Below are 72,089 nucleotides of genomic sequence, written 5' to 3'. Positions count from 1 at the left end.
GTGAGAGACGTGTGGCCGACACATGTTTAACTGCCACGGCCGCCATTTTGTTAGTCTCGCACAAATTGACTCACTGGACCAATCGCTGTTCGTTAATTAATAAACCCGAAATAGAACATATTTGAGTGGCAATTCTTCTGGAAAATATCTCGCTGTGATATAAATAAATTAAATGGACTAAAATTAGCATAGGGGTAACTGACTATCATTTGAATTTCAAATGATAAAAATATGTTCCAGTAGTAAATATTCACCGACGAATTATTGCTTCAGGTTTCCTGCTACAGCGCGCAGCGACAGAATGCGGACTGTAGGTTCGATACACTCAGGAGTCATCTTCTTTTCGTTCACACAGCTGTGCAAAAATGCTCGCGGCATTTTTTTCAGATATATTTTGGTTTCACTTGTAACAAGGTGTAACTGCGGAAGATATATGTAACAAGACCAGTGGCCTCACAGAAGGGGTCTTTCAACTCCATCTAAACGTCGTGCACTTCTTGTTTATGCAGATTTTCCCATGTCATGCATTCTCCACTGGGGCATGTACAAGGTATGTGTGACAGGGCTCAAGTAATTTACAACATCAACACGTGAAATTGATCACAGACGGGCTTGTAAAGTTTAGGTTATGAAAATGCACAGTTACGTGTCGCGATTGAGAATTCTCATTTGAAATTCAATTTAAATTTTAGTTGATTCGTCCACACTTTATTTTAGTTTATTCATCAATGTATGCGTCAATCTTACAAACCATGTATAATAATCATTAAATTAATGTCGAAACTACATTTATCGTTTTTAACAACACAGCATGTAACACGTGTCAACAAGTAAACAAGGAGATGTATGCAATACATGTATATATAAAACGCCTTTCTCGATAAATTCATGTTTTATTAAAAATTCGTGGGGAAATTTATGTTAACTAAAAAAGACAAGGAACATGCATTTTGTAACAATGGAACTGACTGATGGTGCCTCGCAAAGGATACAGCTATTGTCACTGATTTGTAATAACAACAGAAATGGCGCTTATTGAATTCCATCCCTTCACACCATCCCGACACGTCACTGAGTAAGACATAATCAGATTTTGTTATTTCTTCTAATATACCGATTACCTAACAATATTCAAATGCAAAGGAAACAAAATATATTATAGATTAACAAAGATCACATTTAAAGGATAAACATTAAATCTTGAACGCGTTGTAACACAAGCAAGTGATATATCATGTATATTACACAGAAATAACACGTATGTGGGTAAAACATTTTCGAATGTTGGCGATAGTTTTTTTTATTATGCTTGCAAGAACATGTGTTCCCAAATTGATTAATGAAAATACTCTTATTAAATTTTGATGAAACAGCATCACTTTGTTGAAAGGTCAGTCAACGATAAAACACTTTCCGTTATGATAAAAAATAGCTACTAAAAGCATAGTCCAGTGTACGAATTATAAGCATGTGTTTGTGAAGATACCAGGTTTTCGGGGAAAACTTTTGCGTAGTCATCTTTTTGACCCATGGATGGCATCCATCTGTAAACTCACATTGAAGGGGTTTGAGGAATATTTAAGCAAGTACTGTAGTTTACATAATGGCGAAAGAGGTGTTAAAATTTGAATTGAATTATTATATTTAAAAGACGTAATGCTTTACATTTAAACAATACATATTAAAACATAATGTATAACACAATATTCAAAATATTGTTGAAGGTTACTGAATGGTGAGTATGTAATCTAATTATGACTGCATTCATTGTATACATTCTATCATAACAACGCATATTATAAAAGAATAATATTTTAAAGTAGAATTAGTAATCTGACTAGCACAACGTTTATTTATAATTTTCTATTTATAATTTTCACAACTATTTTGTCCGTACGCCGGACTGAATCTACCCGATGACTGGTTATTCTCTTGGACTGACGTTTTATATTCGTTTGAAATGACTTTATTGCATGTGCCTTGCATTTCGGAAAGAACCTGGTTTGTTGGAATATTCCAAATGTTAAAATATTACTTAGCTGTAGATTTAAAAAGCACGATATGGCGTTTCTTTCTTGCCATTCGTATGTGTGACTTGCGCCATCTGTAGGTCAAGACACGCAAACACCTGCTATCATCACTAGTTGATAGTGTTTCACACATACATGCTTATGAAATAGTCGTAAAAAGGTCGCTGTTTTAGGGATATATTTTGTGCAATTATAAAAAGAGTTTTATCACTTGAATTACATTCATACAGACTCTTACTGAATGTATATTACTTGTCCAGATTTTCTGAATTGTCATGTTGTATTATTCACCTTTTTTAAATATTGGTAATCCCGCAACGAATTAAGTCATTTTCTTTCATTTCTAACACTCATATTTCGTTTTTTAAATTAAGAATTAAAATACATTAAAAAATGAAATGAATTTACGTTACATTATGTTTCAAGTGTTATAATTCCGAAATGAAATGTGTCTTAAAAGAAATGACCGCCTCCGTGGTGTAGTGGTTAGAGCGTCCGCCCGGAGAGCGGAAGGTCGCCAGTTCAATCCCCGACCGCGTCACACCAAAAGACGTTAAAGTATGGTACTTGTTGGTCCCTGCCTGGCGCTCGGCATTAATGGGTACAACAAGGACTGGTCGGCTCGGAATCAGTATAATTTGTCTGAGTGGGGTATTCATGCTTCACTGCGGCATGGTATCTCAGTGGGCTAGCACTATAAAACCAGCTTCAGTCTGGGCTAGTACAAGCAGCCGCACATACACATACACACGCATGCACGTCGTCATATGAGCGAAATATTCTCAAGCACGACGTTAAACCCAATTTCACCTCACCTTAAAAGAAATACTTCACTGCAGCAAACGCAATTGATCATGTTATCTTCGTGACATTTTCTCTCATTTCGTATCAACATCGGCATGTTTAAACGTCCAGTATCTTGCCATTGCACTTAAGATATGACAAAGGCTTGAACATCAGAAAATTAATTAATATTGTATAACATACATGACATGTAATCTATTGTAAATGACAAGCAGGTCGAATTCCCACGCATAAAATTTAATTATTGATGTTGCCATTCAAGCTGACATTTTTAATCGAAGAACGTTTTGTCGTTTATCAATCGTTAATTACGTCACTGTCGTCCAAGCATGCACTTTCATTTCATTTTATACCAACATGCTGGTTTTATCGGTCTTACATGTCAGAAGGACATATTATATATTCTGTATCATTTTATATATCTATTTTTCTGAAAATGTAATATATTGCGTGTTTTAAAAAAATATTTATCGTCCTGTCGCCCGAACATCACCAACGTACCGGGGATGGAGACACTGAAAGTCACTTTCTAAAGAGGTTGATAAAATGTATGTGATATTGTTTTTTAAAACTTACAATATATATATATGACTCCATCCACTATGAACGTTTTGTATAATATGTAAATTATAGTTGATCGTGATTTATATCAACCACATGCTCTTGTTATGGGAAATCGGCATTGGTTTCGACGGAGATTTCGTAGAAATATAGTTAATTTTGTCGCTTGTATTTACAAAATTTCATCCTTTGCATGAATTTTTGTTCGTGTTGTTTAACACTGCGCTCAGCAATATTCCAGCTATATGTCGCAAACATCGCGTAAACGATGAGTTAATATAATAAAATATCGCGCGACTTTCCTTTACTTATGATAACGAAATTATCGATAGGTTAGATAATATTTTTGTATTGTCTAAAACATAAAAAACTAATTACATATGTTTTAAGTATATTTATGTACTCTGACATGTCCGTTCCTTGTCTAGTTACCTATCCATATACCTATACCTATATAAACCTTCTAAGATGATAAGACCCATTTTGATTGGTAATTAAGTGGGAAGTCATGTAGTAAAATAATATAATCAGTCTCTATTATGTGAGAAACAGATCCAATTTGGGAGTAATACACAAACCAAAGATAGCAGCTTCATGAAATCAGTGAAATCAGGTGTTCGCAAAAAGGGTGAACCCCACCAGTACATGAAAAGTTTGAAGAAAACGTGCTCATATTTGACAGTCACATAGCACTAACTATTAAACGTATTAAATATTATTTAAGTGATATAATATACCCTTGCCAATAATGGTTGTCACCCCCTCCCCCCCCCACACCCCCTCTCCAATAAAACAAATTGAAGGGGGTGACAACCATTATTGGCATGAGTATATATATTGTAAATAAATAACTTACATAAACTTCACGTGAGAGATGTGTTCTGTGTGGGGTACAATAGGGTCACCTGTCTCTATTTGGACAATGTTTCACATTTATGCATATGCATAACATAACTTTTCTAAGAGACCGAGTCACATCTTTCACCAAGTACTCCTGTGTACCTTTCCGAGCCAGGCGGAGAGCGCTCCTTGTCATACACCAGTATGATGCATTGCTGTGTGTATGAAGGATGAAGTTATGAGCTATTAAATGCATGACTTGGAGAGGATGCATTGGATTGACACATAAATGTCAAGTGTTTGCCTTTACTTTAACAATATATTTATGTCCAACGAAGGTAATGGAATTACAAGTGAACCGATTTAGAAATATTGCATTACTTTAATAATTTATGTGATGAATCCTATTCAGCTATAATTGATACTACCACATACTTACACACACACATACACGCACACACGCACGCACGCACGCTCGTGATGAAAGGTATGTTTTATCACACACAGGGATTATATATTTGTATATTTGTCTTAATCATATTGCTAGTGACTTCAAGGAATGGACACATTGGTTATGTTTCTCCATCATTCATTTTTGGATTTGGACAATTTGAAAAGTGTAACTTACAGAATAAACGATATATCATGTATGTGTGTAACTGTATATAACGTTTGGAATGGGAATAGTGTAACTTACGGAATAAACGATACATCATGTATGTGTGTAACTGTATATAACGTTTGGAATGGGAATAGTGTAACTGGATCGGAATAAACGATACATCATGTATGTGTGTAACTGTATATAACGTTTGGAATGGGATAAAACATATAGCAGGGTGCATTATATAATTTGCCTTATTCATACACAAATTAGCTTTATTTCTGCACCATGCATTTTAGGATTAGACCGTTTCATGTGTAAGGAATGTAAGGAATGGACACAAAATCTTTATATTTCTTCTTCACTCCCATTAGGATTATGAAATCAAAACGGAAAATAATTCTTTCTATAATCATTACAAAATCTTCCCGATTCTGATTGTATTATAACTGACTGACTGACTGAGTTTGGTTTTACGCCGCTTTTAGCAATATTCCAGCAACATCACGGTGGGGGACACCAGAAATGGGCTTCACACATTGTACCCATGTGGGGATTCGAACCCAGGTCTTCGGCGTGACGAGCCAACGCTTTAACCACTAGACTACCCCACCGCCCCCGATTGTATTAAAAGCATGTCTTTAATATGAATAATGTTTATACAGTTTTATGTTCTTGTTTTAAACATGTATATTGACATTTGCTCCGTATTTTTGCCCACGGAGCAGGTTAGAAAAAATGATGATAATAATTTTGCGCTTACCGCACTACGAATAAAACGATTCAGTTGATTTTTAGATTTACATTGTAGTTCAGATTCAGTTCATGTAAGTTCACTACAGATCTCGCAGTTATGAAAGACACTTGATTTTTAGATTTACATTGTAGTTCAGATTCAGTTCATGTAAGTTCACTACAGATCTCGCAGTTATGAAAGAGAAATTGATTGAACCATTTCCGGGTCAAGTGAGCTTAAAGAATGTGCCATATTATTAGGCTTCTGAAATACCGGAAATATAATTTTGTTTAGCTGTTAGACACATACTCAATAATACTACCGTTGTGATGAAAGATCACTTTACTAACGTCCTCACATTCTGTTAAAGGGTAGTTATTATCACAAAAATACACGCACAGCCTTAACCTGGCGACGGGTAAGACGGCGGATAATTGTGCCATTGGTACGTTGAATTCATGTAATTTACTTAAAAATTTCTTATTTGATGAAATAGATATTTGTTCTGAAAAGAACCATTGAAACTGACAGAAGTTTAAATTCTCCCTACCTTGTTATAATAAGCCACACCCCTCATTTGCATACAGCCATGTCATGTAAATGATACCTTTAGAAAAAATCTCCTCAAGCCATTATGGTTCAGTAGATTCGACCCTGATCTAAGTGAGTAGGTTTGTGCGGGGCCTATCTTACATTGCGAAAGATTTGGTTCATCTCCTGTGTCAAAACAACCCCCATCCCTACCCCCACCCCTACTTCCCACCCCTTCCGACCTCTCCGTGGGTGCCCTTCATAGGCACGACCGAGGTTGAGCACGCAATCTGACGTTCTCAGGTGAAAGACCTAATATGTCAGGTGTTTCAGCTACTTATAGCTACCCCTATAGCTACATATTTGTGTTTAAATAAAAAAAACCAGTCTTTTTGTTTTCCATGAAACTAACATAAACATATTATCCCTTAAAAGCTTTAAAGGTATGTATAAAGATATAAAATGTTCTCTGATATTTTGACCTTTACGTCCAGTAGAATTTGGTTTTTTTGCAGATAATCGAGACTTATTTTTCTAACTATAAAAAGAAAATGATATATAGAGAGATGATAAAAAACACAGAATGGTTCGTTTACATCTTTAACCTTCAAACAGGAACTGTAAGAGTAGAAAGTCAATGTCAGGACGTACATTAATTTTAATCAGCTCAGAAAGAGACGAAATGCTAATTGATTGGCATATTAACGGGTGTTGCCTTGTCAATTATTTGCTGAAACAGTATCTTAGTTCCAACTAAAATAAATGTTTTATGCTTTATTCCGTTATCGTTGTTAGATTACTGATAACTCAGCTTTATTATTAGTGAGGAATAACAGTTAACTATCACACATGCTCCAATAAAGCAAACAACTCATGTTCTGGGCATGTTACAATGGCACGTTCAATCAAGCAGTTTTCAACAAAATAACAAACAAAACAAAATAACAATAAAAAATTATTATGAAAAGCCATGCAATTACAATGGTTACAACTGCAATATTAAACAAGTATGAAAAGATATATGGTAAAACATGAAAAATAAAAGTGACAAAACCCTTTCCACATCCAAACTCCATCCTCTGCCAAAAGCAGAGGATCCGTCGATAGTACGGTTCCGAATTCAACGTGTTTTTTAATCACCATCAAATGCGTAAATTGTATAGCATGCTATTAAATGACAAGACACACGTACTTATAACGTATATGACATTTGTCTGGAGGTATATTTAAGGAAATGTTTTCTTGCCATAAATTACGTCAGTCAGACAGTCCAATGAGAACTCTCAAACCGTGTCGATGTTGTAGGTAAATATATATTCTTTAAATTCTTGCTCTTGAATACAAGTCTGTCTCACAAATGTATCTAAATCATGATATTTTTCACAGTCTTAGGTAATAATTCTGTTTCCATTTCCTTGAACTTTTTCCACTGTGAACACAGTTTGTGACATACTGAATGGCATGCATATATGGTATATTTCTTAGTGAATGACTTAGTTTCCAGACGTTGTGTATTCAAATACGTTATTTTGGCTTTGCTCTCATCACAGGAGCCAATGCTGACAACATATTTAAAAACTCTTTAACAGTTTGACTTGTTTAAAACCAATTATACATACACAGACGACATGTAAACAGATGCGACACTTGTTCAAACAGAGAGACAATGAACACTCTCGTCAAACAGCCAATATAAGTCGGCTTGTTTCGCTTTTTCACGAACACATTCGTTCCACTCATCACTTGACATCCTACAGTTGAAACTGGGTACTAGTTCAACCCATCAGCCCTAAAATGAATATGGATTATAAGGAACATCAGAGCTCCACATCAAAGCAAACTTAGATGTCGAAACTTCTCTCCATGTACTATTTTAATTAGATTTGATAAATTTATTTGACTTTAAGAACAATTTGTGTCCGTATTTCACGAAAACTGCACCTTTGTGAACTTCATTGGTAAATGAGAGTTGTATTTCCTTGAGTAGTGCCAAATATTTTTCTCTGCATTCGAAATAATGAAATTAATGTTGACACATTAAGATTATATATGCTGTACACGCTTTCATTGTTATAATTATATTTCATGCCTGCACCGATGAGGTGCTTTGTACTCATATGTCCGTGACCTCGTAGTATTGGAAATAAAGATTTGATTGCTTTGAGTGTTGTATGAATTTTTCGGCTTAACGAAACCAGCACTCTAACCACCAACCTACCACATATTTATCTTTCAACCAAGATGATTGTGAAAGCCTTTATTTCATTTACTGAAGAATGTGCAGTAAGTGGCTAGGTCAAGCCGTAATCGGGATTCGAACCCGCGATCAGCTGATCCGTATTTAGGAACTTTTCTCTGCAGCGTCTTCAGCGACAGGACCACCCATGCCCTACTTGAGGTATTGTGAAAGTAAGCAATGCAGAATCGGGTGATGACATCTCTGATGTCTGTTGTAAAAGTGTGAAAGCGGGATGGATGTCAATCTTTCTGATGATGTTAATTTCTTTTTGTCTCGAGTGGCAACCAGGACTGACAGAAAACAGCTCACTGTTTTCACGATGAATTTCCGATTTTGAGGGTTTAGAAGAAACAGGCATAGAATGCATGCACTGAATTGCATGGAATAGAATGGAGTACAATTTGACGTTATTTATCACCATATCATACATCGCGTCAAGTTCTTGTACGGACAGTAACTTCCTGGTGAAAGAGATAACAGGCTATATGTTATCAATATATAAAACTATTCTTTATTTTCTACGTTACGTATGGTGGAACCAGTGTGCGAAAAAGCCACTGGCCCGCTAGCCAGTGACTAGTAAAATCCAGTCGGGCCAGTAAATCTCCACAGTCACTGGTTAGTGAATTTCCATGGGGTCATTTTAAAAATATAACACTCTCTCCGACCTATTAAGTTATAATACACTTTTAAATCATGCAAAATTATGGCCTGATAAATAATGGTATTTTACCATTTTGTAATCTTTTGATTAGTTTCTACATTCAAATTTCGGGCCAGTCAATTATCTTGTTGGCTAGTAACATTCAGGCATAGCTAGCCCGACCGGCTCGCAAAATTTGGAAACTATTTCGCACACTGGGTGGAACTACTCATGCTTCATTCAAATTTGTCCAGTCATCAAATCTGAGACATAGAAGCTGTTTTTTTCAAGACAGAATGATCCTCTTCCCAACTTTTTATCATGCTGTTTATCATATTAATCGTATAGAATGGACCTATTTGAAGACCCAAACAGCCAAAGCAATCTTATACACAATTATCAAAGAAAATTTAGAATTAACGGCAACAACACAGAAACATTTTATTGACGACTGCGTAATGATTTGTCCATATTTCGAAGAAGACCCAGGGATAGTAAATCAGATTTGTTACACAAGAAGAGAATAAAAACAACTAATTTCGTCAAAACCTCAATCAATGATCATTCATAGCACACGTCGTTAACCTGCAGGTATTCTGGATTAGAATAAGTCCCGGATGGTCAGGCTAGTCGCATCGAGTGGTCAGACGAAATGGATCAAGTGGTCAGGCAAGGTGACGTGGTTGGCTGCGAGTTATCCTGCCACACATCATGGACGTGTTCATCGTGCCAGTCACTGCATCTGATCTAAACTTGCTTACCAACAGGCTGTCGTGATATAGGTTGGGTTTTGCTGACTCCGGCGTTAAACAGTAATAAACTAACCTCCACCCACCCAAAAAAACACAACATAAAAAACAGAGACACACTCCCCCCCAAAAAAAACAACAAAAAAACCCTCACCAAAACAAACAAACAAACAAAAAAACAAACAAAAAAAACCCCAAAAACCCAAATCAATCCAAAACCAAACCAAAAAATACAAAAACAAAACAACAACATCAAACAAACAAGCAAAAAACACAAAACAAAACAGCACCCCCACAAAAAACAACAACAACAACATCAAACAAACAAACAAGAGCAACAACAGAAAAAAACAAAACAAAAACAACAAACTAAAAAGCAGGCAGGGGAAGACGAAAAAAAGTCCCAAACAAAAAAATCCCAACAAAACAACAACAACAAACAAAGAAAAGACATGTTATAACACAGTAAAAAGACGAAGATGAGGAAGTGATGACTGCCGAGTTCTTTGAAAATAGGGACATTTCTAACGTGGGACAAATTAGTAAGGGTCTATGGAGCCGTGTGCAAGGAGAAACGTTGCCATGACAACAAGGTTTGGAATGCAGCTGTACTAAAGATACACCTAGCGATGTTAGCGACACTGCAATTAGACTATTTTTTGCGTAATGCATCTCAATGAGAAAGGTAAAGAGGTTCTCAAATTCCACTCAGGTCCAGAGTAACTGTATGTATTTCTGTTAACGATGTGCTTTTAAGTGATTATGACTGCATATGAAAAAAACTGCTAATACAAGACCGCTGCACCTCATAAACAAGGTGTAAAGGTTTGGAATGAAAACATAAAGCATCGCAATGACCAGGAATTAAAAAATGTCAATTGTCAACTTGTCAACACCTCAATGATTTCCAGAGTGGTTCTCTGTCCCAAGAAAGATGCCAATAAAGAAACCAGAAGCGACGCAACACAAAGACAGAGTCACGAATCATTTTGAGCGTACGGGGATGACACCCGTTGCAGGTGTTCACAGCTCGGCTGATGATGTCTGACTCTATCTGCAGCGTCTGTCATAAATTAGAAACGGGGTCACCAGAGAGGTGGCCTCAAAAACGTCAGATTGCACTCATTCAATTCAAGACAACTTACTTAAGCCATTTTCATCCGGTTTTCGTGCTTCTTGACAGCCATATTCCAACTTTATGGGGGCAGTAGTGGTTTAAGCGCTCGTTCGTCACGCCGAGGACCAGGGTTCGATTCCCCCATGACTACAATGTGTACCCATTTCCATTTCCGGTGTCCCCGCCTTGATATTGCTGGAATATTGCTAAAAGCAACGTAAAACAATATTCTCTCTCTCACTCACTCCAACTTTATGAAATAAAGTAAATAACCAGACAATCCAGTGATTAGCATACATCCGTGGCCATGAGATACTGCGAGACTTTTGAATTTGAAAATGAATTAACACTGCTTTTAATATCAAACGAAAAGAGAAGTGTATTTCATTAATGCATGAAATGAAATATTTCATAATATGTATACAGACAAATCGTAATTTGTGATTTGGGGAACTATTTAAATTGTCCCAATGACTTCCCATATGTATGGTTTAATGTTTACTGTTTTAAAACGTTTTGAGTTATATCATCTTTTTGTGGCAGGAAAACCCAAGTGATGGAGGCCTAAGACGTGTGGGCGAACTGGCTAAAGCGCCAGGCTAGTGATCCAGCGAGCTTGAGGTGACGGGATCGAGTCCACCTGTAACCGGGTGCAAAAACCTTGGAGTCAACTTTGTGTGCAGACTCTTACAGTGTTGTCACAACCCCTAGTGTACAGTACACAACCCTGTGCACTGAAAAGAACCCACGAATCCGTTGGTATATGATCAGATGGTGGCCACATGAATACGTGCAAACACCTAGTTGCGGGTACAGCAACGTGCAGTAAACTTGGACAAAGTACTGTGACTATGTGTCCCAGTCCACCCAGATGTGAATGGGTACCTCGTAAGGATGGGAAAGCCACATTAACTCGGTGCGCCTATTGGCTGCAAGAGTTGTATGATCCCCAGGGAGTTGAGATTGATAATACGATGTTCCGTTGAGATTGACATCCACTGATCGAGGGAAAAAACAAAGCGCCTTTGAGCAGCTGAGCTGGATATCGGCGCTGTACAAATGTTAGTATGTATGATGTATGTATGTAAGACATTTACAACTTTGGTTGTACCCACAGCACTGGTGGTGGGGACAAAGCCAGAAACAGCCCGCCATCACTTGCTTCTGGCACACCCAGGGAGACAGTTCAGCATAGCTAATTGAGGCGCCTTTGACGATTGGACCACCCGTGCGCACTGATGCTTCTGTAATGAAACAATGCTGTACGCAGACTGTGAATCGGGATTTGCCATGTCACGCTTTGGCAATGATTCAAATATTGGCCAAGCTGTCAAATTGAAACCGAAAATATTGGTGATGTGATGCTGTTTATCTGGAGAGAAACTGATCGACGGATCTGTTGATTCCTGCCATATCAAAATTGAAAAGCAACCACCAATATATTTAGATACATGTTGTTTGTTTGTTTGTGCGTTGTTTAACGCCGCACGTGCATGTAGTGTGTATCGATAAAATTATTTAAAGTGAAAAAGACTGCCTCGTTGCAATGGAATTTGTTTACAAATTTATTTGTGTATTTATATACGACTATGTTCGTTGAAGATGGATACATTATATAATTAATTGACTCACTCTATTATATTGTTCGTGTATTATTTGCTTATATATCACATTAACTCTTTTTTCTATTTATATACATAATCTACATATACGTTGCAATTCTCCTTAATAATATTTCACACTAAATGTGGATCAGATTATAAACACTAGTGGTGGTCCGATTTATTGAAAGAATCGAAGATTGGTCGCAGTGATGAAACGACCAAGCAATCGATCATGTTTTCTCATAATCGAACAATTCTGGAACACTTGTTTTCATTAACAATATTTTTCACTATGTTACATTTCATAAGCACTACAAGCTCGTTCCAAGTCATGATTGAATTTATCTTAAAGACTCCAAGAAATTTATGTTCCTAACATACTAGTCATCATTTAAAGATGTGAACATTTTGCCCAAAAACCCCAAAGAACTACATGTTTTTTCCTTTTTTTTATGTGCATTAACAAATTTCATTAATAACGCTAACCAATTATTTTCGATGATTGATCGGTTGTAATGAACCAATAATCAATTATGAGATTTTAACCAATTCCCAACACTAATAAACACCTTAAATGCATATCAGACAACTGCCTATTTCAAACTTGGTTGACACATGTCATCGGTTCCCAATTGCGCAGATCGATGCTCATGCTGTTGGTCACTGGATTGTCTGGTCCAGACTCGATTATTTACAGACCGCCGCCATATAGCTGGAATATTGCTGAGTGCGGCGTAAAACTATACTCACTCACTCACTCGCCTATTTCAATGTTCGTGAGCCTTAATTTCTATGAAAAATCAAATATTCAGATCTGTTTTGGAACATATTTGAAACCGATTATCCTCTGGCATCGACAAATTATCATTGACAAATGACTTTACAAATGAAATGCCTTGTTTTGTTGTGAAATGTTATAGACAGAGAGCCAGATGGAAGCCAACAGAATGTGAGTTCATGCATCCACAACGTTTATATTACAAGACCATTGTAGACTTCATACATGAACTCTGATGTGTCCCCCAATGAATCCAGAAATAAGAACACCATGGCTGTATGCCTTTCGTGCACTTTATTATTAACTCTGATGTTTTGATTCATTAACCCACTTGAAAAAGGAAACGAATATTATCGTCAATGTGCAGTGTACGAAGCAACTTTGAAAATTTTAAGTAATTAATATATACTCATGCCAATAATGGTTGTCACTCCCCTCCCCACCCCAACCCCCTCTCCAATTAAAAAAATTGAAGGGGGTGACAACCATTATTGGCATGAGTATATATGATATAAATTATGTATGCGCATAATATAATGGAAATTCTGCACTTCCTATATTAACTCTGATATTTTTCCATATGAATCCAATTGAAGTAAGAAACGTATATTATATGTTAATCATGCCTTTGTATATACTAATTAATCCCCAAAATCCGAACATTATTATATGACATGGCTTTTGTGGACAATATTTTAAATTCTAATATTTTACTTTACGAATTTATGTGTTACAACGAACAAATATTTTACATCTAATGTACATCTTATAATAGTAAATCATGGATCGAAAGAAATACGAAACAAACGTTGTATAGCATACTTTATGAATCTACGTGGGCCAAGGAAAAAATATTGTGTATCCAGTGTGTATTTTATGCATTAACACTGATATATTAACTCATGAATCGAAAGAAATATCAAACGTTGTATAGTATACGGCTTCTGTGCACTACAGATGAGGATGAACTTTTCACAAGCATCTCTGAAATGTATCAGACAGTTGTAACGATGGTATGCAAAGGACTACGTTCTCCCAATGTTTTTTGCATACCGCCCGCTACTGTTTGCCAGCACCATCACATCCTTGTGGCCATGATTGACGTCTAGCCCTGTAGATTGCACTCAAGCCACCTTGACTAATTGTACATCTTGTCATTAGTAATTAACTGCCTTTTTTTACCGTGCAATTTGTCACGAAATCAGCACCTTCAAATTAACGAAACATAACCTTTTGTTATAATAAATAGCCGCATTCTGTACTTACGACTGTCTTGATTGTATGTCAGTTCACAATGTATAGAACGTGCTTACCGTTGTTGTACGGGTTGCGAAAAGTTTATTCGGTGAAATGTGATTCATTGTGGCTTTGGGTTTGCTTAACGTCCTATTCAGAAGATATATTGCATTGTTTGAGTTACCACATCTCGAATGGTTTTGGTATAATACCATTCGAGTGAGTGAGTGTGTTCAGATTTTCGCTGCCTTTAGCAATATTCCAGAAATATCACGAAGGGGACTTCACACTTTGTACCCATTTAGAGAATCGAACCCGGATCTTTGGCTGAACGAGCGAAGGCTTTAACCACTAGGCTGCCCCACCGCCCAAATACCATGAGAATGAGACTTGCAAGGAGCTCTACAGGGGTACATTTCGTTACTGATAATCTTCAGCTAATTCAAGTTGCCGTAAAAATAGAATGCAATCACATCGGAAGGTTCACAAATAACAGACAACTAACTGAATATCTGGTGATTCATAAAAACGTTGAATACGGGATCGTTCCATTGACTCTGATTTTGGTAGAACCCGTCAAGATCCGGGTTACAATTGATCTTTATAATTAGCAACCCATTCTTGTCGTAAGAGGGTGGTCAGGGATCGGGTGGTCAGACTCGCTGACTTGGTTGATACATGCCATCGTATCCCAGTTCGTAGATCAATGTTCATGATGTCAATCACTGGATTGTATGGTCCAGACTCGAATCTGGAATATTGCTAATTTTGCAGATACTAATAATGAAGTAAAGATATGTTGGAACCTACGAGCACGTGTATTGACAAATCTGGATGCAAAACCGGTACGAACCAGCATTTGAAGCCAAGATCACAGGTTCCCGGCGTGTCCAAGGGACGCAACTCTGCACTGGGAATTGCGGCGCCCGAGACGACTGGACCACTAGTGTCAACACGTGAGGTCGTAGACGTGTACGCATTTGTGTAAGCCTGGAGAACTGTATGATGTTGAAAGATCATGGCTGACGTAAATCTGTGTGGGCATCAACGATCGCCAGATTAGATTATCCAGATAATGTATCAGCAATCAAGTGCTATTTACCTAACAATGGTCAAATATGTGCGTGTGCATGTGCTTGTGTCCCGTATTTCAGGGTTATGAGTAATCCTTTTATATATTTTCTTAGCTATTAATAGATTATATGGTACAAAAGGAACACCATCGAACAGAGTGAGTGAGTGAGTATGGTTTTACGCCGCTTTTAGCAATAATCCAGCAATATCACGGCGGCGGGGCACCAGAAATGGGCTTCACACATTGTACCCATGTGAGGAAGCGAAGCCGGGTCTTCCGCGTGACGAGCCAACACTTTAACCACTAGGCTACCCCGGCACCTCATTTTCCGAAAGAAGACGCTGATGGTAACTGGCACCCATTCCATAAACCGATCTTAAGCTATAAATCTTTTAAGTCTATGTTACAATCGTTTTAGCGCTACGGTCGCTTCGTGGAACGGCGCGAGTATCCTCTGCGTCTTCATCCGCCCTGAAGATGTGAAAAAAGAACAGATGACCAGCTTCAGGTATTGACTTATAATAAATCAAAGAGTAATCATTATACATTATATTAATGACATCTGTGTCTCGCTCACATGCATGTTAAATAGTTCACAGATCACAGAAGACAGAGATCCACGAAGAAAAACTCCACAGATTACTTTAAAGTCAATTTACAATTGAACATTTATACAATATATTCACACATGCTAAAGCATGCACTCATAGTATATTAACACCTTTAGTACGTCTTGGGACCTTTGATATTGACAACAGTTAATGAAATGTCTGTCAGTACACTTCAACATGTATGATATTGACGCGTGATGACAATGTCCGGTCATGCGCAGTAAAACCGTGGTCTTCAGAACTCATTTGGTCATGATTGTCACAATGACAAAAACAGTTTTTTCTTCGTTTCGGTATTCTTTAAACAGAAGGCACTGCCGTTCATGCGAGCACTATATTGCACAAATATTAACCGAAGTACTCCACGCAGTTCATTGACAGTGTCTGTCTTCAGGTGAAGATGGAGAATCGTGTGGTGATGCAACAGTTTGGTCAATGAATACGAAACTAACAATACTGACTCCATTAATACACATGTAAAGCTAGCAGCAGTAGACGTTTCGAATGTGTGACATAGTCAGAATCCATCATTCTGTAGTTGAAGAGGGCGCTATATTTCCCAGCGATAGTCCTGTCCAAACGTTGTATCCATGGTTACCACGCGCGTTTACACGTTCACGTCGTCTGCTCCGCGGGAGAATCGTCTGCTTGGTCTTCCTCCATAGCGTCATCACTCGATTTTGAAGGACTATTAACAGGAGAATGTTCGGGGCTCGATGATGTCTGGTGTTCTTGTCGATGTCTCCTTGAATGCAGTTCTAACGTTTCGTTTCTTTGAGATTTGATATATTCAAGTTCTGTAATTGTAGGGTTTAGTTTACCTAATATGGTCACTTTCTTCGCCGCCGTTACATCGTTTTTCAGTTCTTCCAAATCACGTTTGAGCTTAGCTCTTCTGTTTTGAAACCACGTGATAACCTGAGCGTTCGTAAGTCCTAAAGATTGAGCGATTTCATCTCTGTCCGCCGGTGTTAGATACTTTTGATACAGAAAACGCTTCTCGAGTTCATATATTTGTTGATTTGTAAAAGCAGTACGAGATTTTCGGCGCTTTTCCGGGGGCTGGTGTTTTCCGAATAACGCTGCTTGCTCTCTCCTTTTGGCATCTGAAAGAGAATATAAAAAGTGTTAGATGATTTTTACAGAAAATACATGTCAGTGAGTACCGTAAACATACCGTAAACTACTGTTACAACGAACACGCTAATACCAAACTGACTTATATAACGAACTGACTTATATAACGAACTGTTTCGTGGATCCGTGGCACTATATATTTAAGTTGAAAAGCGATGAGCGAACTACGGTTTATACGAACTAAAAATAGTTGTCCCTTTGAGTTCGTTTTAACCGTACTTTACTGTAGTTCGTAGTCTCTCGTACAGACCCTGAAGCAAATATATCCAAGAAAGCCCACGCAAGTCTAGAAAATGTGGCAAGTCTAGATTTCCACAGCTTTCTGAAAATGAAGAAAGTCTCGGGGCTCCTTTTCATTATATATTTTTTTTTACTATGAACTTTTTTTTAGTAAAATATGTTCATTTCAGAGACTAGTTGTTAGTCTATGTAGTTCGTTACAACAGTACTTTTCTGTATCATGGAAGGGAACACTAGCAGTGACTGGGCCCCAAAATACCCGTTTTAGGAAATGGACTTGATCTTTGGTTATCTCCCAATTGACAGACACCCATTTGACAGACACCCAATTGACAGACACTGAACTAGAAGGTTAATTAGGGTAACACCTACGAGTATAATGGAATAGTCCACTGTGTAGTGAGTAGAGCAGGGTGAGCCTGAAACAGGTTCGTTACTGAGAAGTTTGATTGTGAGTAAATAGAACTTTGTTGTGATTAAATGATAAATGATTTCTCTTCTCAAAACTGATTTTACTATTAATTACTATCGAATATAAAATTGATTGTGTTTATTGATAGAAAAGCCCCCTCCCAATAATAACATATGTACAACAGAAGTTAACTGAGAAAACGTTTTGTTTGAGAGATATAGATATGTACATATTTGAAAACATTCTGATTTGTAGTAAATGAGACACCTGCATTGCCATGTAAGATACGATTAATACCAATCAGTGTTTTTAATTACTGTCTTTTCGTTCCATCTTTCAAAATAAATAACATAGCTTCAGTTTGTTCCTGTGTTTTTTATTTGGACTATTCCATTATAATGTGTAGGTAACAGGTAGTAGATAATCTGTTCACTGAACCGTAAATGTTGTTGTTTTAAGGTGTCTGCGAACTGGCTGTCTGCGTAATGGGAGGACACCTGATCTTCGGCATAGCCAGCACCGTTTCTACCCGGTGTTCACAACTGGCATTGATGCCGATGCGTTCTGACAGCACTCATTTCCCCGAGGATTCCTGAGACAGCGAGTCATGGCTTCTCCCAAACTAGATTTAAATTGCTTAAAATGGTCTATAACAAATACCTGTTTCATATAGTACAATTACAAATTACATGGAGACAAATGGCAGACTTAAACAAAAAAATAACACTCATTCTCCGACATATTATATTTCTGCTACCTTATCAATACGTTACGGCCAAACAATCTGGGCTTTTTCATTAAACTGACTGCTAGTGGATACCGTAAAATCGTCTACGCGGGGTCATGTAATTAGCCATGGAGGGGGAAGTGACATGGGAATGTAACCAAATATTAAAGGATTCAGTTTTCATCACTGATACGTCCTTATTGTTGAGAAATCCGCTGTTGACGCGAATTACGGGGACACCTTAAACCTATCTTGATTAAGAACGTTTATTTCTCCAGAGATGCGCGCGCATTTAGACAGCTGTCCGTTAGGCGGCGCTTCATGAGCAGCGAAAATTGTCTTACCTCTACTAATTAGAGCTTTTAGTTTCTACACCCTGTAATTGTCTGGCAATAGTGTTAATTAATTCCTCCCGAAATGACATGGGTTCTTCCCCTAGCATCTGTCTGAAGAAAGTGATAGCCGGAACATCCCTCGGGACCTGACTTATTATGCAAATGGAATTCTCTATTTTGGGGTTGACCGGTTTAACTCGCTCGGTGAAAAATTAACACGAAATCGGACGTGTCACAACAAAGAATTGTTTCTGCATGTTGATTGGTACGGGTTAAAAAATAAACATTTAGTTTAGATTTTTTAACTTTCATCTGTAATCGTGTAATACAGTGTCTTTGGGAACTATCATTTTTCATGAAGAAAACGATAGTTGCACATTTCCGGTATAAATCTGACAATTGATTGATGTAATCAAAATAGTGCACCAACTGTCGCTTAACTGGTTAGATAAATAATTAAAAAAGCCCGGATGTGATTTAAAACGCAATTCCATCAATTTAAATCATTTAAGGTGAGGTTGTTTCTTTGAAGATCAGAACTGCTCCCCTCAACAAGAACTCTCATTCTGGAAAATCATTTCGAGACGTCACGTGACAATATAGCTAAGTGTGAACTATCTGTATACGACTATTTCTTATGACTTTTATGCGCAAGACAGGCAGGCATGCGCAGTAAATATGCGAAAGCAATGGTTCGGGCGGTAAGATCAAAGGGAAGTAGATCGCCAGAGGCAGTTGCTGTCAGAGTGACGCGGACGGCGAGAGTTTACGTAGCTGTACGAGATTTCGCAAAGAAAGGATAGGTTTATGGCCTTGTCTGAGAGGAAAGAGTCCCTACTTAAGCCTCGAGGATGTTTAAAGATCTACGCCCGTTGTTGTCATATGGCTCTGGTTGTTTTTAAAGAACACGTCCTGTTTGGGTTGAAAATTGGCATGTTGGCTTTGCTGAGCTCAACAATTACAAATCTGATTGCATTTATTTATTAGTGAATTTGCAATAAATATCCTTAATGGATTATAGGAAGATTAGCAGGTTTGAATAATAGTTTGATCGGCATTCTAGAAATTGATGAGTCAATAACGAAGAGTTAGACTATATGGATAACAACTTCTTGTTTATTGCATATAGCGACGTTTCGGTGTAGATTCTTACACCGTTATCACGCAAAAGGGTTTAAATGATGCTGAAAATTTCACACGGTTCTGAAAAAACATCTGTTACCTGGATATATAAAAATCGACACCACATATGCAAATGATTCACAGATATTCACAATGTGACGTGTGTTATTGTGCTTCACCATGCTTATAATCAATAACATGGATAAAACAGTCCGACAGGGATTGTTCACGTTGAGCGAAACACCGAAGATTATTTAAAAGATAGAACAAGTCTGTTAACTGATGCATCAAGAGCGTTACCGAAGCGGCTAGTCTGGAACTGATTCTGATATATAATGATTTTAAAATAAAAATTCAACAATAAGGTTTACCATTGTAGGTGACAATATTTTCTTAACGTTGTTATAATCTGTTACTGTATAAACCAGCATATGAACCACAGGTATAAGAAGGAAGATATCACTTATAGGCATACACACACAAAATGGCTCTAGCAGGGCCTTCGTGACGACCTTGACCACAACACTGGCTCTGTTACTCTGTGGACCACAAAGCTTCATTTTCTGGACTATAAGTTTAAATAACCTTGTGAATAACGATTATTCTAATAATCTTAGTTTTCATTTAAAAATAGCAAGGACATTGATTTGTGTGAACTATAATAAACATTAGCTAACACAGTTTACCCCCTTGTTTCTTCTTATCTGGGGACAAAAAATATATACTTCAATCTCGTTTAAAACATATCCGTCGTTCCCTCAAATACAGATTAGGCCCCTGCGAAAGTCAGTTTGTCAGAAAACTTAACATACCTGTGTGGACATCCATTTAAAAAAGTCTTTCACTTTTTCTCGAATGACCTCAATATAATGCCATTAGAACACTCTTTGCAAACCATTCTCTATGGTGACATTTCATGTTCATTTCTACATAAGAAATGCATTTTCAAAAGTGTGTAAATATATATTATGCAACATTTGATTGATATTTACTTCTTATTCACAACGAGGTTAGTTTTACGCCGCACTCAGCAATATTCCAGCTATATGGTTGCGGTCTGTAAATAATCGAGTCTGGACCAGACAATCCAGTGATTAACTCTTATTCACAACTGATACTGATACGTATCTCGTATTTCACATTTTAACAATTACCATTCACTATTGTGACTTGTTTACATCACCCGTGACAACAATGTATGCAACTATATCAGTTACTAATGTTACTATGCTAATATCCCTCCTTGTATTCACGTTATATATTTCAATGTTCAATGTTTACAAATCTTTCCGCTGTATGTATAAATGTTTCTGAATAGGGTGTTTTAAGTTGTCCAGTTTTGCCTAATCTATTTGACTCTTTAATGTCAATATAATATATCTGAAAAACAAACAAATCACTCACTATTTATACTATCTTTTCCAACTATCTTTACATGGTTTTATGTTTAGTATTAGGGGATGGGACCTTTAAATACTCGTGATGTTCTATGTTTCATTCATGTATACCTCTGATAATTATAGCATAGATTTGGTCATTATAGCACCAAAGGGAAGATAATTTAAGACGCTAGAGTGAGGAAGATTGCGGAAGGCTCACAGAGGCTCCGAATGGATTAACTCAGTTCAAAGAGAGTAGACCGGTCACGCCCCCTTGACCTTTAATATGTCAAAGGTCACTCAATTAACAGCTTGACAAAGCATTACACGACATAACAAGGGCGGCGTCCAGTGTTTTATTGAAAGAAGGATTTGTCTGTGGAATGCCTTGATTTGAAACTTACAAGATTAGACTTAGATTGGTCCATTTCCAACATCCGGGATTAGACAGAGGTGTATCTGACTGATAGTTGGCGTGCGCGTGTAGTTCTGCTTTCACTACAAATGTCTATATAGAACAAACGTAACTATCCTACATTAATGCCTAATTCGTGTTCATTATTGAGGTCGTCACGATATGGCTGAAATATTGCCGATGCGACGTTAAATCTTAACTCACTCACTCATTATTGAGGCTAAAAGAAGGATGAAGCGATGAACTGAAGAATCAAACAGTTTTTAAGATGCCAAGCAGAATAAGTGAGTGAGTGAAAGAAAGAGAATGACCCGTTAAACGGTATTTAGGTCATATCATGGGACGCCTGCTTGATGTGGGAGTAACACCCGAAGTAATGCATGCTGTATATAAACTTTACCACTTTGGTAAAAACAATCAGCATGTGATGTTGAAAACAATCAGCATGTGATGTTGAAAAACACTCAACCATAATCAGGGCAGTCTGAATGATATCAACAACTAGTATGATTCCGCCAAACTAGCATGATATCAACATGATATCAACAACTAGTATGATATCAACAACTAGCATGATATCAACAACAACTGAGTATAATATCAACAACTAGCATGATATCAACAACTAGCATATCAACAGATATGATATATCAACAACTACCATGATCTCATGAATCAACAACTAGTATGATATCAACAACTAGCATGATATCAACAACTAGCATGATATCAACAACTAAGATCAACAACTATATGTTAATCCATTATCAACAACTAGATCGTTCATCCATTAGGATCGTTCATAGGACCAAACGCGATGTGAAGGACAATTAGAAAACATGGTACGAAGCATTGATCCGAAAATTAACCCATCAGTGTTAACACCTGGTGTTCGTTAAAACAGGTTATGGAGCCGTATATCAGCATGGTGTTCATGTGTTCAATTAAATTCAACTACCAGTTTCCTCTCATTAATAAGTCTGATGAACGAGGCGAAAATAATACATTAAAATGAAACCCCAAAAGAACTTCTTTGTGGTTATGCGCATTTTAAATTTGGTCTTTCTTCCAGAACTCAATTAACCAACGTTTCCTTTCCTGATGAAGAAAATATGAAAGTGAAAGGAACGAACTAATTTCAGACAAAGTGTCCCCCCACAAATACACACCAGACAAAACGCCTCCCGATGATTAATGGGGACAAAGCTGCAGAGCGAAATGCGACAAGAACATGGACACTTTAATAGTGAAATCCTTTGATACAGTTAATTCTTCAAGAAAAAGGAGCGATTTGGAAGGACGTTTTGTTAGGTATTCTATCACTCTAACCATAATTTGGGGCCGTGTAACTGCAGACAATCTGAGTCTGTTGATGATTGATCACAGACTCACAGCCAGGCAGTGGAACAGTCTTCTCGAGGTGGACTTCAAACATTTAGCAATAGAGGGATGAAGCTATCCTCACTTTTAGCTTGAAAATGGTGTAAGAATCTACACCGAAACGTCGCTCTGTGCAATAAACAAGAAACTGTTATCCCTAAAGTTGTATGCATTAATATTGACTAACCAACTTGTAGCTAGAATATTGCTGTATGCAGCGTTTAACAACCAGCCAACCAACTTCTAGAATTCCCATCAAACAATTATACCGATCAAACAAAAAGCTATCCTCTTTAGAAGCTACTCCTTGACAATAGGAGAACATTGCTCTTATGAGTCAGTGAATGGTATATTTGTTATATCACACCTTCGAGTTAACTATGGAACGAAAGTGATTCAGGAATAAAACGTTTACAACTCACTGAAGCACGACCTGGTGCTAACTAACCTAGAAAAATAACCATAGTGAATTGTGGATTCGAACCCAAGGTCACAGGATAACCGTACGCCTGAGGCTCACGACTTTTCACGGCGAAATGTGGCGCACGCATCGCACTGACGAAGACTATGATCACCCTTTCCCGAACACCTGGTGTTCAATCTTTGATAGTGATTCATAGACGGTGGTTCTGGATGTGAGGGTTTTGCATTCATTTGTTGTTGTTCCTGTAGTTGGGTTTCATGGTTGCTGAAGTTTTTGTTGACATACATCGATTTCGTGGGGTTATGAAAAAACTTGGATAACAGTATGTCTGACAGTATATTTGAACCCATCGGACATTTGAATCTAAATAGAAACATAACAAGGAATATTACCATATTAAGTTGATTAAATGTGGCAAATCACCTTGCATATTGATATGAAAGGAATGTTTGTTAAAAGCAGAGTCCATTGTGGAGTATGACTATATCATTAGTATGTATTTATGAATGCCTATCAAATAGTACTGACACTAGATGTTCTGGGACAGTGAGCGCAGTCTGTCCCTTCGATCACACCCGTCACAAACACCTACACATAGTTTTCCCGTATAATGAATTGTAATTAATAAGTGATATGGTTTTTATTGCACTTATAACAGTTTCACGGCAATATGGCAGCGAGGTCTAAAAAGGTTCTCATAAACTGTCATCCTATGCAGGGACAGGGTGTTCATGATCACCAGTAGTACAAAAAAACCAAAACTATCGCTTGTTAAAGAACGGAAGAAGATTGAAAAAAGGAAATCCGTGATAAGGAAACACGTATCATTAATGTCCAGTATCCCTTCAATGAACAAGGCAATATCAAAACGTATCTCCATGATGAGGATATTAAGACCATGATGCCAATTCCAAGATGGCTTCCTCGGTGACAGATACCTTCGGTGACGATAGATTGGATTGATATCAAAGTGGTTGCCCTTTTGGATGATTTCTTGATCAATCAGATAAGAGATCTTGACAAGAGCCGCGGCGAAATCTCACGAAAGACCAAGAATTGTAAATCAGGGGCCTAAGTAGACTCGGCAGCCATTTTGTCATCTCGCCAAGGTGTCCCTTATCCGCATCATTAAGGATTCGCTTGTCGCGACAGAGGTGCGGCGGAGTTTGACGACTTGCACCATGAGGTCACAAAACGGTTGCTGATTAACTATTATGTAAATCAGGATGCTTGTTAGACTGCGTGTTATGACATCAGAACCGTATATCATTAATCATATGGCTATAACTGTAACAGTCAAACGCCGCTTTGAGGTGCTGTCGTTGACGCACACGGTTGCTCTAATGATGGTCGTCAAGGGAGAAGCCGCGAATCGGATCTGAATTATTAGCTGAGTATCGCCAGCTCCTTTTCTTTCCGTACAGATTTGAAATGTAGAAATATTCATGTCACAAAGACACATATCTGATATATTAATCGATTAATGGACACCCATCAATATCGAATAAAGTTAAATATATACTGTATAATGTGTATCCCTTGTATACACTTGGTATTCCAATCATCATACAGTGAAGCTCAGATTTGGCTACAATCTGCATTCTAAAACTACAAGACAAACGATGAAAACATGCGTGCTCATATTTATGCGTTTATAAACATCATGAAAATACAATTTCATATAATGATTTAAGGCTGTCATTTGGTCGAATTTATAGAATTTAACGTTTTTGAGATTTGTGTTTTTCAAATCTAGATGACTTAAAAAAACCTTTAAATTGAAACAAATGTCAGTGTGCATTCTATTGAGCTTGTTGTATTAACTGCTGTGTCTTATTCTCATTGAAGACACATATAATTAAATCCATCACCATCTGTCTAGTTTGAATAAACTGATGCTTAGGTTTAAAAGTTTTTAACCACGTACTGATAAAACATCACACTATGAGAAAACATCACTACTTCCTTATGTGTGCTTATATTGCAGTTAACTGATAAAAGCCGTGAGCATTTACATCTACGTGTTTCCTCAGTTTCCCTGATGCCATAGCGAATGACGTCACGAAAGGTCACAATGACATCATAGTATATAGCACCGTGTGGCGTTACTTAATCTTGCCGTACACGAAACGCAACCTGTCGTAAAATGGGAATGTATTCCCGTTCTATTTGATATGTAACTTCTTCTTTCGGACACGATCTGACTTTCAGTAAACATTTCCCCCTGCTTTGAGCTATCTTGGTGATTAAAATGTGTCGCAAAAAGGATATGAGTTGCACAGTGAACACAACACATACCAATCGCTGTCCTCAAACGTCTTGACATGAAGATAATCTCATAAACTACTGTGTGAAAATATCAAATTCGATCAAGTCCGATATATATATAAAACACCTTAAATGCTGTGTTAAAATATGTGCTATGGTTTTGTTGATATTTTGTATTTAATATCGACATCTTTTCTGTATTTTTTAGTAACGAAGATATTGAATTGATACTGTTTCATTCCATTTGTCACATTTCTGTTTGGCTTTACATTATTTTACAATACAGTGAAGAATACACGAACAGTGAGGAACACATGAACAATGAGGGATGTATATGAACAATGAGAAATACATGAACAATGAGAAATACATGAACAATGAGAAATACATGAACAATGAGAATGTATATGAACAATGAGAATACATGAACAATGAGAAATACATGATGAGAAACAATGATAAATGTACATGAACAATGAGAAATACATGAACATGAACAATGAGAAATACATGAACAATGAGAAATACATGAACAATGAGAAACATGAACAATGAGAAATACATGAACAATGAGGGATGTATATGAACAATGAGAAATACATGAACAATGAGAAATACATGAACAATGAGAAGTACATGAACAATGAGAAATATATGAAGAACGAGGAACACATGAACAATGAGGTGTACATGAACAATGAGAAATAAATGAAGAACGAGGAACACATGAACAATGAGGTGTACATGAACAATGAGAAGAAAATGAACAAAGAAAAGTACATGAACAATGAGAAATACACATAAACAGTGTACATGTATAGGGATAAGATAAATCCGCTTTTTTAAAAGTTCGTACATCAAGTAATTGACAAAACAAATTAAAATTCTCCGCCAACAGGAAACTTTGCTTAAACATTGAAAGAGATGCACAAACACAAACTCTCCTCATGCGTTTTGTGTGTGGGTGGATGTGAATGAATACGAATAGGTAGTCAGGTTAAACCTGTACCGTTCTATATGCGAATCGTAACCTTGCCTGACAAAAGCCCTTAAACCTTCTGTTAAAGAAATATGAAATCAACTCCATCATAATGAAATTAACAAGTGTACATTTCACTACCGATACATTCTCGAACACAAATCTGGAGCCAGACAATTTTGCCTAGGGCTATAGACATCTCAATTTAGGCATAAAAGCTCCTTGTGAGGGAAAAGAGGAGATGAAAATTAAATATATTGTTAGCAGAGCTTTGTATGACATGGTTTAGACATCCGCAAGTACCTGTTTTGTGGTAAGGGTATTAAGTGTCTACTACTTGCTAATTGGGCGCAATCCCTGTTACGAATACAATCACTAGACTGTCACTCAACTAGCAAACTGGACAAGTGGGAAAGATCGTTTCGGTTACCGAGGTGTTTCAGTTCACTCTGAAATACCTTTGGGCTACACAGACTGTAACTAAACACTTTCCACACTGAGGTTTCATTAAAAAAGAAATAGGACAAAAACATTTGGTTTCCGGGACATGATCTTTTTCTGAATTCATACGTATCTCTATTTGTCTTAATTACAACATTAATGTGCGCAAATTATCCGGAAATAGTTCAGGAAATAGTCGATTGTTCTGGTCTTATCGGAGGCAGTGATCTTTATGCTTCTTTACATCAATGAGTTCACGCAAGTATATCTTATCCTCGAAACAAAATGTTACCTTTAACTTGGTTTCACCTTCACTCACAGGGGTACGACAAGGAAATCACCTTTGGCTGTGTTTATTAATGGTTGATACTGGAGATTCATTATGAAGTTAATTGTAGCCTAAAGCTGATTGATGATGGGGTCATGTTATAAATTCCTGCTATAAATGATACTTACTTGGAACTTTGTGGATTTAGCAAAGCAATACTTACTTCACAATTGTTTGACAAATGTGTCTTTAAATGTCAGCAGCGGCATGTCTGGCGCATAAATATGAAAATTAATATTCCAAGTCAAGCATTCCTAAACCCAAACAATTAATCAATTATAATAATACTTACATACTGGCAATATTTCACAAAGTAAAGCAGCCTGTGTTCGTTTGTTCAATGGGGCGGTGGGGTAGCCAAATGGTTCAGCTCGTCACGCTGAAGACACAGGTTTGATTCCTCACATGGGTACAATGTGTGAAGCCCATTTCTGGTGTCCGCCGCGATATTGGTGGAATATTGCTAAAAGCGGCGTAAAACCATATTCACTCACTCGTTTGTTGAAAGAGCCCGAATGAAGTACCAGATAAGGACACACTGTCTAAAAAAGAATGTTTTTATCTTTCTCTTAAAAGATGATAAGATGTGGATTGTTTCATTTCCAGTGAATGCCTTTCTAAAAACGATACATCAAAAAGTGCACACATATACAGTTCACCTGCCCCTGATATAAAACTTGAAATGTACACCATACCTAAACGTTCAGTCTTTCATCGAATGCAAATTAGGTTGATACGAAGACTACGGTCCATTCTGCTGCAAGAGAAACGAATCCTTTGAAACCCGTCGTGAGCACCTTTTATTTTGAACACGTCAACGCATGCGGCGCCAGTCACGTTTAAATAGTGTAGTTAGTCGTCTCTACTAAAATACGTTGTCACTTAGAAACCTGGGGGACCGAAACTTAAGAGACGATCCTGGCTGAGCAGTAATTATATAGATATGTGTCGACAACATGGCATAAAACGCCACCCAGGGCTGAGGACGAATGGTAGATTCGTTGTGCAGGCATTACAGAGAAATGGTGCATATACGATACAGACAGGATAGAGACATGTTACAGACATGTTACAGATAAGGTAGGGAAAGTACAGAGACGGCGCACATGTAGACCTAATACAGGCAAGGGAAAGACATGTTACAGATAGGGTACTGAGAGTACAGACATGGCTTACGTGGTCTAGACACAAGTCAGACATACTACAAACATGGTAAAAACAGTACAGACATTTTACAGATACGGTACAAAAAGTACAGATATGACACACACGTGACATAGACGCAAAACAGACATAGTACAGACATGGTAAAGACACAGTTCCGACATTTCACAGGTAAGTTACAGAGTGTACAGAGGCGGTACAGAAGCGGTACATACAAACAGTGAAGGATATAAGTCTTTATACACCATAAATATATACCATGCGTATAATGTATACATTTTGTGACACTTTTTGTTAAGCACCTTTTAAGTTCGTTTTTTCATGCTTAATTGGCTTTAACTACTTAATAGCAAATTTCACACCTATTTGAATGTCAGTCAACATAAATAAACACGTCCAGGTAATAAAATAGGAGACAACTCATTGATGGTCCTACGACACCGAATACCTGTCAGGTGGGAAAACTTTAATAGCTCCAGAAAAGCATCTTTTATAAGCGTGATGTGATTCTTAAAATTTACGAGCATAAAATTCGGCCTTATTTCTTAGACTGTGTGGGGTAAAAAGATTTCACAACGATAAGCGGGTGCTATTTGTTGAAAAATATACACCTTAAGATATACCTGTGCGATTAAGGGTCACGGTCTGTTTTATGATGTGGGTAGTCCACGCGAGAGGCAGGTATATATGTACGTGTGAATGTAGGTCTGAAGGAGCTATGAAGGCTATAATGGGGAGAGTTGAGAAAAAATCCCAATAGACAACCCTTTGGATTATCGTTTAAACGTTAACAGCGACTGCAATGTTCAAGTATCATAAGATGTCTTTATACAGCGTTAGATTCGCACGGAATGATTTTCATTTGGCTATGTTTACAATTCGATGTGCGATTTAGCACTTCAGATGTGATCGTTTTAAGTTAATAAATCAGTTGATGTACTTTTGCATGACGGGGTTTTGGTCCATCGTTTGATTGACTGGTTCGCTGTCGTATGCTGTGCGACGTCAGACAAATACACATTGTGTGAGGCGGTAGACACCGGTGGACATGCTGACTCTTTTCGAAAACACCTGGTGTCATGACTGATTTTCATTGATTTTCATTTTCAAGTCTCTATATGACTGAAACAATGCCGATTCAAATTTACTTTTTAACATATATTTCATCACTAAATGTTTGCCGAGTGGTATCTATTCCGACTTGTCCTGATGTACCGTTAGAACAAAGTCTATAAATATCTCAAGCGACAGACAACGTTGAGTAACGTCAACATAACATCACAGGTCTTATAAATGATATGTTTTGGTGTCCTCTTTCGCATATGTGTGAGCTATTTTAAAAAATAAGAAATAACAGCTGACACATTTAGAAATGCCATGAAACCGGAATGTTTCTAACGGGATTTGTGATTTGTTTTACATTGTTGCCAATATTAAATCAAAGGATACCATCTCCCATGTCAGAAACATCTGTTAACGGATAATGAGATCCTGACATGAAATAGACACTATTTTCTACCCTTACCACAATAGCTCTGCTTTAAACACCAAACAGGATATGCTTGATGTATTGATGACACCCGGGTCATGGCGTGGAAACGCTACGTACCACAATAGCTCTGCTTTAAACATCAAACAGGATATGTATTGATGCCATCATGGTGTGGAATACGTTCAAAGTAACATATAGAAAATATAGGAAATCTTAGGTTTTAAACTGCCTAAAATATATGGTTTACTTAATATAAAAGAATGAATTATAGAGAATAGATAATATACCAGTATATTGAGTAATACAGTCTCAATAAACCTAAATCTGTGTCAGTGTATATTTGTAGTGAAACGTAATATTCAGGTTATATGAAGCCTGACTGTAAATAATCACGTCTGGGCCACACAAACCAATGATTGGCAGTCAGTGACACACTATCAGTTGAGCCACCGGAGTCTATTTAACTGAATATAAAACCATTGCAATGTTATGTAGTTTCTCTAGTCGGCTGACTATTACACCATCAAGGTCATAATGAACATTATAAGGCATAAAAAATAAATATAATTTTGTGATATTTGTCTAGAGTATAATAAAATAATACAAGCCAGAACATGTACATTTCATACAGGATCTGATGTACCTCATGTTTCTATACAAATAAGAACATGTAAATAAATAAGAGATGCGTCAGTAACAATCATAACACGTAGGACATAATTAACACCGAATGCCAAAAGGTTAAAACTATTAAGTAAACGTAATTTTGAAACAAAGGAAAAGTAGAAAAACAAACAAAAACACGTTGATGACGTACACATGAAACAAATGTAGACTGAGGGAAAGTCGTTCTGTTACAAAACTTTACAGGAATGTGAAGGCTCTTGAAAACTGATGCTGACAGTGCGCGACATATAAGTTACTGAAATTGACATGAAATGAACACGTGTTTGTGGATGTACTTTCACAACTGTTAAACTATAGCTGCCTTGACAACAGTGGGCGGGAAGGAACGTAACAATTTATGCTGTGCACGAAAGATTGACATATAATTTAGGATGAACCATGTGAATTAATTGTACATGTTTAATAAAATAAATGAATAAACCATGTGAATTTATTGTACATGTTTAATCAAATGAATGAATGAATGAATGAATGAATGAATGAATGAGTGAGTGAGTGAGTGAGTGAGTGAGTGAGTGAGTGAGTGAGTGAGTGAGTGATTGATGGATGGATGGGTGGACGGGTGGGTGTATGGATGGACGAATAACGGGTGGGTGTATGGATGGACGAATAATAAATAAATAAATAAATAAATAAATAAATAAATAAATAAATAAATAAATAAATAAATAAATAAATGAATGAATGAATGAATGAATGAATGAATGAATGAATGAATGAATGAATAAATAAATAAATAAATAAATAAACAAAGCAGAGGTGTTTACTGTAACTTGATATAAAAGCGAATCCAAAGGTTGCCCGTGAATGCGCGTTGTTCATTATAAATATGTGTGATGTCTTGCAACTGACAAGTCTCTCAGTCTCTTGGGTGATTATTCAAACATTGAATCAAAGCGGATCGCTGACCTAATTTCCCACATGTTTACAATTATGAAAATGGCAGCTAATAAATTCGATTAATCCTAACACTATTTTTTTAGATTTGGGCGGACAGAATAATAATTTACAACATCAATAATATTGACCGATATGACATAGGCACGTGCTTTGAAATACACAGCACGTGACCGTTTGGGGCATTCTTGACGTATCGTGCGTCGGATCTTTCCGCGTGCCTTGAAAGCATTGATTTCTACTTTATTTCATTTAAAGAGCAATTCATCAAGTTCAAAATGCATCTGAATTCGATGGCTTTAGGTTATCATTCAGTCATATAAAGTTAATTTACGTTTGAGTGTATTCCATGCCGTTTAATTTATGTGTCCATGTATTATGGGATAATGCCATCTCCATGTTAAGATTTATCTATTTGATATACATGTATCTGTTTTATAACAAAACATCTATTTCAGTACAAAAATTAAACTTATAACGAACACGCTTATAACGGGTGAGTGAGTGAGTATGGTTTTACGCCGCTTTTTGCAATATTCCAGCAATATCACAGCGGGGGACACCAGAAATGGGCTTCACACATTGTACCAATTTGGGGAATCGAACCCGGGTCTTCGGCGGGACGAGCGAACGCTTCAACCACTAGGCTACCCCACCGCCCCCGCTTATGACGAACTGATGGGTATCATGAAATTTTGGAAATTTGCCAAAATGATTTCGAAATATGTACATAAATAGTGTTCTCAGTATCATCCGAAATAGGTGTTCCGGATAGCGTAGTCCGTACTAACGAGGTTTCACTCTATGATAACCATGTGCTTTATAGTTTTCCTGATATGGAAACGAAAATTTCGATACATTCGCACAGACCTCGATCAGTGCGTTGGAAACTTCGTTAAAACTAAGTCCCTTATCTCAAAATATTACTTAACAGATGTTACTATTTTAATATATAATCTCGGAGACTCCTTATTAGTAGTGTCTATCAGTATCATTACAACTCTCTCAAAAAGAAACGCAACCCTGTTTTTTTGGTAATGTTTATTTCAATTTTAACTGGTTATTACATTTGTATTTTTAAAGATAATGCCATGAAATTTGACATGGTGAACCTTAGGTCAGCACGGTATAAGGTAACAGTTAATGCAGGTCAGTATCGAACTCTCAATTTACGCTAGGGGCGTTGTCTTCAGTATCTCGTTGTAGAGCCACGAGCTCTAATCACAGCAGTGCACCTCCTCGGAACAGAACGAATCAGACGGCGGATGTTTTCCTGGGGATTGCTCTCCACTCTTCCTGGAGTGCTGCGGCCAGTTCAACCAACGTGTGCGGTTGTGGTGTACGTGCACGAACACGACGATCCAGCTGGTCCCACAGATGTTCGATAGGATTGATGTCTGGCGATCTGGAGGGCCACGGCATCACGTTGACGTTTGAATTCTGTAGGAATGCCACTGTTGCACGAGCTGTATGAGGGCGGGCATTGTCATGTTGAAACAACTCCCTCTGTTGGTCGATTATCGGCAGAAGATGTGGCTGTAAGACGTCATCAATGTACCGTTGTGCCGTCAAATTGCCACGAATGATGACCAAGTCTGACCGTTGGTTGTAAGACATGGCTCCCCATACCATGATGCTTTCTCCTCCAAATCTGTCGACCTGTCGAACGCAGTTCGGTGCAAAACGTTCATTTGCTCGTCTATAGACACGTTGTCTACCGTCACGTCGTTGAAGAAGAAACGAGACTCGTCACTAAACCAGACTCTTCTCCAGTTTCTGAGGGTCCATCTCCTTACGTTAGTACACCACCTGAGACGTTGGCGTCGATGTTGGCGTTTCAAGACGGGCCCAACAACTGGTCTTCTTGCACGTAAATTTGCCTCATGTAAACGGTTCCTGATGGTTTGGGCCGATACTCTCCTCAAACCTGGCACCTGTGTTGCAGTGATGGTGGGTGTGGCATGCCGATTACGTAGGTGGCTGAGTCGAATAAAGCGATCCTGAGCCGGTGTGGTGATCCTAGGTCTACCGCTCCTGGGACGATCTTCAATTGCATGGAACTGTGTGTAACGATTCCAAAGTCGTGAGATTGTTGTTTTGTGTACGTTTAGATGACGGGCAACTGTTCCAAAGCTTTCCCCGGCCTCAATGCGACCAATGGCAATATTTCGATTTGCTGTACTCAAACGGGGCATTTTCGAACTTGATTTGCAGAGCAAATTATGAGAGAAAAATTACAAACTACGCGTGCTTTTAAAACCCTCTACATGAACTGTGTTTTCAACGATTTGCACGTGCAACAGGCTTTTAGCATTTTGTACATGACAATTTCGCACTTTCTCAAATAACACGGATACAAAGGTCATCATGTGTGAAAATGGTTCCGTTTGGGAGCTTATACTGATCAGATGGGAACGTATTAACAGTATTTTGAAGAAAATTCTAATTTACATTCACCATCTTTATTCTAGAAATGATGTCAGATATTTAGATAGGGGTTGCGTTTCTTTTTTGAGAGAGTGTATATATATGTCTTTAGTGAGATCGACATTCCTACAAACCTTGTCGATTTCAGTTACATTTATTCTCTTACAAAACAAATCCGCAAATAGCTGACAATGTCTTCAAATAAATTTTCTATTTCATTACCACCTGAGCTACACTTAAATCGATTTCGTTCACTGGAGATCTTATTGCAGCATGTTATCGTTGCCATTAAGACATATATTTCACTGACAGCATAATCGATATTACCGATAACGCTAACGATAACCACGGCAAGATAACTGTGTGTACCGTTAGGTTCATATCACATTCGTTTTGAAAGATCAAGATGACAGGATTTCACGTTAATTATGAATAAATCATGTCAATATCGCAACACACATTATTCATGAAAATTACATAATCTGTCCCCGTCACCCAAGAGAATAAATTAAAAAGGAGCCCAAATCAAGTCTAGAATGATTAGACAAATCTAGACTTAGATTGACTCGACTCTACTGAGCAATGTTCTGGTCCCCATTTGGGTTTATTTTTTAAGATATTAGTTTCTAAACAAAATAACTTTATTAAGAACTAAGAGTGAGCCCAACCATTGCCCGACTCGTATACCTTTTATACACCGTCTTCGTACATATTAGGACAGATACCTAACGAATTAAGAAATCAAACAAATATTTCGGAAAATAGAGGGAGGGAGAGAGAGAGAGAGAGAGAGAGAGAGAGAGAGAGAGAGAGAGAGAGAGAGAGAGAGAGAGAGAGAGAGAGAGAGAGAGAGAGAGAGAGAGAGAGAGAGAGAGAGAGAGAGAGAGAGAGAGAGAGAGAGAGAGAGAGAGAGAGAGAGGAAGAGTGAGACAGAAAGAGAGAGACACACAGAGGGGAGAGAGAAAGAAACAGAGAGAAAGAGACCCTTAGTTCTTCCAATGAACGCCACAGACTTGTTCAACCCCTGTAATGGACAATATGATCTGTTTGCAATGTCGTAATCACGCCCTCGTTTGATTTGCTACGGGTTGTTAATTCATAGTCGCGCCATTCTAGTCTTATTAGCTAGTTTCACTGGAAGAAAATGGCTATTCCATATTTACTACGCCTTTCAGTGGGATATATAGAGAATATATATATATAGAGAGAGAGTAAATGAATCCCCAGTTTGGTATATTGAAATGGAAAAACGCCACCATTATTTAATCCATACAGTTCTGAATATATATTGTAATGCAATATACCGATGACCATGGAGGGAGAGAAAAACGCCACGCTTCTTCAGCAACTGCTGTTTGATCCCGGGCCGTAAACAAAGCAAATCGTGAGTAAACTTCGTGAAGATTTATTCATTTCCCAAAAACTATCTAAGCTGCACGTGTTTGTTATTCTTCAGGCGGTGTATCAGATGATCAAATACTTTTTCCCACATTCACTCTTGATATATCACTGCAGGTTTGTTCATGTGGATCTAACGCCATCAATCACAATTATTTCATATCCCACATTTCTACAAATGGGTTTGATTGATCTGAACAAAACAGCATTTAATTCATTATGCGTGCATGTTACGTCACATTTCATGGCTACAAAATACCGGCCGTGAAGTTAAAGCGACATTGTATCTTGTACCTCAAGCATAACAACAAAATGAGGACAAAACGAGCCCTCCATTCTTCATATTTGTCGTGGATCCCCTTGGTGAATCCTGGTCAGAAGAAGCTCACTCGCAGTCTGTGTTTGTACGAGGCGACTATGTGGATTGGGTGGTCAGGTCCAGTGTAGTGGTTGATTCGGCGTCTCCGTACTATGACGGTGTTGGGCGTTTCTCACAATATCGATCTCAGGTTGCGACTTTTGACGTGTATATTTCGTCTTGTAATGCACATACATTGTCTTTTAAATAGAGATTGATTGTCTGCAATGTATGTGGGGCATAATAAGTGGGGATTGGTGACCACCAGTGACAAGGTTTGCTTTTATTCAACAATATTCCAGCATGACGAGAGACACTTAACAATCTGGACCAAACAATCCAGTGATTCACATCGTGAGTATCGATGTAGGTAACTAGCGTCTGACGTCCATCCCCAAGTCACCGAGCCTGACCATCCGATCCCGTAAGTCGCCTCTTCCGACAAGCGTGGGCGGCTGAAGATCGACACTAGAAATGGGCTTCGCACATTCGAACCCGGGTCTTCGGCGTGACTAGCAACCGCTTTAACCACTTGGCTATCGCCACACGTAAAGCCGAAAATGTGGCGAAATTATATAGATCGATTACTTAAGATCAGTGATGACATATTGTGACCCCAGCCGTCGTAATCCTGGAAGATTGTTAATAGAAGGTTTGGCTGGACTTAATCACAATACGGGTCCTTTCAAATTGACTTGCACTAGGAGCGCGAATTCATTATACTCAAGTGACAGATCGAGCTCTTCTTCACGTTGTTTACGATTAGATGGATCGTATTTTCTCTTACTGTACAAATAAAAAAGGTTAATGAAACACATAAAACATAACCTCACACTGACAGGAGAACGCTTACTACAAATAAACAACTTTCTGACTTCTTCGAGCTACCAGGGCCGCGTCCTCTTAACCAGACTCAGCAATACCGTTACCCCCAGCGTCTCAGTCCTATATCGTACAGTCTTACGACAGGGCCACGAACGCTTTGAGCAAGGGATTCGGAGATACTACTCACAGAAAGCGTATGTTTCAGTACAAACACGGTGCAGTGTGAAGTACGAATGTGTTGTGAATTTACAAAGTGGACGATTGCAACTTCGAACATAATCCAGAACGGCACAACCACGGCCAACAATGTCATAATTTATGTTACAGTCTGAATTACATTTTCGTAATGGAGTCAGATTGTAGACCTTTACAAGAATTGTTATTTTACTACGAAAGTGTAACACAAATATATCATATGTCACAATTCAACACCTAAATAACATCGTGTATTCATAACAATTTCTATTGAATAAATAAATAAATAAATAAATAAATAAATAAATAAATAAATAAATAAATGAATGAATGAATGAATGAATGAATGAATGAATGAATGTACCCGTATGCAGGCACGTGACCTTGACCTAGCTTGTCACACATATTTCAACTTAACCTTTCAACATTTGACCTCTTTTTAAAAATAAAATTCAAATGTCGCTGTTGGATTCAAAGAGGAGATTAAGTCAAATTATATCATGTATAATATATATGTATATGCATTTGAAAGGCCGAAATAATGTTACTTCAAACCATGTTTTTCATTCATGTAATTTCCGCTGCTATTTTCCTTCTACACCAAACGGAATTTGTTTCTGATTTCTACACCATTCGGAATTTGTTTCTGATTTCTACAACAAACGGAATTTGTTTCTGATTTCTACAACAAACAGAATTTGTTTCTGATTTCTACAACAAACGGAAATTGTTTCTGATGATAGTTGGGACTGGTTTTGTTTTGCGCTAACGTTCAGTATTTGAAATCTCTGATCATTCATTTTCTACTGATTCTGTACATTGCTCGCGTATTTACGCCTTATTCATTTTGAACAAATGTTAAGAAGGTGTTGGAGGTATATGAACTATTGTTTGGATTCGATGTCAGTGACGTCACAGTTATCCGCTTCTATCAGAATGACTCCGGTATTTCCATACAGAAAAACTAGAGCGTAAAAATCGCGTCTAGTCATTCGGACTGTGGGTGCCGTCATAGTACAGGTGACTTTTGTTTAAGGTCACGTGAAATTAAGTGCAATATACATCATCGATCAATCAATCAATCAGTCATCACATGTAAGATCAGGCCAAGTTAACCCCCTACAAGCGTTACATCCGAACGGTCAGGGACATATTCTTTCATAAATTTCACACACACGCCAAAATATTTCCTCTCATAATTTTCCTATCTTTGTGCTGTGAGCGATTAACGGGCCTTGTAGGGCTGACATATGTCAGATGTGAAATCGACCTGATGAATTGCGACAGGGTGATGCGCTCCTTTATCGCACAATCACAGCGTCGGCTTCTTTCATGTCTACCTGTCCCGAGTTTTACCTGCGAGAGAAATGCCCCCCGCGACGTTCGCTCCAAATACGGTATCCATCGATGTTTGATAAGGTAAACTTTGACAGGTGAAAATAAAACATTGTCGCTAACGAGACCCAGGTGTTCTTTGCCTGTTTGTGTATCAGACACCTGGAGACACGAGTATGATAGATTGCTGTCAATCAAATGTATATAGCTGTCACTCATTCTCTTGATAATCAGTTGCAGCGTTTCATCTAATTTATGCTCGCCCTTCTTAATGTAAATGCTTATAATATTACTTATATTACGCTCTGGCCGGCCGTTACCACTTAAGGTATGTTTTATGTGAACATAAACAGACAGGATCTATGGACATCAGAGGACATTGTGTTGTGTATATCACACAGCTGTGCGCCACTTATACAAAATATGACAGCCACATCACGAACTGGATATTCAGCTGAGGCTACTGAAACAGCCCAGACTCAGTCTGACAGGATGTATAAAGAAATACATGGAGAGAATGAGGGTTAAAGAAGAATGGAGAGAGAGACAGTGGGATAGAGAAAAAATAAATTCATGTCAGAATATAACTAACGATATGCGTTGTGCTATTTTGAATGTCATGCACCAATTTTAATTTGATCCAAGCTTTAGCGGAATTTCTTCAGTCTCAGTCAGGAAGCGATGCTGTTTTGTTTCAAAATAGGGCAATAAATTAGACCTATTCCACACCTCGTGATACAAGCTAAGATTTAGGAGTCGATTTAGATAAGAGATTTTCTTTTCAATCAACTCTAAAGACTTGCAGGCGGACTAGAGGTGATTAGTCCCGATAATGGATCAACCTGCAATCTAACAAATACTATTTATATGGTTACAATCAGTGCAATGTCCTGTGACTATCAGACGCTTGCTTTTTTCCTAATCATGAACGACTTAGATAATCGATATGCAAAGTAGGGGCACTGCCTAAAGATTAACTAACCCTGAACGAGCATGTTAATACGTCATTACAAGACTCAAGAATTGAGAACTACCTTACGATACCTTTATCTTACTGAAAATAAATGTATCCTTTCTGCATAATAATCTTAAAATTGCTACATGGAATGCAATTTAAATGAAATTACTGAAGAAAATCGTAGAAATAAAAGTGTTGAAGATTAGGTTAAGCGATCTATTCACTCAGGTTGGTGATATCAACTGTCCCAGTGAACACCAACAAAAACAATTCCGCGTCTTTAAACGAACCTTGTAAACGAGGATTAGTAGTCAGTAGATAGCATCTCTAACTTGTCACAACGTATCTGACAAGTAAGGTGTCCCTAAAGACAACTTAAGGGACAGAAGATATAAATTTTCATTTAAAGGCAAGTAATCATAGCCATTAATTAGACAAGCGCACGCCTTGCCCCCATTTACACAATCAAACTGAATCGTTTGACTTCTCGCGAACATCGTTGCAATGGTTGACTATCTCGGAAATGAAGAGAAAAACGATTTGCTTTCGAGAATGCGACGGACTAATTAGAAAAACGGGGTAATGACTAGTCCTGGCTACCGTTTAGGGGGAGCTGCTACTTTTAGGTTGTTATACCAAATTTATGGCTGACATGTGACTCTCGTTTTCTTAATCGTTTAGCCATGTCGGCTCATTTCGGTCAGTCGAAGGGAGCGGTTAGTTTTCGATCAGATGTGGTCATTGCTTTGTATTACAGAGTCCGTTAATTACTCTGTAATCAATGACACCTCCCGCTATCAGGACAGATGGAAGGGGACGGTACCAGCCTCGATATGCGGGTCAGGATGACACTGGCATTTTTACGACAGAGATAACAAGTATTGTTTTATTAATCAATCACCACTTTATGGGTAATCTCTTAATTTCAGTACGTATACAATTTCATTACTTAAAATGTGAAAATTGATATTTATTTTCCAGTTTTGAAAGGAAGTGTGAAGTTGAAAAATGTACACGTTAAGTCACTATACTCATATAACATTTTTTATGTATAATGATAATAATAATGGTGAAAAATGATAATAAAACTGATGATTTTGTGGTTGTTGTTGATGATTGTTTGATGATGATGATGATGATGATGATACAAATTTGTTCCTTTTCCTACATATTCCCGTATGTTGTATTCTAACCGGTTCTGTCGGTAAAATCTTCAACCCTAAATCCGAAACCGGTATCCAGAAGCTTTTGATCTGCTAACTAAAAAAACATAAATATACCCTATGTGTTTTTTATTATTTTTTAAGCTCCGATATACATCACGACAATGCTTGGAGGCCCTCCTGAGCTTCCAGTTGATAAACGTCCTATTACCTTACACCGAGAGTATCATATACGTTTTTATGTTGTAAATCTCGTTTACGTGAGAAAGTTGTTAAATAGCAGTGAACATTTCGTGAGGAAAGCGAGAAGGCCCCAACAGTGCCAATTAGCAGAAGAAAGCAACGTGTGTTTATGAGGCACGCCAGGTGAAAATGATGTTTGTTTTTTAATGACCGTGTTCATAGTGTTTTAAGTACTTCGTGGGAAGCGCGTACTATGTATTTTACATGAAGTATACGATTATAATATGTGTATATTCCCATATGAGGAAACGTTCACTGTGTACATCAAGTATACGGTTATATAAATATTATGTGTATATTCCCATATGGGGGAACGTGCACTATGTATTTTACATGAAGTATATGTTATATGATGTGTATATTCCCATAGGAGGAAAACGTGCACTGTGTATACATGAAGTATACGGTTATATTATGTGTATATTGCCATATGAGGGAACGTGCACTATGTATTTTACAGGAACTATACGCCTATATTTTGTGCATATTCCCATATGAGGAAACCGTATTGGGTATTTTATATGAACGGTTATATTATGTGTATATTCCTATATGGGGAAACGTGCCCTGTGTACATGAAGTATACGGTTATATTATGTGTATATTCCCATAGGGGGGAAACGTGCCCTGTGTACGTGAAGTATACGGTTATATTATGTGTATATTCCCATAGGGGGGAAACGTGAACTATGTATTTTATATGAAGTATACGGTTATATACTCATGCCAATAATGGTTGTCACCATTTTATGCTAAACAGCCACTGTTCTTTCTATTCTAAAACAATTTAACACAATAGTGATCAAACCAGATAAAGCAAACAAAATTATTGTTTTCATTGTGATATTTGAGGAAAATAATAACAGCAAGAATAAGTTTCTGAGAGTTAAGGATCGAACTCCGGATTGTGCTTAAAAGTGCTAGAATTTGGACTTTACCGAAAATATTCAATAGGAAATATATAACGTTACATTTTACCATTTTCTAAAATGCATTTTGTATTCATAACAGAAATACTACTAATAAAATGGATCTCATATATATCTTGCTGTTAGAATTGTATATAATAAGGATTACAGTAAGAACACTAATATGACAAATTATAATAACAAAAGCCTACTAAAAGCAATAACAATACACATCATATGTGTCCTAACATGTGCTGTGCCCCAGGAACAGTACTAAAAAAACAACATTCTAGAACGAAGCTCATTATGCGACATTTATATTCAAGAAACACATGGGCAGTAAAAACCTAAATCATTACTCCATAAATGTCAAAGCCCACAAAAGGAAGAACTAAATCAAGAAGGACTCTGCCTGGACATTTTAAGCTTGTGTGCCATAATATCTGCGCACATGTAACTTTTATATTGTCGACAGTTGCAGTTATTACACCGAATATGCTCTTTAATGACAAGTGCCATTCAAATTTGCACATCGAAATTGACATCCCCGGGCATGCAATTCTTTTGTTGTCAACAGGTGTCCCGAGACGATCTCCCGCACCTGTAATTTAATTCCCGTCGTTTCTGTTCACAAATTGTGCCTCACGAGTTAATGCATAATCGAGAGAATTAAAGTTTATTTAAGTTTACGTTCTTAAGAAAATGACATGAAATACGTTACAGTGAATTGTAATAAATTTCATGTGGAATGATTTCCAACACCATACATGCTGACGACAGGCTTGGCGTGATATACACAAGTGAGGTGAAAATTCGATATGATAATGAAAATGCGATACGTTATGTTGACGAGTTCGCCCCACAAACAAGCTGGAGGTCATTATATTTCACAGATTAAATCTGCTGAAGCCTGCTTAAACTACTGTTTGAATAAGTAGATCGAAAAACACCTAGCAACGGTTCTGTAAGGCTATGAGTGTGTGTTTGTGTCCGTGATCTACCAATACTCAACGACCAGGATTTGCAAGGGTGATACCGTATACTCCACCCCGTATGATGCTTATGAGAAGAAATAACCTAAATATTGCTCTAGTAATGTAATGTAAATAAAGTCCAAATTTTAAAACTTTACATCTATGAACAGATATGAATATTCGAATACATACAAAATAATGAAGGATTAAATCATTAAACATGCACATAAACACCCGCACACTTCACCCCTTGACAGGGGAGGTGGGATAGCCAAGTGGTTAAAGCGTTCGCTCGTTACACCGAAGGCCCGGGTTCGATTCCCCACATGGTTACAATGTGTGAAGCCCATTTCTGGTGTCCCCCGTCGTGGTATTGCTCGAATATTGCTAAAAGCGGCGTAAAACCATATTCACTCACTCATTTCTTTAACCCAACAGTAACGTTTTTCATATCATATAGTTATACATAATACCTATATTTAGCAGTGTGCAATAAGGAGCATGTGATTCCGGGTTTTTGTGCAAAATTTGCAAAATAAAAAACTAATATCAAAGTAACCGTCATCACGTCATGACGTAACAAGGAGTTCAAGGAACCTTTCACGTAATTCTGTAGCACAAATGACCTTGGGAAAAAACACGTACATATCGGGCAAATTTCAGAGTCTATCTCAAAACTGGGAACCGTGAAGAAACGTACAAAGAATGACATAGTTGAGATAACACGGATACCTTATATAAGCCAGAAGTCACTCAAATATAACTGAAACATATGATTTATGACTCAAATACATATAGTTCATATGAGTGTAAATTTCAACTGTCACTTATCTAAGTAAAAGGCATAACGAGTATGCTTTTATCACAACTGTATATCAATTCTTTCACAATTTTAGACCTCCCAAAATTAACCAAAGCCAGAATCACGCATAATGAGTCAATTGGGTCGTTTTCCGTTTTAAAGACCACCACTGCGTATATTTGTACACACCGGCTTTTACAAAAACACAGAACACTTATAACTCGGAAAGGGATGAGGGAATCTGTCTGGGAGAAGGAAATAAAAGTTTCGAGGGATCCCACGGATGGCAGTTTATCTGTTAACTATGACCCAATAAAACAGCTATGAAAAATCTAGCAGAAGCTCATCGCATAGCACTGTTTTCAGGAGCGTGAAAAGTGAGCGGCGATCATTTTGGGTGTCTGTAATTTCGGGATCGGCATAAAAACGGAGGACTGATGGCATACGGTGATATCAACTTCAAAGCGTTATAGGATGTAATTTTCCGCGGTTGTGGTGATGAGATTTCCATACGGAGCAGGAACTAAAACGGAACGAATATCCTTACTTGAGCTGTTTGCCCAGGCGCCGGGCTTAACTGACATCATTTGGCGGGCTGGGGTAGATAGGAACTTGATATGTGCGCCATGATGTATGATGATGAGATAGAATGATAATAAAATGATAATAGTTGTAGCAGTAGTAGTAACTTTGGATTTTCGGTGTGCTTGTATGTAATCATCTTTGTAAAAATAGATATCGTTGTACGTCTTTGTCCTACTTACATCATCGCCTCCACAAGCCACCATCATCACCGACCATGTTTCCTACGAAGTGCATAAACCAACCTACAACGCCCCATCCCCATCCATTCCATAAACACACACACGTAGGCACGCACGCACGTCCTTGCTACACGTCCCAACCGCCGCTAGAAGATTATATAGATTAAATAAAAAATGACTTAATAAAACTTCAAATACCAAAGTCTACGACCTCTACGCCGACACCCAGCCTCCAAACGCCACCCGGTACCCACATCCCTACCCCCTGCAAGCTTTTCAAAACACGATACCAGCACGTTGAAATGACTGACCGTGACATGCACCCAAGGGCCATAACTCAGAACGAGACACATGAGAGTTTCAGCTCATTATACATGTGTCACTTTAAACGATTATACCCCACAAAAATATCCCCACCAATAATTTCACCTATTACCACAAGAGCGACGCTGAAAAGACTCTCATTTCAAAATACTAGAAGCAGTAACCGTCCCTACAAAGCTCTGTCTCAGTGGCTTGTTAAATCGTTTATGTGCGGAGTCTGGTTTGACGGCGCATGCCCAGAGGACGCTTGTGAGAGCGATGTGTGGGGCTTGCTGCACATCTCTCCTCGGTCCTTCTCACGTTCTTTCATCAACTGAGGAATCGTACGTACGTTTTCACCAGTTTACACCAACACTAAGTGTCACAAAATGCGCGAAATGCTCAGATAAAACTTCGCCGGTACATATTTCAACGCCCTGCGCAACGCGTCTCCGGACGAGCCTCGCTTTGGGAGGCAAACTAACCCGGATCAGGTTACAAAATACTGCTACACTCTGCCTCGTGTTTGCGTCTGTAAACATGATACGAACTCACATCAAAAGGCAAGGTGCTTGATGTTAAGTCCATTTTCAAGTCATATAGATTTATTTTGCTCTTTATTTGATATACAACATCCAAAGCGTGCAAAACACTCCCTCGAGGGAATACATTGCCAATAGATAACATTATCAGTTTGTGTTAATGGTATAAGGTGGGACGCGCATTGCACTAACGAAGTAGCTAGTTCATTGGCGGTTGGTCTTAATTTTATCATTTATATATTTTCTTTATGTAGGGCATTAACATACTTGAAAGAATTCTTCTTAAACACGCGTGAACGTGTGTTTTTTACAAAAGTGGTTACTCGATATACCCACCTCAGATAAATCATAGTTTGATGTACACTGGCACTCTAAGTAATTTATGAGTGTAAGGCTATACATAAAGATTACTGACTGTGCCAGGTTTGAAATTTCAACATCAATGATTTTATATATCTTGGAAAATGTTGAGAGGATGGATCACACGTAACTGGTTCACATTATAGGGTTATAAGCAGTAGACAATTTATTCTGGCCCAATTTTTTTTCAGGGGGTAACTTACTTTCATGACACCGTGTACGATGGGAATATGGAAATATTGCGTAATTCGTAAATACCGACGGTGTCGCATTGTAATGGTTCACCAAGTCAAAAGATCCGGAAAGTTCCCAAACATTACACCATTGAGCAAACAACCGTTAGTCACGTTACATTCGATATATTTATGCTGTTTGTCCACACAACAACAACAAGAATAAACACTTCAGAACAAATAAAATGTCTTAAAAAATATTGGCTCTTGTTATTACAAGAAACAACTCTTTAAACCCATAAACACCTGTTCTGTACGCCTTGTAAATGGGGAGGAGTGGGGGTAGTTTCGAGGGCAATAGGTTGTACATATGTTCATACAATACTTTCCGAAAGTATATATTTGGTTTGGTACGTATGACAACTTCCGGAAATTGACCACTCCTGAAATTCATGTCGCGTGATCCTAGACACATTTCCGGTATTCTCAATAAAGAAAACTCTCCCTAAATACCTTATTTACACTACAGAAAAACAAATGCTATCAAGTCCTATAGCCTTACTACCATGATCATTAGATACATTCATGTACAATTATAGAATATCGATAACATTATTTTTTGCGAAGTTGTTCATACCTGGTTCTACTACTTTTTTCGGTACATAAACCTCTATAAACACACTCCTTGACATTCACTACTTGGTCAGCGTCGTAATTCTATATTCTATTGTTTGTTGGATTCTTGGCTGAAATGGAAGGAACATGGAACCCCGAGCATGTGGGTGTTAGCTGGCGTGAATCGCATGGCCAGGCTCAGCGACTCAGCGGTGATTGCACATCATCTTATGTCGTCGACACCGCCGTTGCCCACAGCATCAATTAATTTTCCAACGACTTTTACATGGTTCTCTTTTTAAAAATATATTTTGCGTATCATGTATTGTATATAAGAACTGATATTACAGAGGGTGGGGATATAGAGGTGAATATCCATGATGTTTACTTCGCGGAAAATCATTGCCACAAAGGTCTTCGATATCATTTAAGTATTCAACTGGTAATTAATGGATCAAAGAAAATACGTTCCCAGTTATACATTGATATATTACTTGTAAAACACAGTATACAACCCATCCCAGAATATGAAACCAAGACAATACAAACTTAGAAACCATCGTTGGTTTCAACACTCCACTGGCTAAAGGAAATAGCTTTACCACATAAGAATCACAATTGAGTTGTTTTGAATTAAGAATGTTGTATTATTACTATTTGATTGTGTATCATCACTGACACAATCACTATTTGATTGTGTATCATCACTGGCATCATCACAATTTGATTGTGTATAATCACTGGCATCATCACTATTTGATAGTGTATCATCACTGACACAAACACTATTTGATTGTGTATCATCACTGACACAAACACTATTTGATTGTGTATAATCACTGACACAATCACTATTTGATTGTGTATAATCACTGGCATCATCACTATTTGATAGTGTATCATCACTGACACAAACACTATTTGATTGTGTATAATCACTGGCATCATCACTATTTGATAGTGTATCATCACTAACACAAACACTATTTGATTGTGTATAATCACTGGCATCATCACTATTTGATTGTGTATCATCACTGCATCATCACTATTTGATTGTATATCATCACTGGCAACATCACTATTTGATTGTGTATAATCACTGGCATCATCACTATTTGATAGTGTATCATCACTGACACAAACACTATTTGATTGTGTATAATCACTGACACAATCACTATTTGATTGTGTATAATCACTGGCATCATCACTATTTGATTGTGTATCATCACTGACACAAACACTATTTGATTGTGTATAATCACTGGCATCATCACTATTTGATTGTGTATCATCACTGACACAAACACTATTTGATTGTGTATAATCACTGGCATCATCACTATTTGATTGTGTATCATCACTGACACAATCACTATTTGATTGTGTATAATCACTGGCATCATCACTATTTGATTGTGTATAATCACTGACATCATCACTATTTGATAGTGTATAATCACTGGCATAATCACTATTTGATTGTGTATCATCACTGACACAATCACTATTTGATTGTGTATATCATCACTGGCATAATCACTATTTGATTGTGATCATCACTGTATAATCACTGGATTGTGTATCATCATCACTCACTATTTGATTTTGTATAATCACTGGCATCATCACTATTTGATTGTGTATAATCACTGACACAATCACTATTTGATTGTGTATCATCACTGACACAATCACTATTTGATTGTGTATCATCACTGGCATCATCACTATTTGATAGTGTATCATCACTGACACAATCACTATTTGATTGTGTATAATCACTGGCATCATCACTACTTGATAGTGATTCATAAGCACATGCTCATGCGGTCGAAATCGTACCACCGACTCAGAAGAGATTCTAATTCTACAAAGGGTTTTGTCGCCTTATATCCATAGTGTTACGTTAGCCCTGAATCTCGTCTTCAGGTATGCTTCAGGTAAGCGTCAGCCGGGGTAAGGGGGGACGGGGAACAGACAACTACCCCGGAACGCTAACCCTGAGAGAGGACAATAGTATCACACGAGCCAAAGGTATGAAGAGTCGAGCAGCACAAGAGGATAATTGGTGCAAACAGTGAGTTCGCCGAAGGTTTTTTTTGAGAATATGTCAACCAAACGAACGAGTTCCAGTATATGTCTTTTCTAGGCGGTATCTGAAATATTTCTGACAGGGACAGAAGAAGTTGTGTATGTGTGTGAATGTACATTTACATGTGTGTGAATGTACATTTAGGCGTTAAGTGTGTTATTTTACGTAGTTTGTACATGTATACTCCCCATGTGGCTATATCTCCTTCCTTAAAACCCCAATCCCCATCCGCGTTCCATCCTCACCCCATCCCCAAGCCTCAGCAATACGGCTTGAACTTTGCACAAATAAGGTGTGAATAAGCTGTAGATTGTGACATGCTAATTATATGATGAATACGAAAAGTTTATAAACCGTTAAATAAATCATATGCTGAATATGAAATTAAAGAAGCTCTTCAATTTGAAATGTAAATTTTCTGCTGAATATAAAATATGTATTATCTAATACACTCAAAATGTCAGATATAGTTGAATATGGATTGTAATTATAAAATGGAAATTTTGAATGTTCACTGTCAGTAAGATTTGAATTTTAACATGTAAAGTAAATATGGAGTTGAACTTAAAATATGAATTTGTAGCTAAATATGAAATGTTAATTAGCTGCAGTATATAACACGCACATTAGCTTTTGAATATGAAATGTGAATAAACTGTTGAACATAACTGATTTCTACTTGCTCAGTATGAGAAAAATACGTATTTCTGTGTTGGTGTGGCTTTATTGATTTCATCTTACATTTCTTGTTGCATTTGAAGTATTAATCAAACATTATTTTATGTACAAAGTGAAATTAAGACTATAATTTTGTGAGTTTCATAGTTTTGAGTCGTTGTTAGCGTATCCTTACGTCAATACTTTTGTTGGGAAAATTTGCAGTTCACCTACAATTGATTTTAATAATTAAGTTAACAATCCCGAACATATGTTAACCTGGTAATAATTTATTTCAGAGGGATAAATGTTTCGCCACAGAAACAAGACAGTCAGTCTTTCACCAAACACATTCGTTATTCGCTATACCGTTGAATAAGTGAAAATAATACACATCGTACATCTTTAACAATACTAGCATAAATATTTTACTAATAAACCATTACTTCTATTTTATAAATTTCTATTCATCGGATCAACCAAAGGATGTATTTAGCCGTAAATGATACTGTTAAAATTTCAACTGTATAGCATTTGCAACGGAATAACGTCACATTCATCAGATCAGTCGCATGTTATACTGTTAAAATTAAAACTGAAAAGCTTAGGCACGGAATAGACTTACCAACTGTAAAACTCATAGCCTAACTAATGTAGTTAGAAGAAATTTAACCTATTTAAAGTTGTACTATCAATCAAATTGTACTAGCCTGAAGAACAATTTTATGAAAACACATCTCATTAAACAAACGGAACGAAATATTTCCTTCTCCTGACTGACTTTACAAACTCAAATTGCCACAGCCAGACAAGCCTTACGGGATTTATATAATTCGTTAAGTTGACTTTACTGTTCCAGCCCAACAGCTTTAACTAGCCATCCAGTGCGAATTTACTTTGCTAAACTAAACACGGTATGGGAACGGCAAAACGCGCCATACTGCTTTAAGACGTTTCACACGCGGTAAATCCGTCATTGTGAGTTGAACGCTCATTAAGCTCCCTCAGTGTCCGGGGCTTTGGTGTACTTAGCAAATTGAATAAGAATAGCAAAACCATCTGTTCTCTCGGCTGTTCTCTCGTCCAAATTCTTACCCAGTTCCGATGGCAACGGATGGTGGAATTCGGGAGTGCAAATCGATTATTGGAAATTATTCATTTTCAAGAAATGTGGAGAATTTTTTTGATATATTTTTTTGTGCTCCCCAAATCATTTTTTACATTACATATATCGCGAATCGTTTAACAGAAGTGTTGAGTTAAGATATTGATTCGAAAAGTTTAAACGTAGTGACCGTAACCGGAGCCAGGCCGAACCGAAAACGAGGTGGCAGAACCGTCGGTTGTAAATTACCAATATGAATCATATTTTTTTCCGGAAAAACGGTAATTAGCATATGTGGACGTAATTGAATATCACATAAAAAAGACAAGTGTCGTGGACCTTTTATCAAAGGATCTTGAAAGAATGACATGAAAGTAATCTGTCTTGTCTTGTTTATGTGACGTTTTGAATTATAGTTTTGCTCCAGTGTCAATGAAAGATTTATATTAACCAAGGCCTTGATCTTTCTGTCACCGAATAATTTTCATTTATGAAAAAATACAAAGTCAGAATACCATCAATTCTATCTTGATCATAGCATAATATCTTTTTACATCGCGGTGATTGATTGTTGCCGCAACCCGTTAACAGGTACATACAGAGTAGTCGACATGATAGCTTGAATTGTTCACTTTTTAATTCATGGATTCAGTAAGTAAAACGATGACGGACTGAATACATTTATTTAAATCAGTAATCAGGAGATTACGCGGATTTCGTTAAAACGAAGTGCTGGTTGAACTTAAGGCTTTAAAATCATTATTGATTCCATTTGGCACCCATTAGATCTCTTTAAAAAGAGTAGCTCTTCTGTTTGACAATAATGTCCGTTGATGGAAATTTGTTCACCAATTTATTTCAAGGATAGACTCTATCTTCATGCATGACATCAGGGTGGTCAGTTCTTTGAAGAACTGACGTGTCCATAACACAACCATAACGCACAACAGATGGTGATCAAAACTGAAGCGGACACTTCAACCTTGGCCATCACAACATGACTGACAGCGAATTGCCCGTCTTAAAGACCTAATGAACAAATGAGATATCAATATACGGGTGAAGCATTTACAAAATTTCTGAAATTGGCACCAAGACAAGCAGATTCAGTCCAAAGTGGCAGCAACAGTTACGAAGAAGGGTTCAAAGAGAGTTAATTGAATCGCCATGAGAAGGAATTTCTGTTGATGGTCATGTTCCAGAAACATCTCACCTCCTCAAAGAAGTCAAAGCCATGTAACCGAAAAGAAACATGAAGGTCGTTACGAACTTGAAAAGGGATTTGTTCCTGGCTTGTTGTCGTTTCATGCTGTTTGCTTGTTTACGTGTTTATGTTTGTCCCATGTTTCTTTAATTCGAGCACCAGTGGGTATTCCCGGTGTATTTAGAGGGTCTGGTTTCACTATGTCTTGGTTCATAACACATGGTAACGTCGTTCACATATAGAACCAAACACTTCGCACAGGAGAAATCATCGCTTGATATCACCCCTTAAAAAAGGATTATCAGTATGTTTGAACCTTGTTACGAGATTGAACAATCCCAGTAACAAGGTTAAAGGTCACGCAGGCGCAGATTCATTATTCCCAGAATTCCTTTGAGGGTTGACAGTTTTGAATTCCATGTGAAACTGGCTTCTGTTTGCACAAGATGTGAATTAGCCGTTTTCAATTTTAAACAAAATAAAACATGTGATGGCTGCAAAACAGATTTCGGTCTTACATTGGTATTTATTTCAGATTTCCTGAATTTAATTTACCCTGTTACGACATTGACAGACCGCATTTTGGCTTCAAACTTTCGACATGACCAAAAGGCCGCCATGTTGATATCGAACGTAAACTTGGCAATGTATATTCCAAATCATTATTATTTACAAACTTGTCTAACACGTTTGCATTTGTTGAAAGAAATACTTTTTCTACCTCCATTTTACAAAGTAAAATGTGTCACTTTGAAATATTCAAAGCCGCTCTGTGTGTTTTAAAGCGAAAACACTCGTTGATGCAAAATGCTGCCATTCGATCAATAATAAACGACACAAAACGTATGTTGAAAGTTAATTATTTATCGGGCTAGACATATTTCTTTAAAAAGTTTCGGTTATCGCCAAATTTAGCTGTCAAATTTAGTAAAATTCTTCTTTTACTGTAAAAAAATGCAAGACCATCACTTCAAATTAGTTTAAACTTTTCTACCTCATGACATCAAGTAATCTTGTTAGAGGAAATAATCAGGTTTCCTCTGTCAAGCTTCAGAAAACTCGAATAAGTTTCGCAATATGTTTACTTTTTCAAATCTCTATGACATTCAAAACAGCTAGAAACGCCAAAGCTTGAAAAATAAATCAAGAAATATTATGAATAAGAAAATCCGAAACATATAACTCATTCGATAATTCGCAAATTCAACTTAAAGAGATAACAGAACTATTTTAATCGAATGGGTTTTGGAGAACGCGTGTCAAATTCAATTTAAATTAACTTTGAATTTGATGTGAAAACCACGAACACAAACAAGTGAAACGTTTGGCGTCTTAAGAAATTCGGTTACGTCACAGTTTAATATTTTTTATTCATTTATCGAAGATGAAAATGCAATGACTTGATACATCGGGCTTGCGATATGATGTTCAACGTGAAAGCGGGAATAAACAAGCACGTGACATGTCGCCACATTGATTGACAGGTACAAGCGGTAATATCATGCTTTACACGAGAATGTGACTTTCATGTGTATATTGCATAACTGCTGATACTAGTATTTGTTGTCATCTCTTCAAGTCGGTGATACCGTTACTCAACACTCACTATATATAATTAAGTAGACATAAGAAAACAATACTGAGTGAATATTGACTATGAAGAATGATAACACGATGACAAAGATGTGGAATTAAATACAAAATTACTATTTAAAACTTAATACCATTTAAAACATGGTCCGTTTAAACATTGACGTCTTTTTCTAAATCGAATAAAATTTTAATAGGGCTCGACATAAATGTCAGTCTAGTTCTGGGACGATAACGAGTCCAGGGTAGAATTACCTCCCTTGGGAGTTTTCGCTCTGGCGCTAACAGTCTGTTGTTGGTGATTACGTCATATAGATAACGTCACTATGACATGCAGGCAGGCTTGATGACGCGTTGAGATGTTAATCAAAACAATCACACATGTGACAAGCGCTAATTGGGAGTTGATTAATTGGCAGTGGATTCTAGGATACAGCTGCAAATTTAACGGCCTCATCGAAAAAAAATGTTGATTAAACGGCGACGTGGATCCAGCTAATTGAGTTCATCTCTTGCAAGTAGTGAAATATATACGGTTTTGATTTTAACAAATATTTGATTTATTAACGTTATTACAGGAGACTGCTTTGCGTAAAATGAAATACATTTTCAAAATATTAATACTTTTATCTAGCTTGATTTATCCGTTACTGAGCCGTCGTGCTAGGTAAAACATTGTTTGCAACTTCTGAACTCTATGATATATCCCCTATTACATATAGTCATTTATTCGCAGAATGGACTTCAATCATGAATTTATTGAGGAGAGGTGAGGTGAAATTGGGTTTAACGTCGCGCTTGAGAATATTTCGCTCATATGACGACGTGCATGCGTGTGTATGTGTATGTGCGGATGCTTGTACTAGCCCAGACTGAAGCTGGTTTTATAGTGCTAGTATAGCCCACTGAGATACCATGCCGCAGTGAAGCATGAATACCCCACTCAGACACATTATACTGACTCCGAGCCAACCAGTCCTTGATGTACCCATTAATGCCGAGCGCCAGACAGGGACCAACAAGTACCATATTTTAACGTCTTTTGGTATGACGCGGTCGGGGATCGAACCCGCGACCTTCCGCTCTCCGGGCGGACGCTCTAACCACTACACCACGGAGGCGATTGAATTTATTAGGGGGCATATTGAAGGACTTGAATCAGTTTAGAACGAACAAAAGTGCGTATATATAAATACGTTAGATACTTTTGAAAACACACATACACAAACCCAAACACACACACACACACACACACACACACACACACACACAGAGGATATTTAAGTATGGCTGTGTATGAATTACATAAAGAAGTGTACAGTGAGTTTATAACTTATAACAACGGTACGATTTTAAAGGCGCAATAACTTATTATACTTGTGGCCAGTTTCGGCAAAGAAGATCACGAAACAGTACCATACACTTGTGAAAGGCACACTATATGTAAATGACACGTAATTATTTGCTCCCGTAATAAACTAATGAACGCTTTTAAACATTTATCCTTTCAATCTAGAACCCCTCGGTGTAGAATGTAGATATTATGAAAGTAAATAGCTGATATCCCAGCAAGAAAAAATTCTTTCCATTGCCAGAACAAGGTAACAGTAGAATACATTGTACCATTTTCAATATATCAGATTCCCGGTCTTTGTACACGAGACAGATCGAAAAGAAATATGTTACACTTGGGAAAGTTACAAACGTTTGAAAACGTTATTATGATGAAAACAGTCAAAGAAACACTGCTAACTTTATTTCCAAAACGAAACTACATACCCCTATCAAATACATTGTCGAAAAAAAACATGCATTTTCTTTGTTTCATTTTTAGCTGCCATCAAACATAGTATACGTCCTTTAGCCTTGATTTTGTCATGTGAAAAGATATACCTATATGTGTGTGTTAGTAAGCATTTGAGGAATGCCTAAAAATTAAATGAAAAAAACCCCAACTTATTCTATGTGACCCGTAGCTCCAAATTAATTGACAACTGAAATGAGTGGAATTAGATAAAATCAAAATTTATTTATACAGAAGTAACGAAAATGCAAACGACACTGGTTAGAGAAGTAACAATGCCAATATAAAATCGGACATATCTATCAAAATGGATGAAAATAAAATAGCGTCGCTTTTCGATTAAATTTATAGCATCACCTCATAACGAAATTGAGTGATATGGACAAATTTCATCTGACAATTTCATAAATCAAAATATCAAAACACGTTTTGATCGTGATTCTCCAATGATTCACACAAACGTTAATTTTGCCCACACAATTGATCAAATATGATAAATATATGATTAGATAAAAGAAAAGATATGAGATTAATATTCTGAGCGACGGAAATTGACTGGTTATTGACAGGTGCAAAGCATATCAATCATACTTCAATAACGTTATGGGTACATGAAATTTACAAGCCTGAATTGTTATGTTTACCCTACATCGATCGGTAATTGGGTGTAATAGACATGATAAATGCTACTGACACGATCAAAGGACTTATTGAACAACAATGTAGTTACACATATCATAAAATAACACAAAGAAGTCTGGTAAAGCTTGCCCCGTTAATTTGTGCATTACCTTTGATAATATTCGAATAATAAATTATCATAACATAAATTATCTTTCAATTATTAATTTGAGATTATAATTTATAATAAATGAAAACTGTTTGACGTCGCTTGAACCATAATAAGTTGAAACACGAAATATTTTACATGAAAATTTAAATATATTTCTGCTAGATGTGTTGGTTAGTAATAGTCTTAATAAACGACTTATGAAAAGAGTTTCGATATGAGAATAACTTTTTAAACCAAATATATAACTATTCCTCCTTACGGCGTATTCTAAGTGAACTTAATCGCCTTTCGACATATAAATTTGATGTGGTAAAAAATATTTATTAAACATTTCAGTTTTGCAATCCATGTTAAAATAGACAACGGTTTTGCACAAGTGAAAATTTTATTTTACCTAGCAAGATAATTATCTTATTCGATGGAAGTCGAAACTGACAAGGACATCTATTATGCATACAATTGTCAATAGCAATTATTGAATTGCATTTACACGGAAACATTTACAGGCATTGGAACTATATGTCAAAGTCAATCGCCTATGAAGCACGGGTTAATAACATTACTAGAACCTAGTTTCCTTGTTAGACAATACGCGGTAAATTATTGACAGAACGTTGTAGACTACAACTGTATGTAACACTCACTTCTGGCATCGACACGATTTGAAATTTACATGTTAGTTCTGTTGTTAATTTCATTTTGACAAGTACTTCATATCATCGCGGCTATATTCTTCCGGTTATTACTGCCAGCTTCACGATATTCACAAAGGCACCAAAGACTATGTAATATTTGTAATGATAATTTTGTAGAAAATGAATTTCATTTCCTATTTGAATGTAAAGTTTATCATGATTTGCGCTATAAGTATTTTAAAGCATTACCAAATTACATAGATCAGCAATACCTTCTAAACACATTATCCTGTACCAAGTTTTCAACACTAACAAATTGTTCTTCTTACATTAAGGAAGCATTGTCATTGCGTTCTTTATACACATAAACCTGATTGTCAAATGCCACTATCTTATAATTACACATGCTTATTTGTATTGTACGTGGGCCTAAGGCCTTGTTACGAAATAAACTTGATTGATTGATTGATTGACAAAGACGTTTTGTTATTTCTACAACAAACAAAACAAGTCGATCCAAGTCGATTGTTTCAAAATAACTGAAAATAACAACATACATGAAATTGGCTGATCATTCCAATTTTGTTAAAATGTCTTTACATAAAACAGAATTAAATCGATAATAGTGCAGTGTACAGCGAACATGAATCTTTAAAATATTTTTCGGCAATGTTTGGGGCTATTTCAACTTAACGCAGAAGAAAACTGGCCAATTTGAAGTATGGTTCGCATATCGATCAAAGACGACTCTGATTATATTCTTGAAACAAGTGTCTATTTCAAATATCAAAGCCATTAAGAAACACTTAGAGTATCGCCAGTATCATTACCTGTTGCAATGCCAATCCTTGAATATTGTAAATAGACTTGTCAATTTCATGGAAGAAACTTATATATCTCCTGTTCCTGAACGAAAACTGAGTGTTAATCGGTTTCCTCTCTGTCGTTTTGTGTTTACTCTGAAATAGACATGTGTACATAACACATGTCGGGTCACAATTAATTACCTAATCAATTTCACAAGGTGATTGATCGCATAGTCACCGTCAATTACGCCTCAGAAAAATTAACGAACACCGCTTGTGGCTAAATGCAATTGACAATGTTAGAGGATCAGTTTTTGATACAGACACAAACGCTTTATCGGGTTTTAAGAAAGGGGGCTTCCAAAATGAACAGGTTTTTGTTAAAAATTAAAGCACACACGAAAAACAACCCTAATGACATATTAGATGGGAAACATGCTTCTTACCGACTTTAGGAAATTGAAAATTAGTTTTGTAAGAAGCAGCTTCAAAGATTGATTGTTTTGAAACTAATTGAACACGTAAGTAAACGTTTCTGGTTTGTTCACATTAGAAAACGTTACTTCAAACTTTGGTTCCATCACATACATGTAGTGTGCTGGAGATATGTATTCTTGTGAGAAAAAATGTTTGAAAATTACATTCTTTGACAAAAGTTAAAATATCTTATTCAAAGTGACATCGTGGTTTCAAAACAATCACAGCAGTAAATAAGTATCAGTCTTAACTTTCGTAGACGCTTGACCTCAAACCTTCACGTGTGCAGGAATTATGTTTTCGAATTTTGTAACTTTACAGTAAAATAATACATTTTTAAGTAATCTTGGTTGTCAATAAAATTACATTTACAGAAATACATAACAAAGGAAATCTGAAACACCAATGGGTGAAATGTAATTTGAAAGCATGCATGTTTAATTTTTCCTATAATATGCCGTTAGATATTTTCTGTAAATATTGTTTAAAAAAAATGACGAGCTGGAATTAATGTCATATTCAAAGGACGCTAAATATTTTTTCAGCTCATGATATTTCAATAGTTAGTTCATTGATGAAAAAGGTGACAATCAGAAATGAATACATTCAAAGTAAATTTGTCTCATGTTTTTGTGCATTTAAAGCTTTCAGAACATATTGTGCTGGTACAGAACTTCAATGAGGGTGAAATAATTTACCTTAATCCAGTGGGTGCCTTTTGTTTACGACAAATGTGTAAAACAACAACTACAAGCCATGCAAGAAACGGTTATTGAGAGACAGGGACAGTAGGAGATTTAGTTTAGGCAACTACTATAGAACATTTCTGTACAATAATCCTATAGTTTTGCCTTAAAATGCTTATGGAACCGACGATAAACTACATTATGTACATAAAACAATAAGTACAACATATAAAAATAAATAACACGACTCTTGTCAATAAACTACACCAACGCCTGAGAATAACAAGCCTCGGTAATCTAACAAAAGAAATTGCATTGGATCTGTTAGGCACAGGTGTGAAAATTACATCACTGAAATTAGTGATGACACCAGGTGTTTGCGAAAACACCCGCGCCTAGTAAATATCCATGTTATAGTGCAAGAAAGTGTATCAACAATGTTATCCTCTAACGATGACATGAATTTAGTGAATATTGTAAGGCTGTCCTTCGATCTAAATTAGATGGAAAAGCAAATCTGTGTCATTGTAAAATGTACACCAAAGAAGAAAAGGTGTTCGGTTTCTGCATATTTACAGTTAGTTCACGACCTTATCCTATACGCCGGATTCGATATGTGACGCGATCTAAATTCCAAAGAGGGATTGTCGTTAGCTCACATGACAAGAGACGCTAAGTAGATATTGATTGGTATTAACAACAGATACGCGTTGCACATTCCACTGAAATGCATCACGACAGAAGGAATGTTGATTTCATGCAACACACGTGACTTATTAATGCAGATTGCACGTCTCTGATTTATCATGCAATCCCACACCCTGGCCACGTGTCATCAATCAAGAGTAATGACCTACAAGCACTGTATGAAAGTATGTAATTAAAAGTAATATATCAATTTCATTAACTGAGAAATATACGTGAAATATACATCGACACATGTCATTCAATGATATCAAGAAGACTGATACGAACAAGTAAGGCATCAGTCTTCCATGCTTAGCAGTTTCCAGATATGACTATTAGATTTACATGTTAAATATATCAGAACAATTTAGAAATATATTACCAAACCAATGCAGATGAAAAATCAAACTCAAACATGTACTGTTATTAATTTTACTACTCAATCTAAATTCGATATTGAGATTGGTTAAGATTGGTTACTTACGAAGACTTAACAACATAAGACATATATTAATCTCTTAACCAGACACATTGTCTGAGAGCGAAGATTACATTAATACATAGGATAATGCATACAGGAAAACATTAACACTTAAAAACCAATTCACATTGTCATTATATCGACTTTCATTAAAAAGGTTATCAAGTATCACAGTGTGAAACAATAATAATTTTGACACAAATTAATTTGATTTGAAATTTAGAAGACGGGGTATATATGAATAAATAAAATGATAATATCCTATGTTATGTACTATGATTTATGTTATGGAAGAAATACCATTCCATCAAGGTCGGTTCCTGGAGGCTTTTTTGTTGACGATTTATTTAGTTCCACCAAGTCTGTGATTCATTAGAAAATACGATCCTAATTTTGAACAGTGAAACAGCTTTGTCTCTGCTTAACATGCTTGTTACTGGAATTCACAATAAAAGGTTCTCACACTTTTTCGTCCCAAAAGTGCCAATTATCAGTCTTTGATGTATGGACATAATGATCATAAACCAACGCTTTAACTCACAAAATGACGTCTAGTTATGACAAAAATATGTTAATTCAGATAATGCTAACAATAATAAGGTTCCCCATCACTGGTTTTGACCGCCTTGTTGTAAACGAGGAACTTCTTTTCACGGTTATGCTTACTTTTTTCACCCCCTTTTGCCAGGCTCGGGAGATAAGAGCTCATCATTCTAACATTGTTATTCGGAAAACCTCCAGGAAAAATGCGCCATTCGCTTTAATTGTTGCATTCCAGGTTCTTAACACATCCAGTAAGCGAAATCTAAAGAAACGAATAACGGCGATGGGACATGATAAGAACTACATCGGAGGAAGGATCAGGGAAACCTTTTAAAAAATGACAAAAATGGTACAATTAACGGCTTAACTTGCAGATAAAGCATTTGTAACAATTTGGATCCCTTGCTTTCATTTGGACATGTACAACTGCCGACTGACGTATTTACGATGCTTCTTTCAACAATAGAATTAACTCACATAGCTTTAGATACATTTCTTTCCTCTTCTATGAAGCACATATGATTAACAGTTTTGATTTAACAGTGTACGTAGACGATCTACGTAGACTGTAAAATCAAAACTTTTAATCATGTGAATAGCTTTCACGGTGTAGCAATGGATATGAAAATAAACCTTCAAGATGTAATCATAAATACGAGATATGTTCTTGTATGTATTTTAGTTGCATTTAGTTTTTGAATTCACTTAATAAATGACCTTGGTATGATGCATTGTTTTCATTTGAATGAATCTGTTGTACATATGAAATAATAGATGTACATTTATAAGGCATTAATTTTATAAAGCTATTCATGTTGCCTTTCATCTGTGATAACGACAGCGTGTACATTTCACATGTTGAAATTGACATATGTACATATCATGAAGATGATAGGCAAACAGTCTAATCCGTTTCCTACAGTCGTTTACACAGTGCCATCAACAAATGTCGATTGTAAAAGCGATTTGGTACTCAGCGGGCAGTCTAGATGCTCGGAAGCCACAAATTACTGCAAATAGCCGTGAAATTGTAAATCAGCTTCAAGTGTCAAAGATGGCCCCGTGGAGTAAACGGCCATCTTGGCTGGACCACAAGAGAGAGGGATATCAGATTATATCACTCCAATTAGCCAACTGCCCACTTGGCAACACAGTGACCACTGTTGTCTGGCTACTAGAGTGGTTATAACTGACCATTATGACTACTGATGTGAAGAAGATGGTGGCAATAAACCCAAGTGGTGTCTAGCGGACGAGACGTGGACGACTCGTTGATAAACGTGGCAAATATTTCTAAAAAATCGACACAGAAAATGAAATATGTTTCAAATGAAGCAGAAAATTCGTTCGAAGTCTCTCAGGTACAGTCCTCCCGATACAAAGAAGAAAAATCACCAAGAATGTCACAGACAGTTTTGTCTAACCTGCACAGCATAAGTTACAAAGTTATTGATCATTTCAATACATGAAGTAGCATTATTGGAGCTATATTTCAGACTAGTTACAGATCAACTTTGAAAAATGTCATATTTTGGAAAACCCAAGCATATTACGAATATGCTTTGAATAATAATTGTTACCATGTGTTAGATTATCTTAAAATGTGAAGTAACACTAATTAAGGACACACACTATGTCCACGCAACGAATAAACGAGAATGCAATGTGGTCATAGTACAAATGGCTTGGTGATGTATATATACTGGACAAAAATAGTTAGGGATATACGTAAATTTTGAAATTATGAATAATGATCTATTTATTCATTGACACACTGATAAAATATCAATCATAAAATATCAATATCCCTAACGTATTTTGTCCAGTATATGTAGATCAGGACTAAATATTTATACGTTCAGACATTATTCGCTCCTGAATTATCATAGTTAGATTAGGCCACAACATTGTTATGCAACATAGAGAAAACAAGTGAGGAAGTGTATCTGTACCGAAAATAAATCCAGGAAAATATCTTATGTCAAAAAAGGGTTATGAAAAATATATCTAAATATCTAATAATAAGATATAAGCAGCTGTGCGATTATGTTTTTGCCACTACGATGTAACGACTCTATCATAAACACCTGTCCAAAACTGTAATTCACTTACAAGAGCGAATAATTCACAGTGAACATGTGTTACAAGAAAACGATTCTTACACCCAAATTATTCTGTAAATCACTACATTATGTCTCTTCACAAAGGAATTTTATCAACATCTGTAGTCAATCTCTGTCATTTTCATACACCAGTTCAAGCTAAAAAAATCAGTTATTGGCCTGAAATGTAATATCTATAAAATATCGTACTTCAAAGCATATTTCATTGCCAATGATATTTACATGAGACCCACTAATCTATTTCAATCCTTCTTAAAGGCATCCTGTCATTGTCTGCTTTATAAACGGGTGTTGTTCTTGAGAGGCACTTTTATAGGTGGAGATGTACAGGTAAGCCCCATAATGCAAGGAAGTCTAAAGTATGTTATCATAAACTCTTGAAATATACCACAGTCGACTTTATTGCCTTAGTAATTGTGGGGTGGATACACTACAGAAAGAAAACAGGGTATAATGTAAGGTACAAGCGACATGATACATGGATCAGCTGGAATGGGAACAAGCAATGTATTCATCAGAACCGTTCTTATTATAGATTAAAGGTGTTGGAACATATGCTCTGTTCATGAAATGGTTGTAATGTAAAAATACTTTATGGACTTTAGTAGACACGAAACTGAGGAATTATCCAAATTTCATGGATGTTATTAACAATTTTAACATCTTTGTTTGTAGAACCTTACTTACAAATTTTAATAAGTTGACTGACTCCAATGATGTAGCATTACTAGGACAAACTGTAGCGTCTAAAGAAACGTGAATATTCAGTCAATTGTTCTGTAGTATTGAGATGGTGTGATTATTTGTAAAAATATGATTTTCTTCTGTTTGTGTTTTAAAAATAAGTTAAACCACCCAACAAAAGACCCAAAGTCAATGTCATTTTCCTGAAAACAAAGACATACAAATTTGATCTAAACATATAATGGCAGAACCATGAGAAAATGTGTTTTGTTACTTTCTGACTTTCTGTTCCTGAAATCATCGTTTCTCTTCATGTCATATTTTCTTCGTGTGTTTGTTTGAAGCGAATCCTCAACTATTTGAACAATACCATCTGCTGTGAAAATATGGAAACCCAAATGTTTTGACTTACGAGTTCGGCCTGATGTCTTCCCCGGCCTTATTCCCATCCCTAACTCAATACATCAATCCTTGTGGTCATAAGTGTCCAGTTCGGCCACGGATGGAGGAGTCCGGCTGGTGATACAAACCTCGGACAATCAAATGTGACATAGTCCTTATCCTCAAGCCAGGGTTGTCACACCGACAGGCGGACATCAAAGACTCGAGTGTGAACCGGTTGGCTTTTAAAACATGGAGAGCTCCGTACAGCGCTTCGTCACTCAGTGTGACAGAGATATAACAGGAACGACATGTCGCGTATGTAACAACCCTGACAGGGAGCTTCTTCAGTTTCGTGCATTGTCTTAACCAGCGATACATTCTCTCCAACACTAGGTCGTTGGAAGTAAAGCCCGTTTATGCATCAAATACGCATAACAAAAGAATTAATGCCATATTTTGGCGAAGTGTGAAATTATTGCTTGTATTTTCTGTAAATTATGATCACAAGAAAATGATCGTGGACATGGTGAATAAACAACATGATGTGGTATAGTTTTTGTTTACATGTATATTTCAGTCATCTTAGTTAAAAACACATGCCAAGAATAATTATGAAACGACTCTATTCAACACACGAGAGGTTGCACCTGTGCCCATAAATACGCAATATTTTTCATTCTACGTCATTCATTCTTTTTAAAAATTGAAAACTAAAAATGTGTTTTAATAGTTTACAGTAAACCCTACATTACATGAAACCTTATCCAAATTACATATCTTAAATAAATTCATTACACTGCACAGAAGGCGGTTATAATTCTTTTTAACAGAAAACCTTTCACCGACTTTAGTAAGTTGAAGTTTTATCATGTTTTACCATGCAAAAATACAAAAAATATTGCTTATTTACCCTTTCTTTACATCGGTGCACATCGACGATCTTTTAGTTATTGATGACATATGATCTGGTATCATAAGTCATGCTTGTTTACAATTTGGGGTTGTTTTCCCATCTAAAAATGAAAACGTATCAACTGAATACAAAAGATATAACTCACAGCACAACAACCTGTGCAAATAAACAGCAAAGCCAAAACGCATTTACATCATCCATCGTTTATGGTTGTCAATTTCATATTGTGCACGATCATTACGTGGTGGTTGTTTTAACACATGTCAGTTAAAGCCTTGTTAAAATGTACATAGTCAAACTGTAGTTTATATCACGGTGTTCTACAGTGACATGATCGTTTGACGCCGTGTTCTGTCAAAACTGCTTAAATTTCATATTCATTCGTTGACTGGAATGTTTCACGTTGCAATAATACCAACAGTGTTTATTCACGGACTGTCACTTGTCAGAATTATTGGCGTGCACGTGTTTAAAATAGCAATAAAACTATAAGTTTAAATTACAAAACCTATCATCATAAAATGTTATGCACTTGTGTGGTACTGTGAGAATATATTGCGAAATTGGACGATGGTTTGACGGTATCTCCCGAGCAGACATTTTCGATTAAAAGAGTCAGCCAAATCGGGCCTTTATTTTATATTACCGGTTTTGTTTTTTTGTTTGTTTTTAGAGCCAAAGTGTTCTATTTCTCTAATTGTTTATCTGTACGTTATGCATATGTTTTCTTTGAGATTCGATATTTATTTATCTCTAATTAGCCTTGTGGGCATCGTTTGAAGTGTGATGTACATGTCACTGTCAGTTTTGTCATTAATATAAATAAGCCATCGATTTCTCCTAATTTCTTAGTTGTTATGTTCACACATCTATTCACGTATAAACCTGGGTCAACATACTGACTCCAGAAAAAATCTATTTCGAAATAATATCTTTTTTCTGTTTCAGTTCAAACATTAATAACAGTGTACAACAATCTCAGTTGACAGCTGCATTTATTTACTCTATTTCTACATTGCAGATTTGTTTTTCCTATGTGGAATGTAAACTTGGTGAAATTAACGCATTTCGTTAATATTCATAGGAAGGCATGTCAATTTCAGAAAAATGCGTTTAGCTGTTTGACAGCATTGTCAAAACATGAAAGGTACATATTAATTGAGGCAAATACATTTCAAGCAATTTCTGAATTTGATTTATTTCAGTTTTGATTGACAAGATAAGTGATGAGAAACTTGATGAAATTTCAGTGAGATTCATCTTGAAAATTGACATCGTGGCAAATGATATTAAAACGACAATATGATTTACGGAGAATTGGACAAATCATGAAGCTCTCCTTGCATATTGTTAAAGCGTGATGCCTATTTCATATTCTGTTCATTAATCTTGTCAGTTTTATACCACGTTGCTCAGGTGTCATTTAACTTTTTTGTCCTATCTCAGTCACAGTTTTAATGGTTTTCTGTTTAGAATATCATTCCTGTACTTTTAATGAGATGTGACGTTTTTTGGATCACAGCAACAATTTTAACAGCAATATAAATGTACTGATAAGATCACCTTGAACCTGTACTCTCAGAATAATGTATCAGTTTTTATAGCAGACAAATTTGATTTCATCCTAAAAAGGATATTGTTAATTCATGCAGAATGATACACATTTACGACAGATGGTACGGAGTTTCGAATATGATGCCTATGTTTACACATAATTGTATGTATCATTATGCATTTATAGTCCTAATTTAGTCAGTATTTAGTTTGTTATACCAAACAGAAAATGATTATTAACATATTTGTGTGTTCACTAATTTTACATACAATCCAAAAGGTTACTCAATTAAAACTAGATTGAAGAACCATCAATTAGCTTATTATGCATATTAATTTTGATAATTTCCTGCAATATTCTAACAGTTCCGTAAGTGCAAATAGAATGGATGTAAGAAAACAAATTCACAGTGAAGTCTCACCTGCAGATTCGGGAGTTTCCAAACCCTGAAAGGTCTTATTGGCCATTTCCATGAGGGCATCTAAAGGGGAGATGATGGATTTGACGGAAGCTGGGGGGTCGTCATCATCAACGTTAATTTCTTCCTCACCGTCGCTGGAGTTGTCACTGTCGTGACTGACACCGCTGTCCCAGGGCCGCACGATCTTTGCCCCGTTTACTGTACAAGTGTGGACAGCTCGTGGTCCGGAGGACCCGAGAATGTCTTTGATGCTAAATGACGTAAACGGTTTGTTTGGGTTCCTTGGGGGCTGAACTCGAATCATAGCAAGTCTATGAATAGGTTCGTATTGTTCCCGGCCACTGTCCTCGGAATCAGATACGCCACTTGACGTCGACATCGTCTACAGACACACAGACAGATGGACGGTTGTTTTGGGGAGGTGGAACAAAACTCCGATGTTTCACAACATGCACTCAAGCAGAGAGGTCATGGTTATACGCTGGAGTACTATTTTCAAAAACTTCACATAAAATCCGTACTTTCCGCAACATGCGCTGGATCCTAATTTTTGTAATCTCGCTTCGTCAAAGTCTGAAAAGCAGTCAACCCGGCCCGTATCGCACAACGTCTTTCCGTTGTAAACAGAAAACACAATATCTGTCTTTAAGCCTTGCTTCGAATGAGGACACGAATCCCTTATCGCATGTGAATGGGATTCGCCCGATCTAGAGGCGGAGTGAGGGCCACATTATCCCTCGTTGCCCCCGCGGGGGAGGAGCCTGCTGTCGTTAGCTGTCAATCAACGCGTCCCGGCATGCTTTGCGCGACGAATAATTGCCTCACGAGACTCCACGCTTGGGGTACGCGCATGGAAGCTGTTTTTGGATATCTATACCAATCACTGACATCAGTTTTGGGGGGATGATTAATTAACGGAACCACGAGAATAAATTTATTGCTGAGCTAGCCACTGACCCGCCACGCGAAACACCCGAGTTTAATTAGCCAACGTCATTGGTTCGTGTACCTTCAACAATTGACCAGGGCGGATTTGATCGCGACTGGGGGCCAGTAATTTTCTAAGACATGCGGTCAGGTGTATAAACAGTTAATTGACTAAATTGACCTCTCATTAGAAAAGGAAGGCTATTTGTATGACGAAAATGATATTGATAGCATATGGTCAGAGTAAATGCATTACTCGTATGAGACGAGGAGCACACGTGTCTTGTTGTAAACATCAAATAAATAACTTTTTATTGACACGATAAACCTTTGAGATTGAAATTATACATGACAGTATCACATTAACCCTAATCAAATAACAAGACATAAAAATATATTTGTACATATTTAGGGTAACTAGTTATAAACTTTGTCACATTAGTTTCCAACACATATGAACACGTGAACGTTTTCTCTAATATTCACTTTGATATGTTACAATTTTCAAATACAAGACAGCGATTTATCTCTTACTCTTGTACGTTATAGTATTTTGACGTTTTTGTAAATAAAAAGATCGGCATGTCATATTTAAAAAGCTCAAGAACGGTTAATTTCCCTAACGGGATCAAATCAAATTCATTTCTATCTTAGGGCGTACTCGTAAAACGCTTTGAAAACATTTGACAGATGGCCTCATCAGCTATAGCCTTACAACCATCCTACACAATGAATAATAGGGTCTAAAAATACGACAAAGAAATAAAACGAAAGGTATATGGTAATTTCAAATTATCATTTAGTAGACAATAACTAAATAAACGTAAAATGAAATTAATATGAAATTCATTGTGATTTGCAATTTTATTTCTTCGGTAAAATACCACATAATTAACAATCCGTGTAATTATTATAATAAATGTGTAAACATCCAATACCGTTTCTAAGTAGCTATTAACGCTCTTGTTGAATATTGGTACTGATAAGATTCTCATTCTGGTAAATAATATAGCCCTTCTAATCAACGACTTTCTTTTAAGTTTACATAACACATCAATCAAATAGCGTTGTAATAACAAAAGATGAAAAATAACTCCGTTAATGTCTTGCCGTTTTGACAGATATATGCATACATTATCTGCACGCGGTGTTGATACTTAAAGCCAAATGGATGATTCTTCTGAGCGAAAATTGGCTGCTTTTCAACATAAACAAAAAAATGTAGTTTAGCACGCTGGACCTCGTCCATGTGTATACTAATGCATGTGTTTTCACTCACGACACAGATTATTATCAAGATTCCGCTTTGGGGCAAAGTTCGTCGACTAGGATTATGATGAATTACCGCCCTTGGGTAGCTCGTCTCTTCCTATCTCTGCGGCTAGAGAAGCTAGCTACTTTAATCAGCGACTTTCTAGAAAGACATCATATATTTTTTGGCAAAGCACTCTAAACATCCCCGACACTTGAACATCAAAGAGGAAAACGGGATCCCCCCGCTCAGTGTTTCCGAGCTAACAGAATTATCATGTCATAAATATTCTGGATGATATGAAAATATTTCTTCGCCCGCTGTATCGGGTGTAACATTTCGGTACGCATCCCAGCGACTTCTTAACATCCCTCTAATAGCTGCTGGATCCCTGCGCTAGTGCGAATGATTTATTTGCCGGAGATACGAGGAAGACAGAATTATTTTCCAAATTTATTCTATAGTAATTCATTCAACATGGAGCAATTACCTCTATGCATACAAGGAAGCGCAGCAGTCTCGCTCTCGTATGATCGACATTCTACACGTGTTGTTGCGTAATCCATCTCATTGCATAATGCTAGGAGCGTGGTTAGAATAAACGTGCTGTGACCATTAATATATTCATCAATTTTGTAATTTTTAATTAATAGGAACGAACATTATAATTGCGTAACAATATGGCCTTTCAGTGAGTGAGTGAGTGAATGAAGGAGTTGTTCGGTTTGTCCCGATTTTAGCAATACTCCAGCAATACAGTGCTCTCTCTGTCTCTCTCTGTCTCTCTCTCTCTCCCTCTCTCTCTCTCTCTCTCTCTCTCCCTCACACACACACACACACACACACACACGCACGCACGGAAATACAGATTATACATATATCTTTGATGTTGTTGACTGCGGCGTAATATAACATTCATAATATGGACCGATTTCCATTTCTTGTTGACGCCGGATTAATCTCATTAAGAAGTTATTTTTCAAGAAGCTAGTCTGTCCATTACCTCCCTTCAAGTCCATACCGTAATGTTACAGCCCTAAATGAAGCAAGTCTAGATTTTCGACCAGTTCAGTTGGAAACTCCCATCTCATTGGGGCTCCTTTTCAGATTAATTGGAGTCATTCGTTTCTGTCCAAATCATGTATATCAGAGACTAAGCGTTAGTCTTAGTTACTGCTAATGAAACAACGGCAGTGGGGTAGCCTAGTGGTTAAAGCGTTCGCTCGTCACGCCGAAGATCCGGGTCCGATTTCCCACGTGGGTACAATGCGTGAAGCCCATTTCTTGTGTCCCCCGCCGTGATATTGCTGGAATATTGCTAAAAGCGGCGCAAAAGTAAACTCACTCACTCACTGACTAATGAAACAAACAGGTATATACTGTACATCCAAACCACCCCCTCCCAATGGACTTACCTTCCTTAACGCTCAGAACCCATCTGGACACACCTCTACCAATATAGGTAATAGAGTTACTGATGACAGAAGCACTTTAATCATACAGAAATATGAAAATATATATCGGAAAAAATCTACAATATTACCCAGACTTTCTTAGTATCAGTTTGAAAATGACCTTAGAGGTCCTTTCTATTATGATATAGAAGACAAGAAACAAAATGACTAAACTATATGATTTCCGAGATTGTGGTTTGGTGGAGTATCTCCGGATCACTGGTGGCTGTTCGAATCCCCACGTGGGGACATTGTGTAAAGTCAATTTCTGGGCCTCCCGTCGCTGCTAACAGCAGCGTAAAACATTACTCACTCACTGCACGTCTCATTGTTGACGTGTAATTTCTACATTGATGAACAGTTTTATCGTTTAATCACACTTAGTTCAACATAAATGTCCAAACATTTTCAAATTGATTTATTTGCTTAAGAATTATGCTTTGGATTAATTGGTCTTAATCGAATTCCATTCCGACGTAATCAGATGTAACAGGCAGACTAAGTCCTAGCACTGGCCAGTCATATATCAGATATGATGTGCTTGGATCTTGTGTCTGCGACGAATATTCAACTCACCAGATTGTAGTTTGAACAAGAAATGATACCAACGGGATAGGCTATGTGTCAAATGTCGTGACATGTGTCTAGCTCTGTCAGATTAGAAAACAAATAAAAACAAACTTTCGTAAGCGATCGTAAATGTGATGCTTTTTCCGTTTCCCGACCAACGACAGCTAAAACGAACTCGGCAGGCGATTTTACGCTCAGTGAGTATTTTGTCAAAAGCCGCGAGAGTGTGTCCCATCACAGAAAACAGGCAGGTAATCGGTAGCAGGCACATCATTCCTCATTCCGTAAAAAGATTACAACTTTTCTTATAAACTCTTTGCGTTATTGGCCCTGACAGCAAACATTTTCAGCATGTGGGTGACAATTAAAATATGGACTGGATAAAAAATACGGAATGGCACCCAATGACATTTGCTGTAAGGGGGCATGTGGATGGCATTAATACTATAGATAGGGAAACTGTTCAATGGTACTCGATGGCATTTATGGAGAAATATTTTGTTTTTTCTATAGCGTCTTGCTAAAACTTAACGTCCATCAACAGACTGAAAGGTTAAGTGTATTAACGACAGTTCATGTTTTGGTATTGTATGTATGGCATAATGTATGGTGTTTTGCATTAAGGTAGTCTGTCTTGTTTTGAATGCGTTTTGAAATATGTTTTCAAAGTTGTTCTACTTTAAGATAATTTATGATTTAATCATGAATTGGTGAACGGATTTTCACGTGGTATTCTGATAAGCAAGAACCAAAACCAAACAAAAATAAAAAACAAAACAATCGATAATATGATTAAATAGTTGTTCGAAAACTGAAATGTAATAAATGTAGTGATACACATATACTCATGCCAATAATGGTTGTCTCCCCCCCCCCCCCAACCCCCACACCTGCAAACCACACCCTGAATGGGGTGACAACCATTATTGGCATGAGTATATTAAGCTGGTTATTATCATATTACTCCTCAGTTTTGCCTAGGGATTTGAACACTGAGAAAAATATGTTGTTTAAAACGTAACTATGTTGTCAAATATTCGGTAAAATTGTACGAATCGAAAAACCCATCATGGTCTGTTCCGATCCAAGTCCTAACTTCCTATTCATCACCAACGATGACCTAACGCTTAGTCTCAGATAATCTCAATGAAACAAAGGACTTCAATTACATTGAAAAACAAGTCCCTTGAGGTAGGAGATTCTGAATGTGAACCTGAATATAATCTAGACTTGCTTCATTTAGGTATTTTGTATTGCAGTAGGGATGGATGGAAGAGAAATTAATATGGTTCAGGAGATGTGAGATTTCACCAACGATGGCAGTTAACGTTGTCTACCCGTTTTCTGAGCATTGGATTTGCTCAGCTCCTACTCTATCAGTAATCTCAGCTGAGAGTTAAACTTAGCGTTGGAGTGAGTGAGTGAGTATGGTTTTACTCCGCTTTTAGCAATATTCCAGCAATGTCACGGCGGGGGACACCAGAAATGGGCTTGACACATTGTACCCATATGGGGAATCGAACCCGGGCCTTCAGCGTGACGAGCGAACGCTTTAACCACTAGGCTACCCCATCGCCCCACGTAGCGTTGGAAGTTGGACCTTTTTTATGCGTATTGCCTGAGTGGCCAGTGTTACCGCAAGGGCATGCTTACCGTTCTGGTAACCCGTTGACATGCACAAGTCTCTAAGATAATAATAAATAGTTTAAATGATAATTTCTATAAAATATAAATATTCCTCTAACGGACTGGGTGGTAGTTCCGGTGAAAAAATGTACTGTCCGCTTATCTAGACTTGCCTCTTTAAAGAATAGAATTACTATACACCAATGGGCTTAGCATTCAGTACAGCCTTGGAGCAAGGTTAGGTAACCTGGAGCCATCATTATTTTTCAAGGACCCATTCACATTA

The 72,089-nt window shown here is 37.0% G+C and overlaps 1 protein-coding gene across 1 annotated transcript; it reads right to left on the bottom strand.

Moving 5' to 3' along the window:
* Positions 1 to 16,050: 16,050 nt before the first annotated feature.
* LOC124284070 (transcription factor LBX1-like) lies at positions 16,051 to 66,704 on the bottom strand. The gene is made up of 2 exons (XM_046720123.1): positions 65,975 to 66,704; positions 16,051 to 17,264 (listed from the first exon to the last, which is right to left on the bottom strand). Exons 1-2 carry the CDS (start codon positions 66,351 to 66,353, stop codon positions 16,774 to 16,776), a joined length of 870 nt encoding a protein of 289 aa, XP_046576079.1. The 5' UTR covers positions 66,354 to 66,704; the 3' UTR covers positions 16,051 to 16,773.
* Positions 66,705 to 72,089: the final 5,385 nt, after the last annotated feature.

This window comes from Haliotis rubra, unplaced genomic scaffold (genome assembly GCF_003918875.1).
Source record: "Haliotis rubra isolate DU_JTF1 unplaced genomic scaffold, ASM391887v1 Scf329, whole genome shotgun sequence".
Lineage (NCBI taxonomy): Eukaryota > Metazoa > Mollusca > Gastropoda > Lepetellida > Haliotidae > Haliotis > Haliotis rubra.
Note: the sequence above shows the minus strand (reverse complement) of the source record. Positions and strands in the feature narration are given on the sequence as shown.

Coding starts and splice junctions, on each gene's coding strand:
- LOC124284070 (XM_046720123.1), bottom strand. CDS start 66,353: ATGTCGACGTCAAGTGGCGTATCTGATTCCGAGGACAGTGGCCGGGAA. Junction 17,265..65,974: donor GGAAACTCCCGAATCTGCAG/GTGAGACTTCAC, acceptor ATTCTCTTTCAG/ATGCCAAAAGGAGAGAGCAA.